At 42.3% G+C, this 60,948-nt stretch overlaps 1 protein-coding gene across 1 annotated transcript; it reads right to left on the reverse strand.

Moving 5' to 3' along the window:
* Window positions 1–12,750: 12,750 nt before the first annotated feature.
* LOC120534527 (NACHT, LRR and PYD domains-containing protein 3-like) lies at window positions 12,751–58,040 on the reverse strand (the record flags this gene model as incomplete). The annotated part of the gene is made up of 7 exons (XM_039762130.1): window positions 57,816–58,040; window positions 30,310–30,480; window positions 25,290–25,456; window positions 24,914–25,088; window positions 23,836–23,901; window positions 18,293–20,018; window positions 12,751–12,862 (listed from the first exon to the last, which is right to left on the reverse strand). Coding segments are annotated over exons 2-7 (2,331 nt in total), but the record flags the coding sequence as incomplete, so codon positions are not given.
* Window positions 58,041–60,948: the final 2,908 nt, after the last annotated feature.

Raw genomic sequence — 60,948 nt, forward strand, 5'->3', positions numbered from 1 at the left:
GAGAATCCCACGTCGTGCCGCGTTAACCACCCTAGCACGGCTCTCAGGGGCGCATCCGCAGTCTCCTCCAGCGTCTTGTTTACTCCCGTCAGGTTTTGGAGTACCTGTAAAAGAGGCTGTAGAGGACGAAAGACTTTCTGTAACTCCTGTACAGCCAACAACAAGTCACTTAAGCCAGCCGGCGCTTAAGTCATACATTTCTCTGACTCACTTGCCGGCTGGGAGCCGTGGAGCTCCTGTGCATGCTCCACTGGGTCTTTGAGCGTCCCAGGATTGACGTTCGTTGGTCCCGCCTTCTTGTACTCATCGGCGGGCACACAACACACACCGTCAAATCCTGTACTTGTTTTTGGGGAGGAACTTCTGGTCTTCCAACGCTCCCTCCACCCTATGAGCGGACGTCTTCGGGGAAGAGACTTCCGGGCAGCTTCCACCCCGCAGCCATTCTGCAGTCGACAGCGGCTCCTCTTCGTCTCCCATCGCCGTCTCGTTGTCTCTCCACGGATCTTCGTGCTTCGGCCAGAGACGCGGATTTGGGCAGTCCCCTACTAAAAAACAAGACCAGGGGACTGCAGGGTAAGTCCCGCCAAACGCATCACTATCCGACGCGAGACTTACCTCCCAAATCCCGTCTTCTTGACTACGCTGCCGCTGGGCGGCCTCCTCCGCCGCCCGCCACTCCATGCATCCGCAACGACAACGCCTCTATCTTCAGGGCGCGTTTGCCCTTCTTCTTCCCCATAACACTAGACGTCCGTTCGGCGTGGTCCTCTGCGAGCGTTTCAAGAGACGTTGGCGCAGGCTTGCGGGTCGCGATGGAAGTGCACCTTTGTATGCTGTGCGGGGTTGCTTCCACAAAATATTTATAAAACGGGGTTCCCACTTTTAGCAGGAGGTAGGCCCCACATTGTGGCAAATGCACCCCCAGACACAGACAGACCGACACCAGGATGTATAAAACACACTCCTTTATTTTTCTTTGAGCACCACAATGCTTTCTCTCTCCAACTCTCTTGCTTTCTTCCTCTTTCTCTTTGACCTCCTTCCTCCTCCTCACAAGCTTCGTCTCCTTCCTCCCAACTCTGGCTCATCTACTAGAAGGAGGCGGCCCCTTTTATCATGACCCGGATGAGCCCCAGGTGCTCCCCTTGACGTCACTTCCTGGCTGAGGAGTAACAGTGTCCACGTCGGGGACTATCCAGGAGTCCCGGCCGGGTTGTGGCCCCTGGCATCCTCGACAATATATATATATATATATATATATTATATATATACATATATATATATATAAAAACCTGGATGACACTGTTCTAGCGAGAAACTATCGAAGCATGTGTTGAATTGTGCCCCTTACTACTTGTCTTTTAGTTGGATGACGTTGTTGCAGAATAAATGACAGAATCCAGATATTGGTGTGTCTGTCTCTTTTCAAATCATAAGCATCCATTTTAAAGCCGCTACATACACACAAGATATTGTGGCAGATTCTTTCAGCCCAACTATTTAAAAGTTAGCATGAGCACAGCCATAAAAGCTGCTGGTTAACTGGACAAGACAGACTTGGGGGTTCAAACTGGTTATAGGTATGGTGAAACTGCTATTCTGTAAACTTTAACTTGTCTATTGGAGGGCATTAATAATATGAATATGTAATGTTTTTCTTTTTTATTTGTCCCTTTGTGTGAGCCAACAACCCAACTCCTTGACATTTGTGTGAAATCCTGAAGCTGAAGAAGCCTTTTCACATCTGATGAAGACCATGGAGCAGTTGCTGCTTCACCACCTGAGGCCACAGGTCTGCCACGCCCTCGACCCTCTGCAGTTTGCATACCAGGAGAAGGTGGGAGCGGAGTATGCTATCATCTATATGCTACACCGATCCCTCTCCCACCTGGACAGAGGCAGTGGTGCTGTAAGAATTATGTTTTTGGACTTCTCTAGCGCCTTCAACACCATCCAACCTCTGCTCCTTAGAGACAAGCTGACTGAGATGGGAGTAGACTCACACCTGGTGACATGGATCATGGACTATCTTACAGACAGACCTCAATATGTGAGTCTTCGGAACTGCAGGTCTGACATTGTGTTCAGCAATACAGGGGCGCCGCAGGGGACTGTACTTCCTCTGGTCCTGTTCAATCTATATACATCAGACTTCCAATATGACTCGGAGTCCTGCCACCTGCAAAAGTTCGCTGATGACACTGCTATTGTGGGCTGCAACAGGAGTGGGCAGGAGGAGGAGTACAGGAAGCTAATCAAAGACTTTGTTAAATGGTGCTCTCAAACCATTTACATCTTAACGCCAGCAAAACCAAGGAGCTGGTGGTGGATTTTAGGAGGCCCTGGCCCCTCATGGACCCTGTGATCATCAGAGGTGACTGTGTGCAGAGGGTGCAGACCTTTAAATATCTGCGAGTGCAGCTGGATGATAAATTGGACTGGACTGCCAATACTGATGCTCTACATAAGAAAGGTCAGAGCAGACTATACTTTCTGAGAAGGTTGGTAGCCTTCAACATCTGCAGTAAGATGCTGCAGATGTTGCTGCAGATGTTCTACCAGACGGTTGTGGCGAGTGCCCTCTTCTACGCGGTGGTGTGCTGGGGTGGCAGCATAAAGATGAAAGACGCCTCACGCCTGGACAAACTTGTTAAGAAGGCAGGCTCTATTGTAGGAGTAAAGTTGGACAGTTTAACATCTGTGGCAGAGCGACGGGCATTAAGCAAACTCCTGTCAATCATGAAGAATCCACTGCATCCACTGAACAGGATCATCTCCAGACAGAGGAGTAGCTTCAGTGACAGACTTTTGTCACCGTCCTGCTCCACTGACAGACTGAGGAGATCGTTCCTCCCCAACACTATGCGACTCTTCAATTCCACCCGGGGGAGTAAATGCTAACATTTTTTTTTATTACTATTTAATTTAATATTGTTTCTTTGTATCATTATACTGCTGCTGGATTATGTGAATTTCCACTTGGGATTAATAAAGTATCTATCTGTCTATCTATCTTTGACTTCTGTGACTTCCTGTGCTGAGCCATCCTGACATGTCGCTATAATTCACTGATGAAGCAGAAACATCTAATATAGAAGTGCGTGGGATTCTATCACAGAGCATTCAGACACAAGTCATGTTCAACTCTGGCATATTTTTAATGAAAATTTAAAATAATTCTAATGTAGTAAATCACAAACTGTTGACCATGATGTTGTCCCTTAAGGAGTGTCACCACTGGTGTGAAGGAGCTGTGTGTCCTTTTATTATACACACTAGGGTGTTTAATTTTCTAAGGCAAAAAATAAAATGTAAAATTTTTGCAGGCTTTGCTTACGCCCCGAGTCTCAGTGATATAAAAGATATATATGTTCAATTTCAAGAAGATTGGATAATATTTAGAGGTTGCACACTTTGATCAGTTTTGTAAAAGTAGGCAAAAAATATGATTTTTCAATGTTAATTACTTTTATTGGGAAAACTAGAAATCACAAACTTAAAATAATATTAAAACTAGACACTAAGATTAATAGGTAGTATGCAAAACGTGTTATATTAATCAACTTTGAATGATGGAATCCCTTCTTTTGTTCACTTGGTGACGAATTTTCTGTGATGCTTGACTACCCTCAACAAGAATTGTTTTAGTTGTTCGTCCCTGACTGATTCGTTAAACTTTTTTATCAGAGGAATTCCTCTTTCTGCGGTATCATTGACCACCTTAAGATCGTTCACATGGCTTCTTAGAGAATCACTGCAGTATTCTGTCACGTCGTGGATCCCAAACAATTCAAAGAACGTCTTTGTTTTATTAGTAACAAAATGGCTCAGGTCTTTTCCTTCAAACACTAGGTTTTTACCCTTTAATCGTTTCATTTCCTTTTTCTATGCTGGTTTGCTTTCTAAATTTTTAGTCATATTTTCCTTTTCAGCCTAAGTAATACATTTGTCCAAAAAAGCCAATCCTACGTTTGTTTCTGACAGATACCAAAGGTGTCTCTTAGCAACTGTGAGAGCACTTTTTTGATGTCTGCATCTGGGTAAGTGCTCAGAAGCTGTAGCATATCCAAATCATTCTTTGGAGCCCATCGACTAACAATTGCCTCGTGCCAAAAGCGAACATACAGTACAGGCCAAAAGTTTGGACACACCTCCTCATTCAATGTGTTTTCTTTATTTTCATGATCATTTACATTGGTAGATTCTCAATGAAAGCATCAAAACTATGAATGAACACATGTGGAGTTATGTACTTAATAAAAAAAGGTGAAATAACTGAAAACATGTTTTATATTCTAGTTTCTTCAAAATAGCCACCCTTTGCTCTGATTGCTGCTTTGCACACTCTTGGCATTCTCTCGATGAGCTTCAACAGGTAGTCACCTGAAATGGTTTTCCAACAGTCTTGAAGGAGTTCCCAGAGGTGTTTAGCACTTGTTGGCCCCTTTGCCTTCACTCTGCAGTCCAGCTCACCCCAAACCATCTCAATTGGGTTCAGGTCCGGTGATTGTGGAGGCCAGGTCATCTGCCGCAGCACTCCATCACTCTCCTTCTTGGTCAAATAGCCCTTACACAGCCTGGAGGTGTGTTTGGGGTCATTGTCCTGTTGAAAAATAAATAATCGTCCAACTAACCTGACTTCTGCACAACACAACTGCTGGTCCCAACCCCATTGATAAAGCAAGAAATTCCAATAAATAACCCTGATAAGGCACACCTGTGAAGTGAAAACCATTTCAGGTGACTACCTGTTGAAGCTCATCGAGAGAATGCCAAGAGTGAGCAAAGCAGCTATTTTGAAGAAACTAGAATATAAAACATGTTTTCAGTTATTTCACCATTTTTTGTTAAGTACATAACTCCACATGTGTTCATTCATAGTTTGATGCCTTCAGTGAGAATCTACCAACGTAAATGGTCATGAAAATAAAGAAAACACATTTAATGAAAATGTGTGTCCAAACTTTTGGCTTGTACTGTATATCTTTTACATCACTGAGACTCGGGGCATAAGCAAAGCCATATGAAAATCACATCTTTGGAAAAATGAAACACCCTAATACACACTGATCAGAAAAACTTAGAGGATTTAAAAATGCTAAACAATTAAACAGCCCACAAGCTAGATGGACAATATTCTTCATCAAATATGATTTCTGGATTACCTGTCACTCAGTTTATAAAAATAGAAAAGCCAATACTTTATTAAGAATTACGAAGGAGTGACCAGAGTGACATGGGACACAGGGCGAGTGTGACAGGAGTCCTTAATGGCCGTGTAGTGACACTCAGAATATTCACATCTCTAGTTGGCCATTTGATTGTCTGCTGCCATTGAGGACCTGAGATGTGTGGATTGAAATGACAAAAGAAGGATTTGTGAGGCCAGGGGTTTGGACCTCTAATCACATCAGCAAGCTGCAGCTGAACATGAGTATAAAAACATAAAAGGCGCTATATACTGGACTGATTAGAAAGTCACTTGATAGCCTACACTTATTTTACAAGAAGATGTTTCTTTTAAATTCCCCGCAAGAAACACAAGTGTGAGTTACAAACACAAGAGGGCATCACGTTACACTCTGCAGTACCTCAGTGACACGTCACCTTCCCAGAATTCCTCTCAGTGTCTCTGGACATGTCACATAATGTGTGTCACCTATTGGTCACTAAGCCCACTGACTATTTTAGTGCACCTCCTCTACAGATCTCTGGCTTATGTCTTGTTTTTCTGACCATTTTTGATAAAAATTAACCTTCACAGAAGACTCGCCAGTAATGATGGACACCTGCAGAGCTGTCTGTCTACCTGTGGTCACCTCATGTGCCTCACCTTACTGTCCACACTCTGAAATTCTAATCCTTTTGACTCTCCTCCTGTGACCTTTCCCATTGTCATTTTTATCAGCCAGGGTTCTTCTCCTGACTGGGATTCAAAGGTCACTTTTTTCATTTTTTAATGTTTTTACTTTTACGTTTAAATATTGTTTGCTAGGCTCCATGTGCTTTGTAGGTGGTCCTCCATGATGTAGGGCTACCTGCCTATCACAATCAAGGCAGAAGACTGAGAAAAACCTACAGTCTCCTATGGTTCATTGTGAATGCACTTGTGCTGTAATGAGTTTAGTTTCATTTGTGACTGTTTATGTGATTTTACTCTTTACTGGAGTTTTGATTTTTTTTTCCCATTCTTGGGTTTTGTGTATTGGGACATTGTTGGCATTGGATTCCCTTTGTGGTTTCAATCAACTCCTCTTGTGCTATTTGAAGTTTATTTTGTGCCTTATAGCATTTTTTGTGAAAATAAACCTTTGCATTTATAAAGATTCTCCATTGCTCTTTTTGGTGACCAGTTTGGTCTGATGGTTACTCCCCTCATGTGGACTTTTTGATTTGTATTAATTTGGACTTACGTGCTTGGGACTATATAGTTCATAACAAGAGAATGTGGACAAGGTCAAGACCAAAATAAAGAATGGACAATGTGGGATTCTGGGATAAGGAAAAGAACAACAGGCTGAACAAAAAGGAAACGAGAAGACAAAAGAGACCACTGTGGGCGAGGTGATCAGGGTCACAATGCTGCATTTAACAATTAAAGAGAAATCTGCAGCTGTGCCCTCGTGACGTCCATCTGTCTGCTCACGTGCACAATGTTTATATGGTGGGTGTGGAACATAAAGAGTGTGGAGGATTGCCGGCTTTCCATGCCGGTCCGCACCCCCAGGCCACCAGGAGGAGCTCTCCCGACAGCAGGATCATGCCCCGAGGTCCAGCAGGGCATTATGGACCTTGTAGTATTTTTACACAACCCTGCTGGATACCTTGGGGCCATCAGGAGTCGCTGTGGGGGGGCTTATGCCCTATGACCCGGGAGTACGTCATGGTCACGTGACAGGAACGAACAACGTGCTCCCAGGTTAAAGAAAGGACTGATTGCCCTGACCCGGAAGGAGTAAGGAACTATGGACTGTCGGGACAGGAATACCTCCGGGTCAGGGGCTATAAAAGGACGGTGCCTCAGTCCAGACACTGAGCTCTGCTGGGAGGTGGAGGAGCAAAGTGTCTGGGCAAGGAGGAGAGAGTGTTGTGTTTATTATAGTGAGTTTATTGTATATGAGTAGTGTGAAGGGTGCTTGGTGCACTGAAGAAAATAAAAAAAGGTCTTGGACTTTTACCTGGTGTTTGGAGTCATACCTGAGGGTTCAAGGGAGCACTAGTGCCCCCTACTGCCACAAGAGCCATAAAGTCAGAAGAAATAAAATTCAACAAACACAAAGACACAGACACAGACACACACACCCTTGCTGTTCACTTACTTGAGTTTCTCTAATTTGCAGTTTTCACTCCTCAGTCCCTCACACAGCTGATTCACTCCTGAGTCCTCCATGTTGTTGTTGCCTATCAGGTTCAGTTCATTCAGTTGTGAGTGTGGAGCAGAAAGAGCTGAGGAGAGAGCTGAGCAGCATGTGGAGGTGAGACCACAATGTGACAGGCTGTGGAGATAAAGAGAGAGAAGTGAGGACAGACAGACAGACCATCGGGGGTCTCAATAAGTGACATGATGACTACAAGCAGAGCTGGATGCTCAGGTGTGTCACTGAACAGCAGGCTGCTGCTAGCATTTGAACTGAAACACAATTGGAACTTCACAACAATGCTGCCCTACAAGGAGCTATATACCTGAAGCACCTTCTGTTCGTTAGCTTCCACACATTATATTATATTTTAGTGCTTACAAAAGCATAATTCTGCTATTGATTGGAAATTTAATGACAAAGAGAACGTTATCATCAATATAGTTGAAGATCTATCCTGGTTTGGAATTAATACACAATAAAATCTCCAGCCATTATAATTTTACGAGTGCTCATATCGGGAATGGTTGCCAATATGTCTTGGATATGTTTCTTGATACCTATCACCCACATCAGATGTGTATTATCAAAATTACTTTAAATTGAATAAATTACCCATCGTCATGACATAGCACCCTTCAAGATTAGGTACTACATCTGATACTACAAATTTAATTGCTTTATTTATTAAAATCCTCACACCTATGTTTTTTTTTTTTTTTTTTTTTTTTTTTGTATAGCTGGAGTGAAAAATTTGCGCAATCAGGTCTCTTTGCAGTCCAAACTGGTCCGTACTTATTAATCAAATCTCCTGTAGAAATGTTGTGTTAGCCTTGAGGCCTGTGAGTTAGGTTAATCATTTTTTTTTACTCTTTAGATCATGATTGAGGCCTTTGACATTCCAGCTTACAAAGTTCAAAGGCTGGTCAGAGATATACTGCTCCTGAATGTTTGGGAAAATTTTCTAATCTTAAGTAAAAGAAGTGTGTAGCTGCCTTTGCATAAGGCGAAGTCAGGCACGGAAATGACGTGTGTCAAAGAAATCTCTCAGTCCAAAAGTTTGTTTTTTAAAAATATTTAGTGAAAGTTAGAGGAAAATAATCCATACAAGAATAAAAAGAAAAATAGTTACACACAAAGAATAAAGGCGAAAAAAGGAAAAATGTATCTTCTATAAAGTTTTTCTTATGAAGCTTTGGTTACTTCTATACTTAAAGGTTATTTATTTCTTCTTCTGTATGATTTAAACATGCGGTTCAAGACTCTTTTATTTTATGAATTACTTCACACTCAAAAGGCCTAGGCCATTGGCACATAGACATGCGCCAGGCTCAGTAACGTTCACAAGCACGAATGTGAACACAAACAAGAATTCGTTTAAGGACACGGTTAAAAAACCGTATGCCTCTGTACCTTACACAAGGCAAGGCTAAACACTAACTGGAGAACATTGTTTACTCAAAAACTGTTAATAAATGACGGGAAAATACCAACTCAATTCTATTGACGGGGGTTTTAGGAACCTCCCATATTTTATGCATTATCATCAATATTCATACATTTTATAGAACTAGGAAAATGGCTCTTACAAAGTGTCTTTTCAAGATTTATCTTTAACACTGATTTCATATTCTTATTGCAGAGTAGCATGGCACAGGAGCTTGTCATTATGTTGGCACTTACAATTGTAAAGGTAAAAAGCAGAGATCAATTGTAACTTGCTCTCCCCAACCTACACACTCCCCCATTTTACCATTCGGGGGAGGACAAAGATGTGGTGCACAGCTACAAAGACCTGGGGGTCCTCATAAATTATAAATTAGACTGGTCTGACCACACAGAGGCGCTGAACAAGAGAGGCCAGAGAAGACTGGACTTCCTAAGGAGACTCAGGTCCATAGTAGCCATTGTGGTGTTCAACACTGCAATCTCCTGGGATAGCAGCCGGAGGCCAAAAGAAGCACGAGGTTTGAACAAACTTATTAAGAAAGCCTGCTCTATCAGAGGGTGAACTCTGGACACACTGGAAGCTGTTGACGAAAACAGGATGATGGCAAAACTGTCCAAACAACTCATCCAGATTCTTCTTAAAGGTTGTCAGGATTTCTGCTTCAATTTATTGTCTTCATTATTTGTTCCATAGTCACTCATTTCTTTGCGTATAAAATGTCTTCCTGGCCTCCATTTAAAATTCACTTCCCCTTCATTTCCACTGTTTCTGATTCTCTTTTATGAGTGCCTTTGAGTATTTTAAATACCTGAATCAGGTCCCCACACAGTCTCCCCTGCTCGAGACTAAACAGGTTGAATTCATGGAGTCTGTCACAGTAGGACATGTCCTTCAGTCCCATGATGCACTTGGCTGCTCTCCTCTTCTCAACTTCAAGTGCTGCTCTGTCTTTCTTGTACTGTAGTGATCAGAACTGCACACAACACTCCTGTGGTCTCAGCTATGCATTACATAGCTTGGGCAGAACACCTCTTGATTTAAATTCAACAGTTGTATGTAACCTAACATTTAATTTGCCTTTTTAATTAATTCTGTACTGTACATTGCCTACTTGAGTCAACATAAACCCCACAATGCTCTTCAGAGTTCTGCTCCTGTAACTCAGTGTCTCCATCTTGTATGTATGACTAATGTTCATTTTGCCCACAAGTAGCACATTTCAACATTCAATTCCATTTTCCAGGTGATCGCCCAACTCTGAAGGTTGTCCAGGTCTTTGTGAATTCTCTCTGTTGCCTCCTCAGTATCTACCATCCCTGCGACGTTAATGTAGATGCCGGTCAGACCTGGTAGGCCCAAACGTGTTGTGAGGGTCTGCTGGGAACGGCTGGCAGAGTCCCCTGTCAGAAGTAGCTTCAACTCCCACCTCCGGCAGAACTTCAACCACGTCCCGAGGGAGGTGGGGACATTGAGTCGAATGGGCCATGTTCCGTGCCTCTATTGTTGAGGCGGCTGACGGAGCTGTGGCGCAAGGTGGTGGTGCCTGTCGTGGCGGCAATCCCGAACCCGTTGGTGGACACCGGCGGTGAGGGATGCCGTCAAGCTGAAGAAGGAGTCCTATAGGACTTTTTTGTCCTGTGGGTCTCTGGAGGCAGCTGATAGGTACCGGCAGGCCAAGCGAGCAGCCGGTTGTTGCTGAGGCAAAACTTCGGGCATGGGAGGAGTTTGGAGAGGCCATGGAGAACGACTTTGGACGGCCGAGGAGATTCTGGTCCACCGTCCGGCGTCTCAGGAGGGAAGCAGTGCAGTGTCAACACCGTATATGGTGGGGATGGTGCGCTGCTGACCTCGACTTCGGGACGTTGTGGGTCGGTGGGAGGAGTACTTCGAAGACCTCCTCAATCCCACTAACATGCCTTCCAATGAGGAAGCAGAGCCTGGGGACTCTGAGGTGGGCTCTCCCATCTCTGGGACTGAAGTCACCGAGGTGGTCAAAAAACTCCTTGGTGGCAGGGCCCCGGGGGTGGATGAGATCGCCGGAGTTCCTTAAGGCTCTGGATGTTGTAGGACTGTCTTGGTTGACACGTCTCTGCAACATCGCATGGACATCGGGACAGTGCCTCTGGATTGGCAGACCGGGGTGGTGGTCCCCTCTTTAAAAGGGGACGGAGGGTGTGTTCCAACTATAGAGGGATCACACTCCTCAGCCTCCCTGGAAAAGTCTATTCGGGGGTTCTGGAGAGGAGGGTCCGTCGGATAGTGAACCTCGGATTCAGGAGGAACAGTGTGGTTTCCGTCCTGGTCGCGGAACAGTGGACCAGCTCTTCACCCTTAGCAGAGTCCTGGAGGGTGCATGGGAGTTTGCCCGACCGGTCTACATGTGTTTTGTGGACTTGGAAAAGGCATTCGACCGTGTCCCTCGGGGAATCCTGTGGGGGGTGCTCCGGGAGTATGGGGTACGGACCCCTGATAAGAGCTGTTCGGTCTCTGTACAACGGTGTCAGAGCTTGGTCCGCATTGCGGCAGTAAGTCGAGCCCGTTTCCAGTGAGAGTTGGACTCCGCCAGGGCTGCCCTTTGTCACCGATTCTGTTCATAACTTTTATGGACAGAATTTCTAAGCGCAACCAGGGTGTTGAAGGGGTCGGTTTGGTGGACTCAGGATTGGGTCACTGCTTTTTGCAGATGATGTTGTCCTGTTTGCTTCATCAGGCCGTGATCTTCAGCTCTCTCTGGATCGGTTCACAGCTGAGTGTGAAGCGGCTGGGATGAGAATCAGCACCTCCAAATCCGAGAGCATGGTCCTCAGCGGAAAAGGGTGGAGTGCCCTCTCAGGGTTGGGGAGAGATCCTGCCCCAAGTGGAGGAGTTCAAGTATCTGGGGTCTTGTTCACGAGTGAGGGAAGAATGGGCGTGAGATCGACAGGCGGATCGGTGCGGCATCCGCAGTGATGCGGCTCTGCATCGGTCTGGCGTGGTGAAAAAGGAGCTGAGCCGTAAGGCAAAGCTCTCAATTTACCAGTCGATCTACGCTCCTACCCTCACCTATGGTCATGAGCTATGGGTAGTGACCGAAAGAACGAGATCGCGAATACAAGCGGCTGAAATGAGTTTCCTCCGCAGGGTGTCTGGGCTTTCCCTTAAAGATAGGGTGAGAAGCTCAGTCATCCGGGAGGGGCTCAGAGTAGAGCCGCTGCTCCTCCGCATCGAGAGGAGTCAGATGAGGTGGCTCGGGCATCTGATCAGGATGCCTCCTGGACGCCTCCCTGGTGAGGTGTTCCGGGCACGTCCAACGGGAGGAGGCCCGGGGAAGACCCAGGACACGCTGGAGGGACTATGTCTCCCGGCTGGCCTGGGAGCATGGGATTCTCCCGGAAGAGCTGGAAGAAGTGGCCGGGGAGAGGGAAGTCTGGGCCTCTCTGCTTAAGCTGCTGCCCCCGCGACCCGAGCTCGGATAAGCGGAAGAGGATGGATGGATGGATGGATAATAGGAGCTCTCTAGTTCATAAAAAGAGGATGTGGACAAAATCGAGACCAAAATAAAGAATGGACAACATGGGACTGTGGGACAAGAAATAACACAAAAGGCTGAACAGAAATGACAATTAGAGGATGAAAGAGACCACTGTGAGCGAGGGGTTCAGGGTCACAATGCTGTCTTTAAGAATTTAACAATTAAAGAGAAATCTGCTGCTGTGTCCTCGTCACATCCATCTGTCTGCCCACGTGTGACACTGACATCTGTCCTGATTAAAAACAATGTTTATATGGTGGGTGTGGAACATTAAGAGCCATAAAGTCAGAAGAAATAAAATTCAACAGGCACACAAACACACACACACACACACACTCACTCACTCACTTGATGTTCACTTACTTCAGTTTCTCTAATTTGCAGTTTTCACTCCTCAGCCCCTCACACAGCTGATCCACTCCTGAATCCTCCATGTTGTTATTGTTGCTCAGGTTCAGTTCAGTCAGTCGTGAGTGTGGAGAAGAAAGAGCTGAGGATAGAGCTGAGCAACATCTGGAGGTGAAACGACATTGAGACAGGCTGTGTAGAAGAAGAGAGAGAAGTGAGGACATGAGATGAGACAGACAAACCCTGGGGGTCTCAATAAGTGACATGATGACTACAAGCAGAGCTGGATGCTCAGGTCTGTCACTGAACAGCAGGCTGCTGCTAGCATTTGAACTGAAACACAATTTGAACTCCACACCAATGCTGCCCTTCAAGGCGCTATATACTCGAAGCATCTTCTGTCTGTCAGGATACCCTGAGTGATGAGAGGACGTTAGCCGTCACACTGGACAGGAGTGTCTCACAGCAGGACTGACCTTGTCCTCCACTTGAGTGTTGAGACGCACTTCTCTGAGTTGGTGATACAACTGAGGACACAACTGAAATGATTGACAGGAGGCCATTTACAAATGCCAGCCTCTCCAGATGTGCAGTGACAGCAGCTGTGAATCAGTCAGCCTTTATTTTAAAGAGCGCTAGTCACAAACTGACAACTCAAACAAGAGGACAAATAAACACAACAAGCCCAAACATAAATAAGTGACAAGGGAGAGGTGACAGGAGTGGTGATGGAACACAGGATGGCATGACAGTCCAATCCAGGAGGGACACACAGAGGGTTACTGGTTTCTTAGAGTGACACTCCACTCTGTCCAGTCATCTTCTCTAAGGCCTATCAGCCACCTGAGCTCAATGGACAAACTGCACTCAGCCAGCTGGTGACACAGTTTCAAGGTGACGAACTTGTTGTGTCATAGCGAGGGTCTCTCTCAGTGTCACTGCACACACCAGCTGTCACAGACATGGTGGACTGAAGAACTTTGGTGGTCAGTAGAGAGTCTGGACCCTGGACAGGCTTCCGCTCTTCATGACCACTTAAGGATCATATTTATAAAACTGAATAATAAATAAGACAAAGGATAAAATAATAAGACATAGAAAAATCAAAACCAAATAAAGGATAAAAATGTGTTTGAGTGTAAAAAATATGAACAGAGACAAAGCCATCGCCTTTATTTTATAGCGCCTTTCAATCCAAAGTCACTTTACATGTCCAGCTCTTTCCTTGTATTCTTACTCTGAGCACAGACAGGTGACGTGATTCACTCAGGGTCACACAACATGTGACACACAGGAACTGAACCCGCGTCACTGGTAAGTCAAGTGCGGCACCTCAGCCACTGGGCCAGTGAACTGGGAATCAGGATTGGCCAAAATGACAGAAGAGGCGGGACATCAGCTGTCAGTCAGCCTGAGAATGTTCTTGACTAACAACTGAAATCTTCTTAATGGCCGACGAGAAAATGAGCCAAAGATGAGGCCAGCCAAAAAGTCAACGCCACATTTCAGGCCTTCGTCAGGCTGTGGACTGCAGGACTTGGATGGCGTCAGACTTTTCAAAAGCTCCAAGGCTGATGTGATCTGCTCAGTGGTCTTGTACCCCATGCTTGTCCAGGTGTGTTATTGTAATGATATGCGTTTATTTTTTTATTATGTTAATATTGCAAATGTAATTCTGTTTTTCTTGTTCTTGAGTGTCATTTCTGTTATGACTTCTTCTGAATTCTTTACACTTTGAGGTAGTTGATGATATTTTCTGTTTTCCTGTGATGTCATCTTCACTTCTTGTGTGTCACTGTTCTGTGTGTCTGTTGTAAAGGAGTTGCTACAAAGTGACACTCAGGGTCACACTAAGCGTTTTGTCAAAGATCAAGGAGTACAAAGTTCAGTCCATTAGACTTCTGTGTTATATGAGTTTGTGGATGTGACATAAAGAATAAGCAGACGTGTGTTTAAAAGTCAGACGTCACAACTGGTGCTTTGTGTTTCGACTGCGAGTTTGGATTTCATTTTCAGTTCTGACACTCGGCTTTTTGATCTTTCAGTTCTGATCTCCTCTTCTGGCTCTCAATTCCCATTTTCTCTCAGTTCCTTTTCTTTCTGCTGTTTATATTATAATCCTGATTTAAACTGAGATCATTTGAAATGAGCGAATCAGTGAGAGAAGATAAGTTTATAAAGATATGAAGAATGACCTCCAGGGAGAGGTTAAAGATTTAAAGACCCCGATGACACAAGTGACAACTACTTTGTGACAAACTCTAACTGGTCTTTTTACTTCAAGTGTTCACAAATCAAGGTGCTGGTGGTCTGACAGTAGTTGGTGCGAGTCACGTAAAGGACCAGCCAGTCCTCATGTGATTCGTTTGGCTGGAGAACCTAAAGATGGAGGGGATGTTTGAATTAACAAAGGACGTGTTTGATTGTCAGCCAAATCCTGATTCTAAACGTCAGCTCATGTTGGTCATTTGATGTCACTGCTTGATGAGAAGCCACCTGAATGGACATTCACAATGACAAGACAAGTCACAGTGCTGTCCATCTATTGAGGATTTGGTTTATGAATTTAGAAACATTTTAAATATGGCTGTCAGATTAGAGGTGGCAGTCAGTCGATTACTAGAATTCAGACAAGACATTCAGTCAGTTAGTAAATATAAAGTGAAATGTGAGCCCATGAAGTGGTCAGACTGATGACCTTCTCATGTCAATGCCGACCACACAAAGCTGGCACACCACATGGTGTCAGGGCTGCCAGTCCTGATGGTGTCGACTCTCAGGTGTGACTTCATCACAAATCTGCTGCTAATGTCCTGCTGTCGTATGGACAGGCCAGTCAGCTACGTGACGATCATCGGGGGGTTTACTTCTGAACTGCTTTACACCCTAAAGACCTTAAGTAGTCAGTGAAGAGGGTGGGATTTGACCTGCGGCCTGGAGATGTGGGGTAGCAGTGCTCACCTCTGTGCTGCCCCCCGTGAAGGATCACTTTGACTAAAACGAGTTCCAGAGGTGAACTCCATATTTCTACAGTTTGAGTGCGGACAGCCGGAGTTCAGAGGTTAGGATTGTTAATGAAAACTGCAACTAAAGTGGCGAAAAAGTGTTATGTTAAATGAAATAAAAGTGAAAGGAAAAGAGTGAAAAATAAAAACTAAAATTAAAACTGCATACAGAAAATGAACTGAAATTAAATAAAAATCTTTTATCATTTTTTTGAATAACCAGACCAGAGCTCAACAATCAATTAGTTGACAGATTTTGTTGTTTTCCATTCCTGTAGCTCACTCTCTCCGTTGTTTTCTGTGTGTTTTACAAATCTGTTTCTTTACTTGTGCTAATTGTATATTTATGATCATCAATACTCACCTGAGAGTCTGTCCCTGCGCTCAGTAGAGGGCGCTATACACACACACACTGTATGCTATTGTATTGTACTCAGCTCAGCTCTGGGCGACACTCCAAGGCTGGACCTTCACCTCCACTCACCGGCGGGCAGGCGGGCGGCCGAGCACTTGGACTGACGGACTTTACAGCACAGAAGGGTCTCTGAAGTGTTTAAGGGTCAGTGCTGTCTCTTCATGGCGCCTCTTCATGCTCAGCATGGACTCCTTCATCACCGACTGCTCACCACAAAGATTCTGCTACAGGCTGTTTATTCTCCGCCAACTCTACGCTCTTTATAATCAGCATTTTAATTTATAAAGACATCACTTTACACTTTACTGACATACTGGGCACAGGATATAAATTACTATAAAAAAAGTATTAATACGACCGCAGCACACGTGAAATAACTGAGCACTCACGTATGATTACTTGACATTCTACAGCACACGTGATGCCAGGGACAGACGACGACTCTTCTGTGGAGGGCACTGGCACAATGGCAGCCCCCTCAGACTGGCACTTCAAATATTAGATGAGCCACAACATGTTTTATAACCACTTTATTAAAAAAAAAGTTTTATTTTCAGAAAAATTGTTAATAAAAATATTATGGAACTTGTTTTTCCTAAAAAAAAAGATTACATTTTGAATATTTTTTTCTATACAAAGATGCTCCAGTGTTTATGTGTGAGAGGCTGCAGCCCCACTTGTACTTAAAATATTTCATCAACCACAAATAACGAGACCACCTTGAGTTAGTAGCGAGTTCTTTCTTTTCCTTATTTTTTAAAGTATTTACTTTGTTATCATAATTAGTCAGAATGATGTAAGTGGGGCGTCACTGTGATTTGATTTGGCTTTACACGGCTGGGGGGCTCCACATTCCTGACTACACCAGGTGGTGCGTGAAGGGCGCAGCTGCTGCCGTTGGGCGCCAATATGAGGCTGCTGGTGATTTGTGATTGGCAGTGAGGAGGTGAAATAAAACAAACTCAACAATCGGGGAGACGACCAGCCGGAGGAAGTTGGTTTGTTGTCCCTTTTGTTCTTAGAGGAGTTCATTAGTGCTAACCGTGTTATTCTTATTAATGGGGGACTCCCAGAATGCATTACAAGATGGCCGCATGTTAATTTAGTGTTGCAGACAGCTGGTTCATTTACAGACCCTGTGAAAGCAGACTGAGGGGGGATTTTCATTTCAGGAGGGGAGCTGATTTGGGAGAAGCGGCTCAGGTTTAGTGGACGGAGCGCTCAGGTTAGACGGCTGTGGTTTGTCTCGCCATTGGGAACCACTTTAGCCAGCTGATGGCTGCTGGGCTCTTAGAGCTTTATTTACTTATTTATTTATCTATTTATTTTATTTTTTTCCAAAATTATCAATTTGAATGAGTGCAACAGGTAATTATTCATTCTTTGCTTTGGTGTTTTGCAATTTGTTGTTTGTTTTTAAATTTTTTTTTTCCTGTGATGAACATTTTCTTTATTTTTTTAAATGCAATGCGTCTGTTGCTACATTTGTCCTAATTAGTAATTGTGCCATCTCTGACCAGTGTTCGACCCTGTCACCTGCCTGATGACGTCTACTAGGAGGGCTAAGGAGTGTTTTGCTTACTTAAATCCTGACACAGCGCACACCGCAGTTTATTTATCAATGAAGACCCCACACAGGTTGTGTCCCCGTCACTTGTCACTGTTCTGTGGACACTGAGGTGTGTTTTATCTTTCACATTCTCCATGATGAAGAAGAGTCTCATTATTACCTGTAAGCTTCTTTAGACAAAAGTGAACATTGTACAGATTTGTAACTGACTTATTGTGATTAAAGTTATTCATTCCTGCAGCTATTAATGAAAACTGTTTTAAAAATAACACACTCCAAAAATTACAAAACATGCTTTTGATGCTCAGACATATATAACAATAACACAAAAATGACTTTTCTAGAACTTTCTAATCAGTTGTACTTTTCTCATTTCTCAACAAAGAGGGTCTAATAGTGAATTTCTGTGCTGAAAGATTCATTCAAACAAACCAAGTATAAATTATTATTTGATTTCCGTTGTTATTGAGCTGCTCTGGTGGCTTTCAGGTGGTACTATGACACACAGCAGTGTATGTTCTGACATGGACCCTCATCTATTTGTAGGCCTGACACCCTGTCATGGACACACTAATGTCACCCTCAGTGTCTACAGACAGTCAAACTAAACTCATGAAGGTTTTATTACTCACATGACACATCTGCAGCAGATGAGCCCTGGTGCCAGTCTCATGATGCACTCTGGGGTGAGACGTGTGTATGTCAGGTTGAGCTCCTCAAGTTCTCTACAGCAGCTGATGACAGAACCCAGCACAGCACAGTCCAGAGGAGATAAAGTCACAATACTAAAGTCCATCTTTAAATCCTTCCCAATGGCATCTCTGATTAATTTCGTATTTTGAGCCTCATAGAGCCACTGACACACTCGCAGAGCTTCACTTTTATCTCGTCCCCGTAGTGCCTCTTCAGCTTTCTTCTTCACCCATTCCAGTATCTGTTTTGCTGTCTTCATCTTTAACTCCCCCAGGACTGCCCCCAGTGTTTTAAACACAGAATATCTGGCCAGTCCTGCCAGGAATCGAGTGAGAATCTCAAACCGGCCATCTTTACACGACTCCAACTTCTCAAGCAGCTCCTCGATGCCCCCTGACGGATCGAGGTAGAATGAGCAGGCGGCCATGAACTCTTGCAGTGTCAGGTGGTAGAACGTGTATGTCGTGTACTCCAGAGTGCTTTCTCTCTGAAGGATTTCCTTGAGGAACCCTGAAAGGAATGGAGAGGACAGGACTGGCCGGAGACCAAAGGTGGACATCTCAAACTTGTCATAAAACACAAGAGTCCTGTTCACCACCCCATGATAAGCCATCTTTCCCAGTTTGACCAGAAAATCCCACTGGTCCTCAGCTTGACGTTTGTGATTGGTGAGGATGTTGTGAAGGAACATCACAAAGAGCTCAGTGACAGTTCTGGGTGCAGCTCCTCTCTCTTCTTCAGGTGTCATGAAGTGGCTTTTCAGCACAGAGCAGATAATCCAGCAGTACGAGGGGTTGAAGCACATGGTGTACAGGATGTCGTTCTCCTCCACGTACTGAAAAGCTTCAGAGCCATGATCAGCATCACCAAAGAACTTCTTAAAGTACATCAGCCTTTGTTCAGGGAAGAACCCCAGGATCTCTGCAAATCGATCAACTGTCTCCATGTCCAGGGTTTCTAGGGCTGTTGGTCTGGTTGTTATCAGGACTGTGCAGCCCTTCAGTAATGTCCTTCTGACCAAACTGGTGACCAGGGAGTGAACAGAAAAGTAGTCATCTATGTTTGAGCAGAACCGCTGCTGTGTAAAGTCCAGTTTGTGTTTGTACTCATCCAGTCCATCAAATATAAAGAGGAGAGATTCAGGTTTCTGCAGGATTTCTGTCAACTTTGGGTCATTGAGATATTTATAGTGCCTTACAATCAGCCTGGTCAGAGGCATCTGTGGTTCTGTCTCTGTGTCTAGTAGATTGAGCTCCCTGAACTTAAACAGGAACACAAATGCAAACCTCTGGTACAGAGGGCCTCTGGCCCAGTCAAACATGATCTTCTGAACCATGGTAGTCTTTCCAATTCCAGCCACCCCACTGACCACTACAATGTGAGGGTCTGTCTCACTTCCTGGACTCCTCCTAAAAAGCTGCTCAGTCCAGATTCGCTCACATTTCTCTTTTGTCTGCTCCTCTATTAGCTCTGCATGTTGTCTCCCCATCTTCTCAAGTTCATGGAGTCTCTCACTGTAGGTTCTTTTGAATTGTTTAAAGACCATCAGCTCTGTGTATCGAGTCTCAAAGCCCACAGCTCTGGTTTGTGGATCTTCAGGAGAAGACTGATCCTCTAGAGTTCTTGTAGATTCAGACACACCTTCTCTGTGTGTCTCATGGAGGCCTGAAAGTGATAAAGAGAACTTGTGAGAATAAAATTACTTTTTGTAGGCTGAATTTGATGTTTGGGAGATGCCAGCTGATCCAGCACCTTGCAGTCAGGGTCACTGAACTTCAACAGATGACTAACCTGTGGTGCAGATTACAGATCTTGCCCAGGTGTCTTTTAAAGGGATAGTGTGAACCTGAGAGGAGACCTCAAGCAGACAGGTAGAAACAGCTATGTCATTGTTGGACATGCAGTACACAGAAGGCTAGAGGTGCACACTGGCGAAGGGCTCCGACCCAGATTTGAGAGTAGCCAACCATTGTCAGGTCTTTGTGGAGCTTGATGGTGACTCTGACAATTCTGTGGTGGAAGAGCCTCAAAAGATCACTTGAAAACCAGTCACCCCAGAAAGACAAAAGCAGTGAGAGTACAGGACTTAATCACCATAGGGATTAAGATTTAGGTTTGTGTGTTCTTGTGTGGTCAGACTCTTGTATGTTGTGAGTGGGGGTGGGATTTAGTTCTCATTGGCCATACTGGAACAGAAGATAAATGTGTGGGTAGAGTGACACTTTGACAATCCTGCAGTTCCAAACTGACATGGTGGTCTTCTCTGAAGTTCTGACTTTTCAGTCCATGTAAGACTGAGGAGATTAGAAAGTTTAAACGAGTGGCTCATCTTGGGGTAGGATAGAAGGGCACAGGTTTATGGGGCATTGGGATGCCCTGAAAAGATGCATTTGATCAGGAGGGACACCAATGTGGGAGTGTGGGGGGTGTTAGGTAGGACAAATAAGTAAATAACTCAAAGATTGGGGGGAGAGAGGGAAGTAGGGAGGTACGACATGTCCTGGTTTAAAACATCACATAAACAGATACCCACAACAATGTAAAAACAAATAAAAAAACAGGAGTTTCTACTCAAAGATAAAGAGTCAAAGGTAATTGAGTAATACATTGAAATTACTTGTCTTAAATTCATTTAAAAAATTAAACTTAATGAGTCGTTCTGTGTAACTGAAAAAACAGTGGACTGAGAAAGTATTCTGACTCCATCCCTTTCTGCAGATTTTACTGTGTTACAGATTTAATTTTAAATAGATACATGTGACTTTTTTGCCTATCCATCAACAACCCATAATAACCAATTAAAAACACGTTTTCAGAAAATTGTTCAGATTTATTAAACATCAAAATCTGTAATCTCTCATTAATAGAAGGGTTTAGCCACTTAATTTAGTACACTGAAGGAGCCCCTTTGGCAGCTTTTCAAACTTCTGGTCTTCTTGGCAAGTGTCTAATAGCTTTGCACACCTGGACTTGTTGAGTTTATCTCATTCTTCTTGGCAGATTCTCTCACACTCCATTAGATTGGATGATAAGTGATTTTTTTTCTTCACGCTCTCAGAGTTCTTTATTTTGTCAAATGCCTTTTACTTAACAGGAGCTTCCATCTAGCAAATCTCCAAGAGATGACTGGATTGCTGCTGAGATGGATATCCTTCTGGCAGGTTCTCCCATCTCAGCGGAGGACTTCTGAAGGTCTAAGAGTGACCATTGAATTGTTGGTCACTTTCTTGACCGAGGCCTTTCTTGCCTAGCTACTCAATCTAACTGGATAGAAAAGTATCCATGAAGAGTCCTGGTGTTTTTAGATTTCTTCTAATTTTACACAATTAGATTGGCCACTGTGTTCCTGTGAACACTCAAAGCTTTACAAATGGTTTTATCCCTTTGCTTCATTTCATGATTCAGCACAACTTGATTGTAGAGGTCAACAGAGAGCTCCTTGGACTTCATGACTTGTTTTTTGTCCTGAAATGCAGTGTGAATTGTTGGAACTTCTATACCAGGGACACATACGCCTTTCTAAAGGACATCCAATCAATTCAGGGGGGGCACAGGTGGGCTCTAATCAAGTTCTTGAAACAACAAGCAGAAAGAAAGCAAACAAGAGGCAACTGAGCACAATTTGGAGTGTCACGGCAAATGTTCTAAAGACTTCTAGGAATGAAATATTTCAGTTTTTGATTTTGAATATTTTTTAAAACTTTTTTGAAAACATGTGGTCACTTTGTTGACACATATCTGTCTCTGATAAGCAAACTGCAGAGGATCAAGATGTTCTGAAACCAGAAGTTGGAGCTGTTTCAGGACCAGCCTGTAAGAGATCTTAATGATGTATGTAATAAGAGAAACTGAAGTCCTTTCGATCACTGGATCACAGCAGCACATGTGAGGGACTGCATGGGTTTAGATGAGAAGATTGTGTCTCACCAGTAAACTGAAACTGCATGAGGAAGCAACAAAAGAAGATGATTAGATACATGTAAAAGAAATGTGAATTAAGGGCACAGTCTGTAGGTGGGTACAGAATTGACTTAAACAGAAGAAGCAAAGAGTTGTTAGGAGAGGAGCCTTATCAGAATTAGATCACCATAACAGTGGAGTCTCTCAGGGTTCAATGCTGGGGCTTGTGGAAGACAAATGTTCTCTTCGTTCCCTTGTACTAATTCATGTCTGAGAAGTAAGCTTTACGAAACCAAGTAACAGCATGCTTTGTTTTAGCAAACAGAAAAATGTTTGTTTAAAGGACTCAAGGTCTGAGCATTCCACACATGAGTCTGCCTTATCACGTTTTCCCTTAGCTTACATCTGAACGCCATAACAAAAGGAGCCAAGAAATCAAGTTTTATAAGGGGCATTGAAGGGGCTCAAGGATTTTGTATAATAAATGTGTTGACTGCTACATTTTATGATTATATTAAATCACGCATTCTAGGGGTATAAAACTGGACCCCACCCAACAGACGGGGTTCAGACGAGCCCTAACGCTGTCATGTACATTTGATTGTCTGCTTTTCTGAAACTCCTCTCACCGTGACTCTGAAAAATAAAGCTGCTTTATAACCACACCTGCTGTCGGGTCTGAGATTTCGTCCACAGGCTGCTGTTCTGTTCAATATAAATAAATGATCAGACACTTCACTCTGACAATGAAATCAAACTGGGTGTAATGGTACATAATGCAGAACCAGTCGATATTTTACAGAGGGATTTGGAAAGCATAGAAATTTGGGCACAAATATGGCAGATGAGATTTCACGTAAACAAGTGTAAAGTATTACATGTAGGAAGTACATTGATATATAGATAGAGAGATAGAGAGATACTTTGATATGAATACGTGGGTTGGGGTCTGAAACTCAAAAGTGTCCCTTACAAAAAAGGCCTGGGAGTTGTAAATAAATGATCTTTATTACATTGAGACAGTGGACAGGAGCCATGAATTAGGCTAGCAGAATGCCAGGTCATATAGCACCCCATGTGGAGTACAAGTCATGTTAGGTTATACTAAAGCTTCATAACACACTAGTGACGCCTCATCTGGAGTGTTGTGTACAATTTTGGTCTTTGGGCTACAAAACGTATATTGAGCACTAAAGAAATTCCAAAGATAAGCAACAAGGCTGATTCAGAACTGAGGTCTGCACTATGAGGACAGAATGAAGGAACTGAACCTTTTCAGATTAAGTAGATGGAGATGAAAATATCGTAAATTAAGTTTTTAATGTTAGGAAAGTAATTTAAATGTCACACAAATATGAACATTTTTCTCCACAAAGAGAACAACAGACACATGGAAAAAGTGACCAACCAGTGTGGTGGAGTGTAGGACTTTAAGACACTTCAAAGCTGACAGTTATTTTGGAAAAAAAATAGGAGAATAGAATTAGTGAGCTTATTGGGATGAATGGCCAGATGTCGTCACATTTGGTCTGATGTTCTAATGGAGGAGCAGATGACTGCAGACTCAAGACCAATGGCTTACCTTTAATATGAGCATCAATGGGAGTGGGCTGAAGACTGGCCTGAATGTCCTTTAAGAGGTCTGGTCCTGGTGAGACAACAATTGAGACAAAAGAGACAATTACAGCAGTAAAGGAGCAAATTAACAAAAAGATAAAGTGAGTAAAGTGAGGTAAACAGAAAAAATATCAAAAACTAACAGACTACTGCTAATATGCACATTGTATGGCACGAAAGAAGAGTTAACGTTTGAAAGCAAAAAGCAAACAACCAATGTGGGTCCATATTGGGAGGTCTGCAATTAACTGCCCAGGAAAGAAGACCCAGAAAATGACAAATTAGACAATATTAGGAACAGCAGACATATTGTGTGTGTTTATCATGCTGAGGAGAGCAGAGGGCAAAGTGGAGAGCAGGGACTCTTTACTGGGGCCTCAGGGGAGCAACAAGCTTCACAGGGATCTGAGGGAGAAACATCTGAAAATACAAACATGATGACCATGAGTGTGGGCATCTGAGGGCGTCTAAAGCTGATGTTTACATACACCGACCTGAGAGGTGTGCTAAGATCGGGGTGTCAGAAAACAACAGAATGTGTAACTTTCTGTTAAAGAAAGAAAAAAATATTACTGATCATCCTGGTGGGCTGTATGTGTAGGCTTATAAAGTGTAGAAGAAGTGACATTCAAGTCAAATATGTGGCTAGGTCACACATAGGTAACAGTAGCACACCAAATAATACAGTGGGACAACTAACCCCTATAAAGACTTTAATAGACACATAAAAGAGAAAATCCAAGAAACTGTTGGCATTGATGGTCATCAAGCAGACGTCTCGTTGTAAGTGACGGACCTGACAGTTGTGAGTCCAGTGGCCTACAGACAGTAATGTTGTGCTTTGTGTTCCTGTGTTTCTGTGTGTGTGCTTTTGTGAATTTTTGTGTGTGTTACCTTGTTAATTTAACACAACAATAAGCTTTTACATAAATTACCCACAATGCTTTAACATAAATTACCCACAATGCATCACGCCGCCAGCGCTGGCTGCCGGGTCACTACAATATTATAACACCCTGTCACACAAGACCCCATTAACTCACCGCCCTCTGTCACCTCCTCCAGTATTCTTGTCATGTTTGGTGATGGAAATCTCGCAAGTTCATCAGCCAGTGCCTCCCACAGGCTCACCAGCACCACACTGTCCATCTTCATTATGTCAGTTATGAAGGACTCCACACCTGCTCGCCCCTCAGACTTTTCTTTGGCTTTGAATCTCTGAAAGACAAGTAAATGACTAGAGGACTAGTTTAGAAAAGACCACTGGGGGAGCAAAGCAGAGAGGTCAGTAGGGGTCTGAAGACGTCACAATAACAGAAACACCTGCTATGGAGGGTCAGGCAGACTCAGGTGATTCTCCTGAGCTCACCATCTCTGCTCAGCTCTCTGTGCCTCAAAATGACAGAGAGACCTGCCTACCTTGGCATCATCATTGGTGAGTATGTTTTTGGTGGCCAGGTTCTGCAGGATACTCGTGAAGTCGTATTCAATCACGTAAGCCAGGTGGGACTTGTAGTACTCGGTGATTTTGAGGAGCTCCTCATGAGAGAAGGTTTGTATTACTTTAGGAAACTTCTGTGTTAAACCTGAAATGGAAAGAAAAAATATGAAAATTTACAGATACAAATGTATTGGAGACTCAAGGATCAGAATTCAGTCTGACATGAATGCTTATCTCAATCCTAACTAGCAGCCTCATCTTTTAACAGAGTAAATATGATAGAATAACATCAACGACAGGCTGAACTGGTATCATAACGCACATGAGTTGCTGTATATAAGAAAGGACAAAGCAGATCCTTTGTACTGACAAGACTATGCTCCTTTAATGTGAGTAGTGATACCCTTTACATGTTCTACAACTCTATGATCGCCAGTGTGGTTTGCTCGGTTAGTAATATCACTTGAAGAGAGGACCACTAAATCAACAAGATGATTAAGAAGACACTCAATCACTGGCAAAAAAAGCATAGGTTTGGAGGAGAGGATATTTGACGCACTGAATGAGCTCTGATCTCTAAGGCTCAAAGAGAACAGTTGTCTTGGTCACTATAGTGTGGGTCATCATCCAGCTCTAAAAGAAATGCTCAAACCTGACCTTAAAGGAAACAGCAGCCTCTGGTGATCAAATTGAATCAAAGGTCCTTCCAGTTACAGATTCAGTGCTTTATTTTGCCCATCAGGTTTAGTCAGATTTCAATTTTGGGTTACAAGCCTAAATCATGAATGTCCTTTTGGGTGCCTTTTTCTGTGACAGCGTATCCACAGACATGTCAGCTCATCCTCGAATTACTGTATATCTTCATTCTCAGATGCAGTAAAGAGATGACCACGATGTTGGTAGAGTTACAGTTTTGATCTTCATTTTACTGTTCAGGTGGTTTATATCTGATTACTGAGGTGCTGCTAGTCAGCTGCTCCCGTGTTTGAAGAGTGTGGTGAATGCAATTCAATGTCATGTGATGTTGACACATCCAATTTGCTTGGTCTCCTGTTTTTTCCTGTCATCATCTCAGCCAATTAAAATGTACACACAGCAGTGGTGGAGATGAGGCACAATTGCCTAAGTGGACTTTTGGAGGTAACATTAATAATAAGTTTGGCCTTCTTGAAAAACACGCCAGTACAACACAGTATGTCTTTTGTATGTTAGATAATGTTTAAAGTTGCCTTGTCATTCTCTGAACAGTTGGCTTAATGAATCCTGCGTACGAGGGTCTTATGGGTGATAACAAGACTTTTAGGCCTACAACTTAGGTGGCTACACATTTCTATCAGTAATAAACTTACAGAGCTTTTAAAGGTTAAGATGTTCAGGACTCAAAACGAGGAATTCTCTCATGTTTCTGGGTGCGTTATACCATCGAGTGGAAAAGCTACCAACTGCTGGGCTCAGAAACATGTGTAAGCCATTTCTTAAGCATAATTTAGGATTTATAAAATACAAACTTGGTGTGGAAATTGAACCAAAGTTACGGAAACCTTTGACCATTCGTAATCCCTACTCAAACCCTTAGACCAGAAATATACCTTTCAGATGCATAAAATACCTAAGAAAATGTGGAAGAATTTTTATTTACATTTATTTCTCAGGAAGCTCTTCTTCATAACTGTATAAGTTACAAGTGAAAGAAATGAAATGGCTTCTTGTCTCTGACACAAACAGTTAGTGAGCTTCAGTGTCAGATGTTCTCCTTGTCCTTTGTAACATCCCTCATGAGCAACATGACGTTAATGCAATCAAAAAAGAGAGGACCTCACCCTGTGCCTGCTATTGTCCATCGGTAAGTCTTCTCCAAGGCCAAAGATGTCCTACTTTAAACTCAACAGATATATGGACTATAATTAACATTACATCTGAGAGTTTAAGTTGTCCAACAAAAAACTGCCTAAATCGACTACATTACTCTTAACTAATAAAGTGGGGATTTCCTAATGGCATCAATCAATCAGTACCACTGGAATATGAATAACTGTTATTTTGACTTTTAATTGATTGATTTGAGAAAAATATGAACTTTAAGCTTGGCCAAATCTAAATAGAATTTCTTTGTAATATAGGGGTGTTTGTCTTAAAAGATATGTTTGGTATTTTGAGAGTTAAAGTTCTTTCTTTGCAATAACGATATATATTATATTATTAGATGAAACTGTATTCTAAAGTTAGGCTTAACTATAAATGTAAGAAAATAACCAGCCTGCTCATGTGTTTTACAACAGAGCTAATGGGCATGAGTCCCAAAGTGAGAAAAAGCATTAAATGTTACTGAACACGTCCATTTTTGACATTGTATTCATATTGTGAAACAGCACATTCATGTCATTTTAGGAAGAACAAAAGATAAAAGCAAATCTTTTTTTTAGACTCAGCCATTTTAAAGGAGGCTGGCTGTACATTACACTTCACTGATCATTCACTCCCAGGGTTGTGGATTCACCTTAGAAAGTCATCACCAAGCACCGTTATTGACATTGAATGTTGAGGCCCAGATATGAATTTCTGTTTCTGTTTTGTAGATAACAATAACCAAAAAGTCTCACACAGTCATTCACATTCTTTCACTATACACAAAGATATTGCCTGCTGATGCCCGTATGTTGATGTACACGTGTGCTTCAGTGCTCTGCAAGAGAAAGATTGCAGTCAACAGTTTAAATTAAAGAGAAGTTTAGTACGGATGCTTTAGCATAGGCACAGTGGTAGCGCAGAGCTGTTACTCCTGCCTCACAGCGCCAGTCTATATGTATTTTGCAGGTTCTCGCTGTGTATTTATGGATTGATTTGTATCAAGTGTTGTGTTTCTGACTAAAGGTGGAAACAGGAATGGATATCCACCAGTAAACTGGGATCTTTGCCTTTTGGCTCAGCTCTCTCTTCACCATGATTCACCAGTACAATGAAAGCATAACCGATCCACTTGTCGATCTCCTTCTTCCCTCACTCGTAAACAAGGCCCTTAGATATTTAAACTTGTCTATTTAAGGCAGCACCCCATCTCAAACCCTTTTCCCAAAATAATTTAGGATTCTTACATTGAACCAAACCCTTAAAAGCTGTTTTTGTAACAAAATACTTTTAAAATCTGTTTTGTCAGAGAATCGCTCTGTTAGATTTGCAACATTTACTATTGTAAGATTTATATTTACACCATTAGCTTGTTAAAAAAAAATAATAACAATTAACAGATGAGTCAATGTTTTTCTACATAAATCCACAATATCAGAACTCTTGTTAATGAGCCTTTGGTGTGCCGTTTCCAAAGTGTCTCCCATGAGTGATCAAACTTTGCTATTGCTTAGCCTGATTGCAAATCCACAATTATAAAAGTTACTTGTACTTAATTAATCGAGAGACTGCATTACATTCACTAACGCATTGTTTCCCAACCTCGGTCCTGGGGGCACATTGTGGCTGCTGGTTTTTGTTCCAACCAGCTTTTGTTTTTAATTGGACTCCTGGGCTAATTAAGTGATGTGTTTTTTCCCAAGTTATGTGTTCCAGCTGAGAACCATGACCTCAGACTAGGAGGTGCTGATCCTCATAGCTGCTGCTTCACACTCGGCCACAAGCAAACCCAGTGTGCACCTGAGAACACAGCAGGATGAAGCCAGCAGGATCACGTCATCTTCAAAAAGCAGAGATGTCATCTTAAGGTCACCAAACTGGAGGCTATTCACTCCTTGGCTGCTCCAAGAAATTCTTTCCATAATCATATGAACTAAATCAGTCACAAACACCAGTCCTGACAGAGTCCCACATCCACTGAGATTGAATCTAACTGACTGCCAGCAATGCGGACCAAGCTTTCACTCCAGCTGTACGGGGACTGAATAGCCTGAAACAGCAAACTAGCTCTCTGGACTGAAGTCTCCTCCATCACCAGTTTAGTTGTGCACAGTGTGTTTCTGAAGGACATCTAGGTAAGTTCCTCCAGTTCTTTGATAATACACAGGAGTGCAAGCTCCTTCTCAACCACAACATTTATTTCTATAACTCATTTTCATGCTATACATGTTGGTTAAAGTGCTTTACAACTTGTAAAGAAAACAATCATCAACCGTGAAGTTGAGATGCTAGGTAACAAGGCATCTCAGTCTGGTGTGAACTTCTGGAAAACTCAAAAGCCAAAGAGTTAAAATGAATGTAATCATATTGGCGTTAGTTTTACAATTTATTTGAGCTAAACTGGTTTTGTCTAACATGAGTTGAATGTAAACTAAATTCAATCATTGCTAGATGGCTGTTCTCTCTCACTGCTGCTTAAACCCTGTACTGTTATGGAGGACCAAGTGATCATCCAGAGCTGATTGCATTCATCAGCTCTCTGCTACATTTTGCACAACTCCTGTCCTTTATGTGCCTTTTGTGACTTTCTCAGTCGCTTTTAAGAACCTTAGACAGGTGATCATAAAGCAAAATTAACTTTTAAATTAATCAAATGTCTTTTGTCTCTCTTGACTTCTTGTCGTCCTACATGTATTGACGAGGTTTGACACTCTCAGCTCTTCAAAGTCATCAGTTCAGCTCAGTTACCTGACACACTTATCAGTTCAGCTATTTTCTCCTGTAAACTTTTGCAGATTTGATCCTTCTCTGACTTTTCTCCTGTAAACAGAAGTTTTGTCCTTTAAAAACGTCACACAACTGTCAACTAATAAGAATTAACAACTCACTTTGTACCTCATTACAATGTGGATTAATTTAAATAATTGTAATAATGGTCCAACACCCTTCAACCTTTAGGAGCAAATAAAAAGTGAAAGGATTAAAAACATAAAAAATAGATCCCATTACACTGAGTGATATTACCAGCAGTTCATCTACAAAGTTAACAGCACGTATATAAATATTGTGTATGAAGTCTGTTTCCTTTTCATAAAGCGTGACACTTTAAAACAGTTTTTCTTCAAAAACAAACATCTCCAAGCTTTTACTTACCAGACAGAGCACAGACGTCTTCATCACGTCTCCCTTTCTTGGAGATCATGGACACAGATTTCTTACTCAAGTCGTCTTCACTCATCTTTTGATTCTGTAATCTGAATGGCAGTATGTCTTCTTTGATGGCTCCTTAAAGCAAATTTACTGTGACCTCTCAGCAAGAGTGGGCTGTGGAAACAAAACAAAGAGGACAAGAAATTTAAAAAAAATGATAAGAGCTGAGTAGAGGGATGGCAGACTTAGGTCTGTAATTATTTTGACATAATGGACTAAAAGGAGATGAAAGTCCACAACTTGATAACAGACTCTGGAACTAAAAGTCAATGGTCAACATAAACTTCTGATGGTGAGATCCACAATCTGATTGAGGCCTCAGAATTTAATTACGAAACGTGACACCTTTGGGACACATGGATTCAATGGCTGTGTCTTCTTGTGCAGACGTCTGTAGGACCCTTAAGGTTATTTTGTGGGTATGGCAACCTGCAAGACTGAGGTACTAGGAGGCTGTCATTGTTCAGGAGACCTTACATTAGCCAGTGAATATTCTGTCTTTGGAGTTTTTGGAACATTGATATGAGGCTAACAACACATCACTGACACCTCTCATGGACAATGCAGTGTTCATTTGGACAATACATTTTCATTTAGTTTTAGTCTTAATCTTCGGACTAAATTGCATTTTAGTTTTAGTCACACTTTAGTCATTTAGTTATTGTTAGTTTTAGTCAACAAAAAATGAATACATTTTAATTGAGAAAAAGTTAATAGGTTTTAATCAACCAAAAGTAAAAGTAAATTAGTTGAACAGTCCAGATCAGATGGATGTCTTGTTTAACACATGAATATGCATAGAACATACTGTACCTGTAAATTATTACACTAACATGTACACTCAGGAGCCAAACCACATGTACTGATTATTTAACATAAAATAACGAGTTAGCTGTAAAGAGGATTTCCTCCAGAAGCCCCTGGTCAGATAATGGCCGCTCTGCTCTGTCATCACACTTTTCTGCCCCTAAGTTATGCTGCTGTAAGATTTTACGAACAAGGCCGACCAAGCAGCACACATTTCATTTCAGTGCAGGGTTTATAAAGAATGAGATCATCATGGACTGTCTGATGTATCTGAACATGTGCACAGTTTAAATTTATTCTCTCATATTTTTCTGTCCAATAACTGAAAAAACTGCTTAAAATCATACTAAAAATTCAAACATTGTTATATCTCTACTGTTGAATTAGTGAATTCCAAAATAATTTAGGAGTGCAAATCCACAATTACAAAAGTTACTTGAAGTTAATTAATCGAGAGATTGCATTACATTCACTAATGCGTTGTTTCCCAATCACGGTCCTGGGGGCGCACTGTGGCTGCTGGTTTTTGTTCCAACCAGCTTTTGTTTTTAATTAGACTCCTGGGCTAATTAAGTGATGTGTTATTAAACAAGTTATGTGTTTTGGGAACAGTATAGACATTAGAAAACTAAGTTTGTCTGAGAAAAATATAATAAAAAAAAGCCACAACTTTTAAAAATAAAAATAAATTAACAAACAATGAAGACTCACTAATGTGCTCGTCTTGCGGTCTTGTATGTATGTCATCATCCAGTTGATGCTCGGAACCAGCCAACTCTATTTAATTTCACAAGCAACAAGGGCGAAGTGGTGATCAAACATAAAGAATGCTGGCAGTCACCTCCAGCTCGCTCTCTGGTGGTCATTCCGAGTGTCAACTGGATGATAACATGCATACAAGACCGCAAGATCACCCCCACCCTACCCAGAAGGGGGTGGGTTTGGGTTGATTTCACCCTACAGTATTTTAGTCGACCAATGAGAAACATGAGTACCAAGTGTCATGATAACCACTGCAGGCATTCGGAAATGATGCTGGAACATACGTACATACATAGATACACACACATACATTGACTTAATGAAACAGGACAAACTTTAAAAAGCAATAGACGTTGGCACTGTATCTGATCGTGTTCTGCTCTGACAGGAGAGCGTTCCCCGCATGGGGGAAAAAAGCACATGCCGTGATATCTCTGGCAATCAGCAGCTTCCCCATAAAACAAATGTAGCTCTGATCTCTCTCAAAAACGTAAAACGTTACTCCTTAACAATCTGTACATGATAATGTCTGCTGAACAAACAGGAATTGCTAGGTAAGCGGCGGCAAGATGCACTCCAACACATGGTGAGACGTAGACCAACTCGAACAGAGGCTGGCGAGGGAATGAGAAAGGCGTCTCCATCCAACCACCACAAACCCCACCACCACCCCCGCTCTCGGCCAACTGCCACTTTGTTGGCTTTGCATAAATACATTAGTACCACAAGCAAACTCTGGCACTCAGTACGATGAGAGAAGTCACAAAATCAACCGGAAAGTTCAAGCAAATTATAGAAATCAACCAGATCTAAATCTGTTAAGTAATTCTCTCATGAAAAGTGGACAGACATAAAGCAGACAGACATACAAACAGAACACGCATGGACCATTTACTAGTTAGCACCTATGGGCCAAGGGTAACCTACATTCCAAATTTCAAGTCACAAGTCATCATGGTTCGGGAGATTTCGTGATGAGTGACTCAATAGTATTTGGCTTTTATGTATATAGATTTAAGCATGGGATCCTAGAAAGTATTGAAATCATCAGAACTACTCTGGGCATCTCTCTCCTAGGAGGAGTTGTGTTGCCGATGTGCTTGCATCGTTTGTGCATTATCAGCTAAGTGACTGTCTTTGTTTGGTTTCCTTTTGCCGGTGTGCTGGTCTTGCTTGTTTATCCTCCGAGCTGGAGCCCTTACCCCGACTCTACCTCTCACTTCCAGGCCAGACAAACACACACAATTTTATGCGTAGACGTTATATTATACTAGCAGAATACCTGCGCTTCACAGCGGAGAAGTAGTGTGTTAAGGTATGAAAAAGAAAAGGAAAAATTTTAAAAATAACGTAACATGATTGTTAATGTAATTGTTTTGTCATTGGTATGAGTGTTGTTCCCATATATATATATACATACATATATGCTGGCTGTGTGAGTCACAAAGACTGGATGATAAGGGGGTGGATTACGGCTGATTTCACCCTACACTATTTTTAGTCGACCATTGAGAAACATGAGTACCAAGTTTCATGAAAATTGCTCCAGCCGTTTGGATGTGATGCTGGAACATACATACATTGACTTTTATATATATATAGAATATATAGATATATTAAAATGTACGGAGCAGTTATGTGGGAATAATGCATTTTTTTTCTTTTTAGCAATATTTTCATCTTGATTTTCAATCTACTTTTCTAGGTATTCTAATTGTTTAATTAATCAATTATTTACTAATTAGAGGGTCTGATGCTAAAGTAGTTGTGGCCTTTGATTATTTATTCAGTGTTGTTTCCTAGCATGTCTGCTCTGCTCATTTTTACTTGTCATTAATAACATACAATGATGGGGAAAACTGCACAGAGAAAGGGCAAAATATAATAAAATCAACAAAAGAGAGTTAGGCATTTAAATCAATAGCAAAAGAAGAAATATTTCTAAATCTATACTAATAAAAGGCAAAGCCCTCACTCACTCACTCACTCACTCACTCACTCACTCACTCACTCACTCATCACTAATTCTCCAACTTCCCGTGTAGGTGAAAGGCTGAAATTTGGCAGGCTTATTCCTTACAGCTTACTTACAAAAGTTAAGCAGGTTTCATTTCAAAATTCTACACATAACGGTCATAACAGTCGATAACGGTCAACAACATCCAGCATGTTGAATTTTCTTATTTATGGCCCCATCTTCACAAAATTTGGTAGGTGGCTTCCCTGCGACAACCAAAACCGATATACGTACTTATTTCAGTGGTATGATGCCACTGTCGGCCGCTATATTGAACTTTCCAATGTCATTAATTCTTCAATTCCCTGTGTAGGTAGAAGGCTGAAATTTGGCAGGCTCATTCCTTACAGCTTACTTACAAAAGTTGAGCAGGTTTCATTTCGAAATTCTATACGTAACGGTCATAACGGTCAACAATGTCCGACATGTTGAACTTTTTTTTTATGGCCCTATCTTCAAGAAATTTGGTAGTCGTCTTCCCTGCACTAACCGAAACCAATGTACGTACTTATTTCGGTGGTATGACGCCATGGTCGGCCACCATATTGAAATTTTCAACGGTCTTTGTTACTTATGGGCCCATCTTCAAGAAATACAATACAATACAATACAATTTTTATTTATAGAGCACAATTTAAAAACAACCGAGGTTGACCAAAGTGCTTTACAACACTATTAATAAATACACAGTAAAACAGACACAAATTATAAAACATGATATCACACAAGCTGTAAAAACAGGCGAAGTTCCTAAGGCCAAAAACACAGAACAATAGTTCAAGAGATGTTGAACGCCAAGGAAAATAGATACGTTTTAAGAGTGGACTTAAAAACAGACAAGGTTGGAGCAGTTCTAATGTGAAACGGGAGATCATTCCATAACTTTGGACCAACAACAGAAAAGGCACGGTCACCTCGGGTTTTTAGTCTTGACCTAGGCACTTGCAACAAATTAAGATTAGTAGATCTGAGTGATCTTGATGGAATGTAAGGCTGTAACAAATCAGTTAAGTACTGTGGGGCCAGACTATGTAAAGATTTAAAAACAAACATTAGGATTTTATAATCAATTCTATATTTAACTGGCAGCCAATGAAGTGAAATTAAAACCGGCGTAATATTCTCGTATTTGCACTTTCCTGTGAGAAGCCGGGCTGCTGCATTTTGGACTAACTGCAATCGAGAGACACAAGACTGAGAGACACCGACATATAAAGAATTGCAGTAGTCAAGCCGAGATGTTACAAATGCGTGCATAGCTATTTCAAGCTTCTTTAGAGATAGAAATGGCTTTACTTTTGAAAGAAGACGAATATGGTAAAAACAAGACTTAACCACTGTACTTATCTGCTTATCAAATTTGAGGTTACTGTCAAACAAAACACCCAGATTTCTGACACATGAGGTACTGTACGGTGATAGAGATGTACTTTTAAAATCATATACGCATTGATCAGTGGGACCAAACACTATGAATTCAGTTTTACTCTCATTGAGGCTCAAAAAGTTTGTTGCCAGCCAAAGTTTTAGCTCCTCCAAACAATCCAGAATAGGCTTAAAGGCATTCTTATTTCCACGCTTTAAAGGAATATAAATCTGAGTATCATCTGCATACAGATGGAAAGAGACCCCATATTTACTAAAGATAGACCCTAATGGAAGCAGATAAAGAGAGAACAACGCTGGACCCAGAATCGATCCCTGAGGTACACCAGATCTTAACTGTATCTCAGAAGAGGAATGGTGCCCAATATTGACCACAAACCTCCTATCAGAAAGATATGACCTAAACCATTGCAATACTATGCCCCGTAAACCAACGCACGTTTCAAGACGTGAAATTAAAACATTATGATTGACCAGATCAAAGGCAGAGCTGAGGTCTAACAAAACCAAAGCCATAAACTGGCCAGAGTCCGTAGTCAACATGACATCATTTAAAACTCGTAAGAGGGCTGACTCCATGCTATGGCAAGATTTAAAACCAGACTGAAATTTTTCGCAAATAGAATTATAAGATAAATGTGACTGAAGTTGGTTTAAAACAACTCTCTCAAGGATTTTAGATAAAAAAGGCAGATTTGAAATGGGACGAAAATTAGACAGCAGTGTGGAATCAAGATTTGTTTTTTTAAGATGAGGTCTCACTGTAGCAAGTTTGAAATCATGGGGAACAGTACCAGTTTGGAGACACTTGTTAATAACAGACAGCAGATCAGGGCCAACAGTGTCAATAATCTGCCTGAGAAAGCGTGGTGGAATAACATCCTGGGGACACATTGTGGATTTCAAACTAGACATAGTCCTAATCAAGGTGTTCAGGTTCACAGACTCAAATCCAGACCACATAGAACCAGAATATGGAGCTTCAACCAATTTATAAGAAGACATTGACAATGTAGCTGTTATTTCAGAGATCTTATCATTAAAATAAACAGCAAAATTCTCACATAGAGTGTCAGATACCTCAGGAAAAAGATTAACTTTTGGATGAAGTGCAGTCTCAATAGTAGAAAATAAAATATTTGGCTTATAGCTGTTTTGTGTTATTAACTCTGAAAATATTTACACTTTGCTGCCTTAGCAGCTCGCTGAAAGGCAGAAAGAGAATCCCGTAGGATTTCATACGAAACTTGTAATTTGTCTTTTTTCCACTTTCGTTCTGCCTTTCTACAAGCCTGTCTGAGGGAACGAGTGGTATCATTATGCCAAAATACTGAATTTTGCTTACGTTTTTTCACCCTTAATGGTGCGATAGAATTTAAGATATTTAAACAATTATTATTAAAATTACTAAGATGTTCATTTGCATCCAAGCAACAAGTGAGAGAGTCCATAACCTGAGTAGCACTTAATAGTTCATACTTCGAAGAGAATTCTTCTCTTGAGCGATCCGTAAAAATACGAGTCCAGCGTAACAGTGATGATTGGCTTGGGTTATTTCCGTCGAACAACATAGAAAACCGAATAGGCAGATGGTCAGATATACCAGCGTCCATGATCTTTATATCAAACAGTGACAGACCACGAGATAGAATCAAATCCAATGTATGTCCCTGAGCATGAGTAGGTCCAGTCACCCATTGCACAAAATCAAAGGAATCAATTATACTAAGAAAATCCTTTGAAAATGGTTTAGAGCCACAACACACATGGATATTAAAATCTCCCAGTATTAAAATCCTGTCATAACTAACGACAATTTCACTCAGAAATTGAGCAAATTCATTAAGAAAATCCTTATTAACATTGGGTGGTCGATAGATGACAGCAAAAACAACAGGGTTCACTAGAGAAAGTTGAAACAACAGAACTTCAAAACAATTATAAGGCCCAGTTGACAATCGGCTACAGAGATACGAGTTTTTGAACACTGTAGCCAAGCCCCCACCACGGCCAGATAACCGAGGTGAATTTAAAAAGCTACAGCCCGGGGGCAGAAGTTCGTGAAGGGACTTAAATCACCAGGTTTAATCCAAGTTTCGGTAATACATAAAGCATCCAGAGCATGTAAAGTAAAAAAGTCATTTAAGATAAAAGTCTTATTTACCAGCGAGCGTGCGTTGATTAAAGCCACATGAAACGGCAACTCACCCTGGGGTTGTGTGGAACTACGAATCGGTCGAAGATTAGACTCATTTACTCCACCACGACGAACACGCGGAGGAAAACGGCGCAAAGAAACAAGGCTGGGGACAACTGGTCGAAGCCAACGATACGATGCATCCAGCGAACGCCAATGAAGACGTAACCCGCGGATCATCCCAGTCCCGACAGACAGCAGGCAAGCAGAAGATCTCAAACGAGCTGCGACTCCACCTCGCTTTCCGCGTTTCCTCCTTCGCTTCCTTTTCCAGGGTAAGTCAGTAAGATGCCGACACTGGCAAACAGGGAAAATGCAGGAATGAGTGGGCCCGAAAGGGACAAGCGCTGCGTCAATCATAGATGACGCGCAAGTGTCGGTCCTAGCTGTTTCAAAAGCCACTCGAATGTTCAGAAGTGTTTGGCGGTCATAGACCAACGCCGTTTCACAGCTAGTAGTTAAAATAGACAAAAATAAAAACATAAGCACTAAAAACAACAGAGACAGAGAGAGCGAAAAATGGCATGCCAGATACAACGGCGCCATACTAGCCCGTTGAGCAGTAGTGTAGTTTAGTAATAGTTTAGTAAACGGCTTTCAGAAGATGTTTTCGTGAACTGAAAAGTGCAAACGAGCTTTTGGTATGCAGGTTCCCAACGTTAACTGAATCCTACTTACGTACATATATACATCCATAGCCTGCATCTCGGTCACAGTGTGAGGCAGAGTTGGGTCCTACCATCCCAATGCCTCCCACGTTTTTGGCTGCCTGCCTATATAAGACCGTCTGTTGCTCTGGCCTCTACAATCCCTTTCTTGCTTCGCCACAGGATTCACGTCTCCCTACTGATAACTACAGCCTTTTTATTTAATCCACGGCTTCTCCGCTGTTTTATTGTTCGTTTATTATGATTATAGTTATTGTGTAGGTATTTTAGACTTACTTTACATTGCTCAGGTACCCATTCCCTTTATCATTCCAACCGTAACCCTATTAACATGTCTATCGAGATGATCACCATCGATCAAAGAACTGTCACTTACCGAGTGGTTTCCATACCCGGAGATGGCACCTACCTTTTCCATTCTCTTTGTTACATATTGCACGGCCATATCAGGCTCACTCTTGATATCCGGAGGAACATTGCGTCTTATGTATTGAATGACTGGGACAGGTTTAAGGTGTGGACTGATGACGGTACAGGAGATAATTATACTACACAAGAGCATTATAAGAGTGAAATGCTTAAGCCCTTCACCTATGGTTCTGTATGTGAGTTGATGGCTGCCGCTGAATTGTTCGGTTGTCGCTTTCAAGTGTATCGAAATGGCCAAATATTTTACACCTTTGGACAACCGCCAATGCCTCTTAAACATCTTAGATTCACAGGTGACGATTTCAGTAGTGGACACTTTGATGTTTATAAATGTTTAAACTCTCAAAATCTGGATGCGAAGTTATCAATGAAACCGGTTGTATGCTTACAACGCTTGAGAGATGCCGAATGTCACTTCAACACAAGTCCTGCAAATACTGTTATAATTGAAACAAACCATGCAACTCAAACCGATTATGACAGCAGCAATCCAAGCTGTGAGATTTGAGACAACATAACTTTTCACATGACCAACTGTACGTTGCATGCTCAAGAGTAAGCTCAGCGCACAGCTTGGTCATATTACAACCGGAGGGCCGAACTCACAATGTGGTATACAATGAGATCCTTAACAAATAATTATTGGCATATTTTCCCACAGTTTAAAAAGGTTTAATTTTCTTCTTAATAAAAATTTTAATGCAGTACTTCGCCGCTGCGAAGCGCGGTATTTTGCTAGTGTCTTATAAATGTAAAAATCAGGCTGCTGTGCTTTTCTGAATGTAGAATAAAAGAAAAATAATACCAGCTAATTAAATGAGATCAGTGCTATCAGGTGTTGTCACTGATTAAGAATCTGGTTGAAACAAAAACCTGCAGCCACAGGGGGTCCACGGGACCGAAGTTGGAAAACACTTCACTAATGTGCTATTCTAATATATGACGTAAGTGCTTTTACTAGGTTTGTCACTCTTTAGGGGTTATGCGCATAAACATTAGTTTGCCCTCAAAAATCAAACGAATAACACAAGTTTAGTGTTTGCAGATTCGAATTCAGCAATGAAGCAGTGCTATTGTTTTTGCCGTACTCTACATCAACACATCGTATAAAATGGGAGATGCGCTTCAAGCACTGAAATCCTAAATCCATTTTATGTTAGTATTAAGAAATGGAGCAGCTAATTTCATCAATGATGTAGACAAGCCAAACAGCCACATTGTTTGAAATTTGCCTTGATTTTTAATTGCTTTGACTGTTTCGTCACCCCCACTGTGCCCATAATGGAGGGATGTGCGTACGAACAGGTGTAGATGTGTTCATTACAATCAATGCGTTCTTTATCGGACTGTGTAGCACATTGTATAAAAAATGATTAATCCCCTCATCATTTCATCTGCTGTAACAAATGCATGATGTTACAAGCTAAACAGTTACAACTTATATCTCAGGCTGAGCACATCTGATTGCCCTCTCAAAGCTACATGAACCTGTTTCTTAAGAAGGGCGAAAACTGTCAATAACAAAATCCTCTGTGTGTGTGTGTGTGTGTGTGTGTGTGATTGTATTTTTTTCTTTCTTATTAAGCGTTTTCCCCATTTGCACTTAACGCATTAGTATTAGCAGGGTGAACGAGAGCCAGAGGTAACGGTATTAGCGTTGGGCAAGTTGCCACCTAGATAATGTTACATACCTTGGTATGAATATCAGGACGGCGCACCTCTAGATGACTCTTCGGGTTTATGGTGTTCTTTCCTGTGAGCTTTGTTTCACATGGCTCACACTGGATCTTACTTTCATCAACATTGTAATTAAAGTTGGTCCATATGTCTGACCACTTTTGTCACCCAACAATCATGTTGGCCAATACAGCGGAGCTGAGTGGCACAGAATTCTGACTGACATCACGATTTCCGGATTGTGCCCAAACCCGTGTTATCTAATTACAAGCGTGCATACAAAACTGCATCACTGCTCTCATGCTCGTTATTGGCTGGGGGACCAGAGGCCTCATGCAGAACGCTGTGCGTAGAATTCACACTATAATATGGCGTACAGACAAAGGCTACATAAATCCCGGTCAGCCTGAAAAGTAACGCATGTGCACGAGCCTGCTGTCCCACCATGTATCCTCCCAGAATTACGCCTCTTTGAATATGAAAATCAACATAAATAGCCCTTAAGCTCAGCGTTCTGTGAAAAGGTAATAGCAAAAGCACGGGGAAAATAGAAGAATTTCGGGGAATACCAAGTGGAGGAAAGGAAAAACTTGCTCTTTGTTGGTTTAAACAGCGGTATAAACAACAAAAGGAAGTTGGTCGAGTGACAGAGCATTTCGGAGAAACTCAAAAGCTCAAGTTCACAAAGTCACACACTGCCCGAAATAAAAAAGAAGTTGTCAGATATCAAAGTTGCCATAAAAAGGCGTGTCGTAGCCCACCGTCTGAGTGTCATATGAAAGATTATTAGGGTACAAATAAAAAATAAAAAGGCACACAGTGGGGAAAAAAGCACGAAAAGTCAACTTTAATCTCGAAATTTCCACTTTAATCATGTAGTTTGCTTTGTCATTAAAGTAGATCATAAACTTCATCTTAAAATTGTTTAATTTACTAGTTTCTCAAATCCCATCGTAACTAAAGTAGCACGTTAAATGCTTTGTTATGTATTTGATCTTCTATGTGCCCTATGTGTGTGAATCTCTATGTGCTTCTTAAACAGGCTTTCACTTCCTCCAACAGAACACAGAATCCATTACATTTGTTATATTACAGCTCTCTGAATAAGTAAAATACTGAGATGTACACGTGATATTATTTTCATGACGACAGGAGTTAAAGCATGTTATTAAACATGAGAACACGGTGGCACAGTGATTGTTCATGCCTCGTGCAAGATGCTTGCTACACCATGCACGACCTTCGATGAAATACTTTATTGTACCAGTACTGTCTCTTTAAAACGTACTAACCACCAATTTCTGTGCTTACTTTTTTTTCTCCAGTGGTCTGTTTGGCATCAGACTTTGCATAACTGAACACTTCTAAATGACTGAGGGGAAACTGCCGGTTTTAGACACCAGGGGCCTCATGCATAAACGGTGCATATGCACCGAAATGTTGTGTAAGAACGTTTCCACGTTCAAATTGCGATGTTTAAAACTTACACTTGGCGTAAAGCCACGCACTTTTCTACGGTACCTCATACCCTGTCGTGCGCAAGTTCTTCGCTCAGTTTTGCAGACTGGCGGCACCCAGCGTCAAAGCAGTGCTACTGTTCCACTGTGGTTACTCTTTATTTTCCTGACGCAGCTTTATAAATACACTGAAACTAACCGCATACTGTTGATTAGGATAATGCATCTGATTGTAATTAACTTATAACAATATAATGGTCCAGGGAACAGCCATAGTATTCCAAATACCATAATTGCTTTAGTGTTGTTACTCTCACTGCACCATCTTCTTCTTTTTCTTCTTTCAGCTGCTCCCGTTAGGAGTTGCCACAGCAGATCATCTTTTTCCATATTACTCTCACTGCACCACTCAGAGTATTTATATCACTGTATCTGAGTGGGAAATCACAGCAGCAGCTGATTGGAAAGAGAATTATCGGTATATACTGTAGCTTCAAGCCCACTATGCCTCAGCCAGGGCAAACCGTTTTGAAGCCTTTCCTGTATGGACCTCGTGGTTCAGAAACAGTTTCATCCCAAGAACTACAAAAGCACTTAATCAATTGCACCTTGTAGAACTGTTTGTAGTTTATGAGTACAATCACCTCACTGTAAACTTGCACTACAGTTATAATATTGCCCAACCTGTGCCACTTTATAAAGAGCATATTTACATATGATGACGGTATAATTTGTAAGATGAAATGCAGCAAATATGTTGATTATATGATACAGATAAAACTTTAACTTCATTTAAATAATCTGTATTGTTAATTATTAAACATATGAGGACACGGTGCCGCAGCGCTAGCTGGCTGGCTGGCGTGACACTGGAAGGATAGACGGATAGAATAATTAAACACGTACTATGAAAATATTTCAATGTTCCTTAAAAGTTTTGAAGAATCGTCGTTGTAAGCTTACAGATGGCTTAGTATCTATTACAGAGCTAATTGTGTGGCGATTGGGTATTTGGGGAAAGAAAAGGAAGGACAGGAATTGAAGGTTAGTAAGTTTGAAAGAGACAGTACTGCTACAATAAATTATTTCATTGAAGGTCGCGCATGGCACAGCAGCATTTTGTGTGAGACATGAACAATCACTGCGCCATCGTGTTCCCATGTTTAATAACATGCTTTCATTCCAATCATCATGAAAATGATACAACGTATACATCTCAGTATTTTAATTATTCAGAGAGCTGGAATATCACAAATGTAATGGATTCTATGTCCTGTCGGAGAAAGAGAAAGAATGGAAGCACGTAGTGACTCACAACACATAGAACACATTGAAGATCAAATACAAACCAAAGCATTTAACATGCTACTTTAGTTAGGATGGGATTTGAGAAACTAAATCCATCTAAATTAAATAAACAAATAGTATGTTTTTCCTTTGCCTTCACTTGGTATTTGCTGAAATTCTTATATTTTCCCACGTGCTTTTCCCATTGTCTTTTCACAGAAGGCTGAGCTTAAGGGTTATTTATATTTATTTTCATATTCATAGAGGCGTAATTCTGGGAGGCGATGGGGTGGGACAGAAGGCGTGTGCACGAACGTTACTTTTCACGCTGACTGGGATTTATGGATTTATTTTGGCTTTTGTGCTTACGTCATGTTATAGTGTGAGTTCTACGCACAGCGTTATACATGAGACCCCAGTTTCTCACTTGTTAACTTTTGTGCTGCTGTCTTGTGTGTGAGGGAGCAGGCAGTTCGATGGAGAGAAGGCTGTAATTACACGGCAATCACAACACAATTAGCTCTGTAATACATGTTAAGCCATCTGCAAGCTTAAAATGCTGATTCTTCAAAACTTTTAAGGAACATTGAAATATCTTTGTAGTACATGTTTAATTATTCTATCCATCTATTCATCCAGTGTCGCGCCAGCCACAGCAAGAATACAGCGAAAGGTTGGAACAATCCGTGAATGCAGCGCAAGCTCCTCGTTAGCGCTGTGGCACCATGTCCTCATATGTTTAATTATTAACAATATAGATTATTTAAATGATGTTAAAGTTTTATCTGTATAATGTAATAAACATATTTAGCTGCATTTCATCTTAAAAATAATATCATCATCATATGTAAATATGTGCTTTATAAAGCGGTTCAGGTTATGTAATATCATAACTGTACCGCAAGTTTACAGTGAGGTAATTGTACTTATAAGTTCTAACAGTTCTACAAGGAGAACTTGTTGGACTGATTGAGTGTGTTTATAGTTCTTGGGATGAAACTGTTTCTGAGCCGTAAGTTCAGTACAGGAAAGGCTTTGAAACGTTTGCCGTCTGAAAGCAGTTCAATAGACAGCATGGCTGAGGCAGCGTGTGCTTGATGTTGTATACCGATAATTCTCTTTCTGATCAGCTGCTGTAGCGCTGTGATTCACACTCAGATACAGTGATATATACTCGCCTAAAGGATTATTAGGAACACCATACTAATGCAGTGTTTGACCCCCTTTCGCCTTCAGAACTGCCTTAATTCTACGTGGCATTGATTCAACAGGGTGCTGAAAGCATTCTTTAGAAATGTTGGCCCATATTGATAGGATAGCATCTTGCAGTTGATGGAGATTTGTGGGATGCACATCAAGGGCACGAAGCTCCCGTTCCACCACATCCCAAAGATGCTCTATTGGGTTGAGATCTGGTGACTGTGGGGGCCATTTTAGGACAGTGAACTCATTGTCATATTCAAGAAACCAATTAGAAATGAGTTGAGCTTTGTGACATGGTGCATTATCCTGCTGGAAGTAGCCATCAGAGGATGGGTACATGGTGGTCATGAAGGGATGGACATGGTCAGAAACAATACTCAGGTAGCCCGTGGCATTTAAACGATGCCCAATTAGCACTAAAGGGCCTAAAGTGTGCCAAGAAAACATCCCCCACACCATTACACCACCATCACCAGCCTGCACAGTGGTAACAAGGCATGATGGATCCATGTTCTCATTCTGTTTACGCCAAATTCTGACTCTACCATTTGAATGTCTCAACAGAAATCGAGACTCATCAGACCAGGCAACATTTTTCCAGTCTTCAACTGTCCAATTTTGGTGAGCTCGTGCAAATTGTAGCCTCTTTTTCCTATTTGTAGTGTAGATGAGTGGTACCCGGTGGGGTCTTCTGCCGTTGTAGCCCATCCGCTTCAAGGTTGTGTGTGTTGTGGCTTCACAAATGCTTTGTTGCATACCTTGGTTGTAACGAGTGGTTATTTCAGTCAAAGTTGCTCTTCTATCAGCTTGAATCAGTCGGCCCATTCTCCTCTGACCTCTAGCATCAACAAGGCATTTTCGCCCACAGGACTGCCGCATACTGGATGTTTTTCACTTTTCACACCATTCTTTGTAAACCCTAGAAATGGTTGTGCGTGAAAATCCCAGTAACTGAGCAGATTGTGAAATACTCAGACCGGCCTGTCTGGCACCAACAACCATGCCACGCTCCAAATTGCTTAAATCACCTTTCTTTCCCATTCTGACATTCAGTTTGGAGTTCAGGAGATTGTCTTGACCAGGACCACACCCCTAAATGCATTGAAGCAACTGGCATGTGATTGGTTGATTAGATAATTGCATTAATTAGAAATTGAACAGGTGTTCCTAATAATCCTTTAGGTGAGTGTAAATACTCAGAGTGGTGCAGTGAGAGTAATATGGAAAAAGATGATCTGCTGTGGCAACCCCTAACGGGAGCAGCTGAAAGGAGAAGAAGAAGAAGAAGGTGCAATGAGTGTAACAACGCTAAAGCAGTTATGGTATTTAGAATAGTTTGACCATTCCGTGGACCATTATATTGTTACAGGTTAATTACAATCAGATGCATTAAACTAATAAACAATTGGCGGTTAATTTCAGTGTAGTTATAAAGTCATGTCAATGATGTGAATCTAGAAAAGAAAGGGTAACCTCACTGGATCAATAGCACTGCTTGTCGCTGGGTGCCACCAGTTTGCAAAACTGAGCAGAGGACTTGTGTATGCCAGGGTTGGAGCTACTGTGAAAATGTGTGTGGCTTTATGCAAAGTTTAGGTTTTCTACATCGCGATTTGAGTGTGGAAATGTTTGTACTCAACATTTTTGTCTGTACGCAACATTTATACATGAGGCCCCAGGTTGTGTGTGACAGAGATGTGCAAACGGCTTCACATCGCTCAATGTCCAGTTGTCTGTCTGTAACGTTTTTGTCATTTAGAGTCCATCAACAATGATTTTCAAACCATTCATCTAAGTTTTCATCATTAAAGGAGCATTTTTATTAAATTTTGTTCAGTTTTTATCAAAGAAAAAATTAACATTGACGAGTATTTTTCCTCTTCATTTTTATCAACAAAAGTAAGACTCTGACAATGTGCTAATTATGTTTAGTGTTTATCAAAAATATGCTTTTACCACTTAAGTCCTGTTGTTATCTATTGGTATGGTTGGGCAATAAATCAATTTTATTGATGAATCTGAGTTTTTGGTTTAGGACGATGTGCAGTAATGAAATTCTTGATTCACTTTCCTGGGTAATTACAGCCTGCTGTCCATCAAACCGCCTGCCTCCTCACACACAAGATGGCAACACAAAAGTTAACAAGTGAGAAGCTGGTGTCTAAAACTGGCAGTGTTCCCTCAGTTATTTAGAAGTGGTTCAGTTATGCAAAGTCTGAGCCAAACAGACCACCGTCCATTGTAAAGTCTGTGGCAACTAAAGAAAGCAGCAAAACAAACACATTGCAGCATCCCCATCAGAAGGTCACAGCCGAGTAAAAGGAGCAAGTAGGTCTATGAGATGTACAGGTTAGCAGCAGTCATGAAATGACCTAAAAAGCAGGTAACAGTAGTGTTGTCATTTTCCTGTCGCAACTCAAATGATTAAAAGGGCCCAGAGTGGAAAGAAAGAAATTACAGATGCAGTGATGTTTCATATCGTCATTGTTATGGTGCCAATATATACTGTGGAAAAGCCTGCGGTCATCCACATGCTGAACACAATCAGCTGCATATATGAGCTACCAAGATGAAAGTCTTCTGCTGAAGTAGCCCTGCCACATCTGCACAACAACACACAATAAAACACAAAGCAGCTGGAGAAGGTGTTGTGTTACCTCACAAAGACAGACATATGGCCCACCTGAACCATGCAGTTCTACCTCAATCTACCTGAAATCTATATATATCTATATATATCTATATATATATATCTATATATATATATATATATATATATCTATATCTATATCTATATATATATATATATATATATACACATATACACATACATACTGTATACTGTATATATACATATACACATACATATACTGTATATATATATATATATACGCCAGGAGGGACCGGAAGAGGGTCAGAGCCCTGCCTGGATCACGTGGGGTTTGCCTTCCGGGTTGCTTTGGGGGCCACGGGTCAAGGGCATGGAAGCCTTTACATGTAGGGGCCCGTGGTCACCGCCAGGAGGCACCCCAGTGCCTTGGGGACCTGTTACCCCAGCACTTCCGCCACACCAGGAAGTGCTGGGGAAGATTATGACGGCGCCGGAGAGCAGCGGGAGGACAGCCGGCACTTCCGCCACACTGGGGCGTGGCCAACAGAAGATTGCCGGGAACACCTGGGGCTCATCCGGGTCCTCTATAAAAGGGGCCGTCTCCATTTATTCGAGGCTAGAGTCGGGTGGAAGAAGGACGAGGCAGAAGATAGTGGAGGCGGCCCGAGAAGAAGGCATTGTGGCCAGGACTGAGTGTCATTTTGGGGTTTGTGCACTTTATGGACTTTGGACTGGGTCTGAGTGACCATTATTATTTGTGTAAATATTGTAAATAAACGTGTGGTGGTATTTTAACAACATGTCCGCCTGTCTGTGTCCGGGCAAAGTTCACATCTGGCGTAGCCGGCAGGATGCTCCGCCTGTTTCAAGGCGGGGACCTGTATATCACAAATTTGTTGTGGACAGCCCAGCGCAGCAGGGGACCCCACCCACGTACCGCGGGGGCTGCGTGCACACAGCCCCGCGGGGTAAAGGAACCCCACGGACCGCCAGGGGTCCGCAGGAGGGCCGTTATTCCCTGATGCGGGAGGGCGGCATTCCTACAACGAGTGCAGCGGTCTCCAACGAGCGCGCCGTTGCTGGAGGCGCCCGGGACGGCATGGCGTCAAGAAAGGCCACGCCGAGGAGGTGTCCTCGGTTTGACGAGTCCGGGGAGGTGAGTTCCCTGCCTAGCGGCAGCCGGCCCATGGGGGCCGGGCGTGTTTTCTTTATTGCAGACAGGGACTTCCCGGATCCACGTCAGTGGCAGGCGCATGCTGGTCTGCGGGGCTCCGGCAGCACAGCGGCAGCCGCGAGGATTGCGGAGGAGGAGACGCTGCAGCTCGAGAGGGGCTGGCAACAGCAAGGCTGCCGGCAGGCACGTCGACACCGCAGAAGGGGAGTCAAGATGGCCGCGGACCAGAAGTCCCTCCCCCTGACAGGCACGCGATTGGACGGTGTGTCTTGTGTCCCTGCCGATGACTGCAGAGAGGCGGGACCAAGGAATGTCCATCACGGGCAGGGGGGAGACCCGATTGGGCGGAGGAGAAGGCCCACAGGAAGTGGCCGGCGTTGGAGGCTGAAAGACAGGTAGGCTCCGCGTCGGTTAACTTCCTGTCTTTGCCGGCTGCTTTGGCGGAGCTGGAGGCGTCCCTTCAGCCCGCAGAGCAGCGTGTGTTACAGATGCTATGTGCCCTCCGGGCTGAGGTTTTGGAACTGGAGAGGAAGGCGCTCGCGGCGCTGAGAACGTTTCGATCAACAACGGACGGCGCTGACGCTGGAATCTCCAGCGGAGAGGTACAGCGAGGCGGTGAGTACAGCCGACTCCGTACAGCATACGGGAGGGTCTGTTGAAAAAGGCTGTGATGATAACGATCAGTTCCGAGTAAGCAGCCCTCCGACAGGAGGTGCGGAGCCGCTGGCTGTGCGCGCGGCGAGGGGAGTCGAGAGGCGCTGACTGGACACGGGCTGCTAAGTGCCCCGGGTCCTAGCGCCCTCCGCCCCGAGTCGGCTGCGGTCTTGCGCCGCACTATAGGGACGCAGACGGGAAAGAGGCGCCTTCTTTTCCATAAGGAGTCTCAAACCGTCATGGCGTCCCAGAGTGAACGGAGGAATAAGAGGCTGGGTGCCGATTCCTCCGATATGTTGCGGACACAGGCGGAAAGGGGCTCGTGTTGGTTAATACGAGTCGCATATCGTCAAGGCGTCCGAAAGTGAAGGGAGGATTAAGCGGCTGGGTGCCGCCTCCTCCAATACAGTGAGACGCGTTGCTGGGTGCACGTGTACGGCTGGCCGCACTCTGAGGGAGCAGAGGGAATCCCTGAGGCCGGCGGTGAGAGAGCAGGCGGTGCCGACGGTTCCACTATCGAGAGGGACACAGAAGCCGCGGAGAGGGTGCCGATCAGGCAAGTGCCGGGGTGCCGGTTGGAGGGGGGAACGCTGCCCGTGCGTGGCACGAGCTGGGTGCTTTGGCAGCGGTTCTGCCCCTATATTCTCTTTTGTAGGGACGGACCCCGGGCGAGCTGAAGGAACCCCTTCGTGGCGGAACAGCCCTCTGATGTCGGGCCGTCTGCAGAATGATCTCTGCCGGTGCGCAGGTGCGCTCACAGCTGGAGGAGCCTACGGGGAACCAGTGGCTCGGAACAAAGGGGCATGGAGGTCCCGGAGGGGGTGCCGACCGAGAAGGCCCGGGGTGCCGGTAAAGGGGAGCACAACCTGTGCGGCGCGGGATGCACCATGGGTTGGTGCTCAGATTGTGTCTCCGCCCTGTCCCTGCTAGGAGTGCGGGGCCGGACCCCAGCTATCCTCGAGTGGGACCCATTTCGGGGCTCTGCTGCCCTCGCGGGACGGGTCGCTCTTTCCCACGAGTGGTCTTCGCTGGCTGGGGGGGCACTGTCAGGGATGCCAGGGGCCATGACCCGGCCGGGACACCAGGAGGGACTGGAAGAGGGTCAGAGCCCTGCCTGGATCACGTGGGGTTTGCCTTCCGGGTTGCTTTGGGGGCCACGGGTCAAGGGCATGGAAGCCTTTACCTGTAGGGGCCCGTGGTCACCGCCAGGAGGCACCCCAGTGCCTTGGGGACCTGTTACCCCAGCACTTCCGCCACACCAGGAAGTGCTGGGGGGAAGATTTATGACGGCGCCCGGAGAGCAGCCGGGAGGACAGCCGGCACTTCCGCCACACTGGGGCGTGGCCAACAGAAGATTGCCGGGAACACCTGGGGCTCATCCGGGTCCTCTATAAAAGGGGCCGTCTCCATTTATTCGAGGCTAGAGTCGGGTGGAAGAAGGACGAGGCAGAAGAGAGTGGAGGCGGCCGAGAAGAAGGCATTGTGGCCAGGACTGAGTGTCATTTTGGGGTTTGTGCACTTTATGGACTTTGGACTGGGTCTGAGTGACCATTATTATTTGTGTAAATATTGTAAATAAACGTGTGGTGGTATTTTAACAGCATGTCCGCCTGTCTGTGTCTGGGCAAAGTTCACATCATACACACACACACACACACAAATATACATGCAACAGGGGCGCAGTGGCACTCAAGCATAAAGAATGCTGGCAATCGCCTCCAGTTCGCCCTCTGTGTAAACTGAATGATAACATGCATACAAGACAGCAACATCACCCACCACCATACCCAGAAGGGGGTGGGTTACGGCTGATTTCACCCTACAGTATTTTTAGTCGACTAATGAGAAACATGTACCAAGTTTCTTGAAAATCACTCCAGCTGTTCGGACGTGATGCTGGAACATACAAACATAAACATATTGACTTTTATATATATAGATGTATTGATGATCCAAGAAAATTAATTTCACCTGACAATTCTTTTGAGTTTTTGAAATCTGGCGATGCCATATGTACTTCAAATGTATCTTGATGAATAAGGACTCAAAACACCGAGCTAACCTGAGCAATGGAAATACAACCCGTACATTGGAAATGGAAGTGAATCATGGAGTGCGGTGTGAAACACTGAGCAGATATGTGCAGTTCAAAGGAGGCTTTGTGAAGCTTTAGTACATTCAAAGGCATTGTGCTGTATACTGTGTTTCTGAGAGTCTATCTGACACTTAACCCTCCTAGTTATATTTTGTAACTTGTATTGACGTGACACCCTTCAGTTGATGTAGTTCAGTGACAGACTCAGGTAGTTGCTGACCATTATTTAATGTTATTGTAGCTTGCTGTGATTTCCTTTGTCTGGTACTTACTGTCAAAGATATATTGTCATATATCAACTTTAGATACTGTATATAATAAGATTAGCTTAATCATCGTAAGTTTTCATGCAACGCTAATTTTCTTCAAAACCACGTCATATAGTATAAATTTATATATTTAATTCTTTTTCATCTTCATTAGGAGAATACAACAATGATACTTTCGTGTCAATAATGCAAATAATTTAATGTGCATATGTCAAACTAAATATATTGTCACATCCACTCCCCTAAGAACAGTAGTAGCTCAGTTGTGTGGATATAATATAAACTACTGTCCCGCATACTTAGATGTGTCTTTTCATTTCTGATCGCTATACAACACTTCCCTTAGAGGACAATTTGCCTTAAACAGTTTCAGCCAATCAGCACCTTCCAAACATGCAGCAGGACAGTGTGAGTCTTCATTGTTAGCGGTACGGCATCTTTGTGTATTATTATTATTATTATAATTGAACACGTATGTAGAGAAAATGTGTGTCTTATTTTATGTGTATGACAGGAAGGACGGTAAAGCCTTGAATGAAACTGAGTGTTGATGCTTTGGGTAACAAGACAGGTTAAGGAGCAGAGAACATTGAAAGTGACAGTGACTGCGGGGGATTGTGGAACTGGAAGATGGTTTAAGAATACAGAAACGACAAAAGCTTAGTCTTTCAGTAATTCTATTTACATCAATGATTTACTTTGTTGTGCTGCAGTTTGGAAGACTACTTATTTACCCCACATGTGTCGCTTCGAAAGCTCGAAACTGTGTCGACATCACTATCTCAAGAATCCTGCACCCTCCTTTCTATGCCCGATGTTTACTGCACTTCCCTGTCTTAACGATCCCAAACCAGTGGCAGCAAGTAAGTGACTCCGAAAGCAATGGACCCACGGCAATCGACGCAACTCCCCGAGGGTTACCCTTTGGCTGCTGACATCATCCTACACCCCCTCATGGGCACCTGAAAGGATGAAAGTACGGGCCATTTCTCTATTGTTGATTTCTAATACTGAGGACTAACAGGACACAATTTATTATAATCAGTAGGTCACCTCCGGGAGAAACTAAACTGTCCTGCAGAAAGTTAGTGAGGGCACAAAGAAAACTAAACAGTCATGAAGAGAGTTACATCTTCACATCACCTAATGCGTTTGTTTTTTTTTTATTATTTTTAAAATTTTAAAATAACGGCAGTATTGTAGTTTCATATGGACTAAAGAGCAGAAAGCCTAAAATGTCAATACTTTTATGTTAAAAATAAAACAGTTACATGAGTTAAGATCAGAAGAAAAAAAATGTACATTTGGGTCAAAAAAGGAAAAAAAGAAAACAGTTTATAGAGAGTGTGGCGGGCAGCTGTGTGCTGAGCTCAGTCGGGAAGCCTAGAAACACAGAGAGAGGGACTGCGCCTCCCCGGACCACGAGAGGGCAGCTGCCCTGGTTTGTTTGGGGGCTACGGGAATTGAGCATGGAAGCTCACCCCTATAGGGGCCCATGGCCACCGCCAGGGGGCGCCCGGACGAGTAAGGAGCCATGGACATCAGCAGTTAATACTAGAGACATCCGGGGTGCTTCCAGGTGCTCATGCAGCACTTCCGCCACACCAGGAAGTGCCATAGGAAGCTCATCAGGATGCACCTGAGCACATCTGGGTGGGAATAAAAGGGGCCGACTCCCTCCAGTTGTCAGCCAGAGTCAGGAGGAAGAGGAGAAAGCTCGGGAAGGAAGATGGAGGTAGCAAAGGACCATTGGAAGGCCTGGGAAAGAAGGGTTATTGGTGCAGGGGCACTGTGTGTTGTGCGGGACTTTGGACTTGTAAATAGTGTAAATAAAAGTGTGTGTTGGACTTATTGGTGTCTGCCTGTCTGAGTCCGGCTGAACTTCCACAAGAGGGTTTCCTTGTTGGGTTTATGCTTTCATTACCTGAAGCATAGCTCTGTTATACACTCAGGCCATTTCTGTATTTCTCTTTTAAAGAAACATTCAGCCTAAAAGATAATTTGTTATTCACCATGTACTGTACGTAGTGATGGCCAAGAAAAAAAAAAAGTAAATCTCATGTTTCGTAGAAAACGGAGATAACAAAATTCATGAAACAGTGGTCTGGAATGAGGACCCCCTTGAATTACAGCAATAAATTTCAAAACGCGGATATCACATATTTGGGGTTTTAAAAATGTGGACAGGAAGCTTTGGTGTGCGTCTGGTTATTGAGCACTCGACGTCTGCCTTTAAAGGGATTAAAATTCCATTTAATCTTTAGTTTTTATTATACTTCTTAGGGAAGCAAATTGAGTTGCAGGGCTGCTTTTCAGTTATAATGGAAAATGAAGTTTTATCTACAGTATATAAATGTATAAACACTGTCACTCTAAACTAACAGCAGCGCTTGGACTAGAACAGCCAACCAGCCAGCAGTCTGACCACTTGTGATAACTCAAAGTGTATCTCAGTAAACATTTTACTTCTAGTTATTCAAAGTATGTATATGTCTTTAGGACACCCCTCTGTGTGTGTGTATTTAAATGGTGTGTACAGCCCAGTCTTAAATAATAAAGTTTGAACATTTTGATTGCACGGTGATGGCTGCCGTGAGTCTCTGCTTTCAGAGGTGCTGTAGGAGTGTGCATTGCAGTCTCAGTGCTGTTTGCCCTTCTTGTCTTGGTGGGAGCACATCACAATTTTTTCAGTACAATCCCTCCATCTGTGACTTCTGGGGTATTCAACATGTGAACTGACAACACCCTCTCAGCTGCAGTTCTGGTACCCCTTGTTTTACAGGGTCTCACAAATATTCTGCCACCATTGCGGAGGAGTTCTCCTCCTAAGCAGCAGTTTTGTGCTTTGTAAAGTGAATAATAAATAATAATAATAATAATAATAATTAATTATATTTATATAATGTTTTCATGCAGGCACACAGAGGACACATGGCGGGCTCCATCAAAGTAAGTGACACCGTTCTGGGACAGGAGGGGGCGCAGACACTACCAACCTCGCCCTTCTCACTCACAAGTTGCACACAGCACAGGACTCATAACCCAACTCAATCTGTGCCCGGACCACTTTGGGTGCCGAGGTATTTATTTAAACTTGTAACCACAAGAAGGTTGTTATTTGGACGAGGGGCTTCCCACATGATGGAGCTCTGAGCAATTCAAGACATTTGAGATTTTTGTCCTTTGCTATGCATGTGCAGACCTTTTGTTTCTGCCAAACACTTTTGTTCATTAGATGGGGATCTCCAGGCAGGTACCCCAGCATTTATTTTGGCATCCATCTTGTCTGTGTACCACCACAACTACTTTTCTTAGTACTCCTAGTGCTTTACTTAGAAAGGAGGAAATCACTTCACCACAACCACCAATGTACAGCATCGACCAAGATCATGTGATGGCAGCCGTTATTGTACCAGTCACCACAGAGAAATAAAGAAAGAGAGAAGAAGAGTAAGAGAAAAGAGGAAGGAACAGCAATATTGGTTTGGTGATTTGTGCACTGTGTGCTAAAAAGGGAAGAAAAATAAAAGTGAGTGCTTGGACTTGTGTCTTTGTGCCTGTCTGTGTCGAGTTTGGGCCCTGCTTTACCATTTTATATTATATTATATTATATATGTGGTGTTCAGTCGTAAAGCTCCTCTGCCCGTCCTCTTTACTGTCAAACTTGTGTTTGTTTTTCCTTTTTAAGAAACTCCTGTGCCTTTCCCAGGATTTCTTGCCATGCAGTACCAAGTTGTGCTTCACATACTGTAGGTTCAAAAAAGTGATTGAAAGATGAAGTGTGAGTGTGAGACACACAAGAAGAAGTAAAGGCATAGGATCTGTGCTCCTTATCCTGAATTGTGCAACTTTAATTAACACCTCAAAACAAAGAGGGAGGGAATGTGATAAATGAACTAGTAGCACATAGAGGGACAATACAGAACAATAAATAAATTAATCAATCATATACACTTGGCTACAATGTGAAAAGTCCTTCTTCTTCTTTCAGCTGCACTCGTTAGGGGTCGGCACAGCAGATCATCTTCTTCCATATCTTTCTGTCCTCTGCATCTTGTACTTTAACACCCATCACCTGCATGTCCTCTCTCACCACATCCATAAACCTCCTCTTGGGCCTTCCTCTTTTCTTCTTCCCTGGCAGCTCTATCCTTAGCATTCTTCTCCCAATATACCTAGCATCTCTCCTCTGCACATGTCCAAACCAATGCAGTCTCGTCTCTCTGACTTTGTCTCCCAACCGTCCAACTTCAGCTGACCCTCTAATGTCCTCATTTCTAATCCTATTGATCCTCGTCACACCCAATTAAAATCTTAATATCTTTCCGATCAGCACCACCATCTCGGGTCCATAGAACTTAGCTGGTCTCACTACTGTCCTGTAGACCTTCCCTTTCACTCTTGCTGATACCCGTTTGTCACAAATCACTCCTGACAATGTGAAACGTCCACATGACAATAAACGACTTGGCCTTCTAAAGGACTGAAGCAGCCTGATGGACCAACAATGAAGGACAGCAGCTGATGAACAGGCGAGAACTCAAGCCATGTAGTGCCCTGCTTTACTGGTCTACCTGACCCGTACCTCAACTTTCAAGACAGTCACTTGGTGGTGTTAAGGAGGAACAGCACTGTCCACAATGAAGAGTGATAGGAGCAGCAGTCTGGATCAAGTGACTGAGATAAAACAATTGTGTCTCCACTTACTGTCAATCAACTCTTCTTGTATTATAAAAATCCAATAAAAGAACAAAAAGGTTATCTCTGTAGAAACCCTTATGGATTTTCCTCATTTTGAAAGGCACTATATAAAATAAAATCAATTTGTAAACCTGCCGTCTACTTTTCATCAGTTATTTTGTCTGTTAAAACAATTTATAAGGTTCTCAGTGTGAAAGTGGAGTGTGGCTGACAGACACTGACATGTATGGTGTGTCATATTGATGGATACTTGAGTGATCTGTGGGTCATTCATCATAAAATAAAACTAGCATTAATTAAATCAAAAGTACTGTTACTTTACTAAAGGAGATGTTCTGTCTTAATGTTGACTTATGTTTATTTTTTGTGTCTTCTATTTTTCTATTCATTTTGTAAAGCACTTTGAGCTACATTTTTTTTATATGAATATGTGCTATATAAATAAATGTTGATTGATTGTCTTACCAATATCTGGTATTTTAATGCAACAAGGTTTGTAAATGTTGTAGGATTCAGAACCAAAATGGATTGTGAAACTTGCATGGAGAAATTGTGAGGCATAAAACAAATGTCATCATCACAAAGTGTTTTAGGAAACGAGTGCACAGCTGACAGAACTTGGACCGGTGACTTAGGGGCGCACAAAGGACAAGTGAGGACTTCATCTGGATGGCTCTGTCCATGAAACTGCCTCAGTTTGCTCTCCTCTGATCCATCGTCTCCCTGGTCTTACCGGTCCCACCATAGCCCTGCCTCTCACTCCTTCACATCTCCACCTGTTTCTCCCAAAAGTGTCCATCCTGTTTTATTCTCCAAATTCACTGTGTCTCCTCTCATTAGTTGACCTACAAATATCCACTACTATGGAGTCTGTTCATGGTCAGCTGCCTCCAACATCAGAGAGTATCCTGAGGCTGCTTAGGGTTTCTACTCTTCAGTGTCTCCAGTAACAGGACCGGTGGATGTGCTTGTGTTGGTGTTGACCTTCTGGCTTACTTGGAGTCGGAATCACTTGGTTAACAACATTTAACAGGATCACCTGGTTAATGTGTTCATTAGAGATGGTCAGTGAATATTAAAGCTTGTGCTATTTGTGTTTTTTTTATCATTAGTTTAACTGAATGTTATTAATATGTTAATTAATAATAAACTCTACCAGAACCACTGAGTTTGTAAAGTCAGTAATGTTCTCTCTCTGTCAGTGTTTTACCTGAAGACCCACCTAATCCACTATGACAGACTGCAGTTTCATGTGTGGATATTAGTATTGAAATGTTTTTAATGGCATTGTCATCTTCTCGTTAAACTGTACACACCCCCCGTTTACAGCATTTCCTCCGATTTAGATTAACAACCCGCACATCGTGATGGCACAGCAGTAACGACTGATAAAAACACACGAGCTTGAATAACCTGATCATGTTAAAAGAAATCAAAACATCAGTTCATATAATAATGACGGTTACGGTTTTACTTGGCCTCGACAAAACAGCACGGCTTTGGATAAATACATTTTATTCACGTTGGCTTCTCAAGTCTCCTGTAACTCTTCGTAAACGAACTTCAAAGGTGACACGACGGGATTTTCTCCCGCTGCCCACCGCAGTTCGTCCAGTGCTGTGCTGCCTACGGGTCAGTGTGCCCAGTGTGACGTGTCCACCCAGAACAGAAGGAGCACACGGCGATGTCGAAGTGTCCCGCACAGTATAACACTTGACAGGCACAACCGCGGACCCGCATGGAGAAGAAGGAGCAGACAGGCGGCGTGCTGTGCTGGTGACGGCTTGGGACTAAAAACTCTGAGGCTGTGAATTCAAATGTCTCTGCTGACACTGAGGGACCTTGACAAGTCGTGTCACCTGCCTGAGCTCCATCAGGGTTAATATATACAGATAAGATATCAGACAAATACGGAAATATAAATGTAGAACGATAAACGAACAGACACATCGGCGGAAAAAATAAACGAATAACGGGCTCTCTGTACTCGCTTTAAGGCCTGTTCATAACGAGTCCGCACCCCACCAAATTAATAAAGAAAAGAAAGTATTTTACCTTGAGTAGCCGATTATTTCAAAGACTGCTGGAGGCGCCGGTGGATCTCAGAATCGCAAAAAAATAAAAGCAGAAGTAAGAAAACTTCATAAATCCGTTATCCAAAGAGCCTGCGACTAATGGAGGCGGTGATTTTCTTCAGGTAAAGATACTTTCGGTTTCATAGGTTTCAAGTGCTGGGCTGCTCGGTACTGAAGTGCAGATACGCTTCAGAGATTCGAGGATTGTTTCAAATGCGCCCGTCACGTGATTCAGAGGCACACTAGCGCCGTGACGTCACTGACATCCGCGCAGTCAGAAACCGGTTTTGTCAGCCAGTCCGCTGCCGACCCTGTTTGGCTCAAAGTGTAAAAGCAGCGGCCCTTCTGCATCTGAAAAGCTTTAGCGCGAGTTCGATTCCAGCGGTTTATCTACTTGGTGGCTAGTGCTTGGAGTAAGGTCAAAGCCAAAAAGAGACTTTAAAAAAGAAAACGGTAATGTAGTAGACTTGTCTGTAAGTTACATTATGAAAGACCACCTCGTTCCTCAGTGTGGAGTTTTGTCCAAACTGAATCTGCAACAAATTGATAGGCATATCTGGCTTAAGGCAGCACGTACAGTATTGTAACAATCCAGCGTCTATTCTGCCCCATGTCAATCATGTCAGCTTCATTAAAGCCGACGTGGTCATTACACCAGTATATGCGCAAGACATTCCTCATTAAGAGTTTTTACTATTCAGTGATTCCCAGATTTGTAGCTGATTTGTATTATTGATTTCCAAAAAGCAATGTGAGTAAAAGCGTGTTCTGCATAACTAATCACAACTGTCTTTAAAAACAGAATCAGCGCCATCAACAGCGACTTCTGCAATTTAGGGAAAGCCTCGGGATTTCTGCAATAATGAGACAAAAAAGTTGAAAGAAACTTTGCGAATTCATCCAGAGAAGGACATAAAGATCACTGAAGTACTGAGAAGAAGGAGCAGCTGGAAAGGCACACCTGGAGCCAAACTTTCAAAAAAGCACCTGACTTTGTCAGCAACATCCTTTACTTGTGAATGCATCTTACCAAAGGCTTTCGGGGGGAGTCAGTAATACCGACGATGTACACCTTAAGAAATGGAATAAATGGACTGTACACTGAAGCATTTCACTGACAAATGTAAAAATACAAAGGAGAACATTTCAGATAAACGATGAGTTCTGTTAATTATAACAACGTACCATAACTACTCGTATGTGTTGTTACTTTATTCATTCTCATCAATCTGGGAAACGAATATGGGTTATATGGTTATAATAATTCATATTAAAATAAAACACTGTCAAATATAAATTAATGAACAAACAGACATTGGCCTTTAGGAAATATAAAAAAGCGTGTGCGCTGTCATTTAGGACAGAATGCATTGTTAACGTGACGCACTCTCTACTGACACGATGTCGCGAAAAACAAAGAACCAGCGCAGTCCATGCAAACTCAAATCCTCCTTGATGTTTGATCTTATAATTAATTGTCAATGTCACATAAATTAAGTCATTTTAAGTAAGGTGACAAGTCTGCTATTAGCCAGTTCAATAAACGTTCCGTTTAAAATGTATGCATATACAGAATATAAAACAGAATCTCACTGATAAGGGACTCGTGAGTAGTAACAAATAATATGTGACACTGAGAAATTATAATTCATAATAAAGGGAACAAGTAAAAACTACAAATTCCTGAAACGGACACTGTAAATGTTGGTATAAATTTACACAGCAAAATCCAAAGTGTTAAGTTCACACCTACAGAGTTAATTGTAACACTTCTTCAGAGTTTATAGGTTCACACCAAATCGAGTTAAATTTACACTTTGTGTACTGTTATATTTTTTGACACTTTCAGGTGTTGAAATCATCACTGTAAGAGTTCATTTTTTAACACCAGAAGTGTGTTGAACATCCACTTGGTGTAAACTAAATTCCTAAGACACTCTGCTGGTGTTAAAAAAGTAACACTTAAGGTGTTGATTTCAACACATGACAAGTGTGGAGTGGCAATATGTTTACACTCAATGAGGATATCCTATTATTTTAGATGCAATATTAAGTTGGGGCACCTCATATAATTTAGAAGCTAATGTCTCATTAATGGAAAGTTTTATGTACACACCTTATATACCAGATTAAAAAATAAAATAAATAAACACAGGAATCAAGACTTTTCAAAATGATGGTTTTATTAAAGAAAATACTGTAGTTTACACAATATTTCAAAACCTATAACACAAAAAAGCAAGTTTCCCATCCAAAATTATTTAAATATATAAAAAAGCCTGGTCTCAGTGGCAATTTACAGGGGATCCAAGCGTTAATTGACATTTTTGTACATGTAGGTTACAGCAACTGTTAATCCTTTGGTGTAAACACTGGTCTGTAACATTAAGCACTGCAAACTATTCGATATGCAGGACTAAGTCAACATAAATACATAAATAAATAAAATGAATAAATAAATAACAAAAATAAAAAGTGCTAGTGATAACCATTTAAAAGGGATAAAATTAAATAAATAACTCACCACAAATTCTTGTGTAATCTATTGCCTCATCATACCTACAATCCACTTTTGGAAAAATACATCCTCCATAAAGAGATGAAAAATTGTTTGGATGGGCTGGCGCCTTGCCCAGGGTTTGTTTCCTGCCTTGCGCCTTGTGTTGGCTGGGATTGGCTCCAACAGACCCATGTGACCCTGTGGTTAATGGATGTTGTCGATACTAAGTATTTTTCGAATCTGACTGAAAACTGGAAGTTGATCTTCAATTTTATTGAAAATGAGGCCTACTTTGCATTCGGTCCCATCAAGTTTCACCCAGTACATGGTTTTGTACATGGAATTCTGTTGCATTCCTACTAAATGCTTGCCATCATCAACACTCTCCCAGCAAAATGTTTTCATTGGTCCATACTAAACATATTTCAAAGGTGAGGTTTCCCAAAGATAGCCTATGGACGTTTGATGTCTTTTTGTCACAGATTTGGTAATATTTTTAAAATTCTTGAGTGCATTTTTGAACACTTTATGTTTAGCTTCAAATCGCATGCTCCACATGTGTACTAAAAGGACCTATCTTACGTATAGTGGAAGGATAATGAATCATAAAATG

The sequence above is a fragment of the Polypterus senegalus genome, chromosome 8, assembly GCF_016835505.1.
Source record: "Polypterus senegalus isolate Bchr_013 chromosome 8, ASM1683550v1, whole genome shotgun sequence".
In the NCBI taxonomy this organism is placed as follows: domain Eukaryota; kingdom Metazoa; phylum Chordata; class Cladistia; order Polypteriformes; family Polypteridae; genus Polypterus; species Polypterus senegalus.